At 48.1% G+C, this 72089-nt stretch overlaps 1 protein-coding gene across 1 annotated transcript; it reads left to right on the top strand.

Annotated features, from left to right (window-relative positions):
- Positions 1-13364: 13364 nt before the first annotated feature.
- LOC144129707 (uncharacterized) lies at positions 13365-50679 on the top strand. The gene is made up of 9 exons (XM_077663805.1): positions 13365-13650; positions 19933-20317; positions 29451-29658; positions 30752-30955; positions 39854-40057; positions 45005-45268; positions 46580-46810; positions 49034-49460; positions 50281-50679. The coding sequence occupies exons 1-9, from the start codon at positions 13375-13377 to the stop codon at positions 50677-50679; spliced, it is 2598 nt and encodes an 865-aa protein (XP_077519931.1). The 5' UTR covers positions 13365-13374.
- Positions 50680-72089: the final 21410 nt, after the last annotated feature.

The raw sequence follows: 72089 nt of genomic DNA, 5'->3' as shown, positions 1-72089 counted from the left end.
GTCCTGCTAATCCAGCTTCCTCTCCCATTGTCTCTTTTTGGAGATATATGGGGCCCTATATATTTCCCGGCAGCGTTTGTCGCCGAGAAGGTGTCCTTTTCCGCAGAGCTGACATTTCGGCTCGCATTGGTGGTCATCTTTAGGGTTTTCTATGCCGCACCCCCGGCACTTCCTATTCGTCGGGTCCGGGCAGACGTCTTCTCGATGTCCCATGCGGCCGCATGCGAGGCAGACCTCATACTTCTTCTTGTATAAGACGCATCTTTGTGCGAAGGGAGATAGATATACCCAGCGCGGCACCTTCTGGTCCTTGAATAGGATCAGTATTGACTTAGAGGCCGCTCCCAGTCTTCGAACGCCAAGTACTGTAGGGTTTTCCTTTCTCCTACGTATACGCTCCAGGAGCTCTTCATTGGAGTAGTGCAGTGGGACGTCGTGCACAACTCCCTTGCCACAGTCTTCAGGCATGGTGGGGTACGCCATTACCTCGATGTTTTCGTTGTCGTAAAGGACGGTGCGTAAAATCTAGTATCTTCTTCCACGCTCTTCGCTGGTTGTGGCGATTAGTATGGATTGTTGTTTTACGTTTGCCGAGAAGATGTCGTCCTCAGCGTCCTTAGGCTCGATGCCGGCGGCGCGGGCAATTGATTCTGCGAGCTCGATCATTCCTCCCTTTATAAGGCGGTTGACTCCGCCTCGGGGGCGTATTATTATTTTCTCGGCGTCCTTGGGCATCCGCACTGCTTGTCTTTCCACTGACTTTGCCGCCAGTCTCCTTCCGATGGCGGCCTTATGTCCTGTAATCTGCCGCTCCTCCCCATCCCTGGTAGCGGCCCGGGTTTCATCTCCGAGGGGCACCACGCGGCCCTTTTTCTTGGTGAACCACGTCCCTGTCTTCAGTTCTACAGGGTCGATGGTTTCCCCCTCCACACATTCCATCGAGCTATTCATGTTCCTGTGCGGCAAACGCCGCCGAGAATGTCTCTCCTCTGCTGGGCCTACGAGTAGGCCGAGCGATTAGGCCTAACAATCCCGCGTGGCCGCCGAGAAATAGGCAGATAGCGTGCCTACCTTCGAGAGTTGCGGTCCCCCTAGACTCCTTGTCACGCTGATAGTTGATTCCAACGATGATTTGTGCACTGACGGTCCAAACTTGGGCTAGAGCGGCCGTGTTCGACGGAGCTCATCGAACATGCGTCCGCTCGCTCCGGCTGCCTGGCGTCCCCGCAACGATGAGGAACGCGGTGTGACGTCATACCAAACGGCGGAGGCGGCGAGCCGAGCGGTGTGAATTCAAGCCAGATGGCGCGGCGAGCGCGCCAACCACAGTTACCGCTTCACATATCTCGGTGGACACCCGAAACGAAGGAATAAAGGAGGGAGGAAAAAAGAAAGGAAAAACTGAAAATTGAAAGTTGCATTCTGAGGGAAGGCGCGGCGCTTTGCAGCGGCGGAACACACCTGTGGCTTGGTGCTACTAGTGCATGCGTCATGTGCAGTTGTGACTAGGGAGCGAGAGAGAGAGAAAAAAAAGTGGATTAGCTCAGCTAATCCAGGATATACAAGGCGAAAGATGTCGGCGTTCACTGTCTTCGTCGGCGTTGGCGTTGACAATGTTAAAGGGGCGCATAACTGGCTCCCTGGGTTTGCGGACACCTCATTCGTGCTTTTGTACATGTGGCGGTGGTGAGACAGAGATGTGGCTTGAACGCATTAGTGATGACAGCGTTGTGGCTGACATGCGGCTCTGCAGCAATAGTTAGGCCGCCGAGTTCATTTGGTGATCAATCATTAACTGCATGCTACCTCCCATGGTGGAAGGGAGGGCGCGCTGCCTATCCAGTGTGCGGAACGCAATTATTGGTTTTTGGGGAAGGAAATGGCGCAGTATCTGTCTCATATATCGCTGGACATCTGAACCGCGCCGTAAGGTAATAAAAGAGGGAGTGAAAGAGCAAAGGAAGAAAGGGGTGCCGTAGTGGAGGGCTCCGGAATAATTTCGACCACCTGGGGATCTTTAACGTGCACTGACATCGCATAGCACACGGGCGCCTTAGCGTTTTGCCTCCATCGAAACGCAGCCGCCGCGATCGGGTTCGAAACCGGGAACTCCGGATCTGTAGCTGAGCGCCCTAACCACTGAGCCACCGCTGCGGCTATGGAACGCAATAAAAGCAGGATTTTGCAGTTGGACACCAACGCCACGTACATGAAAGCCAGACTGAGGTTTCCACTGACTCACGGAGCCGGTTGTGTGCCTTTCCTTTCGTGAAAATGAACGGCCTTTGTAAAGTTGTCAACGCCAATGAACTCTATGAACATCGTCGGCTCACTTGCTTTGTTTGGTTTTTGAGCAAAGAAAAAGGCACAGTAGCCGTCTTACATATCTCGGTGGACACCCGAACCGCGCCGTAAAGGGAGGGATAAAGGAGGGAGGGAAAGCAGAAAGAGTAATAATAATTGGTTTCGGGGGAAAGGAAATGGCGCAGTATCTGTCTCGTATATCGTTGGACATCTTAACCGCGCCGTAAGGGAAGGGTTAAAGGAGGCAGTGAAAGAAGAAATGAAGAGAGAGAGAGAGGTGCCGTAGTGGAGGACTTCGGAATAATTTCGACCACCTGGGGATCTTTAACGTGCACTGACATCGCACCGCACGCGGGCGCCTTTGCGTTTTTCCTCCACAAAAACGCAGAAAGAGAGAACTGAAAATTGAAAGTTGGATTTTGAGGAAAGGCGCGGCGCGGCGCAGCGGCGGTACACCGGTGGCTCGGTGCTACTAGTGGCGCATGCGCAGTTGTGACTAGGAAGCGAGAGGGAGAAGTATCCGTGGTGAGGCGCGCGTTGTGACGTCATGTGCCTCGTCGGAGTACCGCCACGGTGAAATCGGAAGTTCGCGGCCAGTAAAGCTTTCTCTTTAAAAGGAATAAAGAGGTGCCGTACTGGAGGGCTCTGGAATAGTTTCGACCACCCTGGGATCTTTAACGTGCACTCACGTCGCACAGCAGACGGGCTCCTTTGCGTTTCGCCTCAGTCGAAGCGCTGCGGCCACGGTCGGGTTCGAACCCGTGTACTCCGGATCAGCAGCCGAGGATCCTAACCACTGAATCACCGCGGCGGGTATTGAGTGTGCGTGCCCTCGTACTTTTAAGCAGCCTCCGAATATTTCGGCGCCTGCGCAGTATAGGGCTGTACGAGGCACGGCAAAATCCGCTTTACATGGCGTCTGCCTTTCACGTTTCGGTGGCAATACTCTTGCGCTAGCTGCTTCTTGTTCTTTGGAAGCACATTGTGTTGCTTCCGTCGCCTAGGTTGCCTAGGCTTCTGTTCTTTAACAATATCATTCTTATTGCCGAGTGGTGCACCTGTGCTACCTGGTTCAGGCCTGTCTTTGATGCCTTTACTAATCTCTTCAAACTTGCACTCCTCCTCCTCAGTGTCTCCGAAATTGACATTCGTTCTCATCTTTCTCGGATGGAATGACGTCTAGAACTCCCATGCCGCCTGGAAGGTCCTGTGCTCTATTGTCGTCCAGCTTCTTAGCTTCTTCAGTCGCTGTGCAACCAGTGACCCCTCCTGACATGAGTGCTGGCCGGCAGCTCTCACGTCTCAGACGCGTTTCAGCCCATTGCAGTTGGCGATCATCCTTGCATTCCGTTGTGGTGTTCCAGCTACTGCATCTGCCTTCCGGACTGTGACTGAGCTCGCAGCGGTGCGAAAGCACCAGGCTCGGTCTCTCGCCACAAACACTAAGCGTCTGCAAACTCTATCTTCATCAGCTTCCGTTGACTGAAAGTTTCAGGTTTTTTCATTTCTGTTAAATGCTATGCACTGCACGGACACGGTGTGTAATCCCCTTTGACTTCGCTTGCGTCGGCAGTGGCCTTTTCAATGTCCAGCCGAACTCCTCTCCGCCACAATCTGCAACTCTTGCTCTTGACACGCTATGAGATCCACGTTCTTTTAACTTTGCTCCAATCTCAATAGGCGAGACCACTGTTATAGCATCAACCTATATACTGTGGATACCTTATCCGAAGGTAGAGAGGTTTCTTCAGTTGGCGAATACTGGACATCTTCCGCTATTAAAGCAGCAGATTCATCTGCCACGTACGAGTCATCTTCCTCTGTGGCGCACTGGCAGTGCTGCTCTACAACTCTGTCAGGATTGTTCGGACAATCTGAATTTTTGAGCCATCCTAAAATGTTGGCTTTAAACTTGTATGCAAAATTTAAGTACGACTTGCTACTTTCGTCGTACTCGTGTTTGTCCAGCGGTGGCAGCTGATACTTCCTCAATAAAATATCTTTGAGCTCATGATACCTCTATAAGCCACCGTCTAACAAGTTTTTACCATGTCACATGCTTCGGTGGAAAGAAGGGCTACCAACACTTGTGCCCGACCATCCCGCTCAGTGCGCTTTATCTCTCAGACGCGCTCGAAATCTGGTATGTACTTCGCCATATCCTCGGCGATCAAGAAAGGCCGCAGCTTGTCTCTCGACTGCAGGGCGGATAATGGTTTATCCCTCTCGAGACTCATTCGATGCGATTGAAACACCCGGTGCATCCGTTTCATTGCACGATCATGCTTTTTTATCTCAAGCTGCTCCAGTCTTTCTCTGCTCCAGTCTCTCGCTGTGGGTCATCGCCCTCACAGCGTTCTTTTGCCTCCTCGCGCTCAGCCCATTCTTCATCTACTTCCTGAGCCGTTACACCTTCCTTCCGCATGATCGCAACAATCGCATGCTTTCATTTCGCACAACTAGTGTAAGGCCTAGCTCCTGACAAATTTCGACCAGTCCCTTCAATTTAACGATCTCCATCGGATACAATTGCCTCGCCTTTTACCCTTCCTTAGAATTCACTTGCCGTTGACTACTAGTAGATACTAGCATGGCACGTGCATGCGATTCTTTACAACGCCTTGTCTTTTGTTGTTGAAAACCTCCAGCCAGTTTTTTTTCACTATCCTTTACTGATCTCCCCCAATGAAAGCGCGAGCTTTCCGTTCATTCTGCTCCTGTTCTGGTCTACTTTCAAAAATGAAAACAGTTCAAGATTTCGTTGCTCTACCGAAGCTTCTTCTGCCCTTTCTTTTAAGCAAGACATACTTTGAACGACCCCCCCCCCCGCGCGCGCGCGCGCACGCGCGCACGCACGCACGCGCGCACGCACGCACGCACGCACGCACGCACGCACGCACGCACGCACACACACACACACACACACACACACACACACACACACACACACACACACACACACACACACACACACACACACACACACACACACACACACACGCACACACACGCACACACACACGCACACACACGCACACGCGCGCCCGCGAACAAAGTAAACGATTTTGAGTTTTGTCAGCGTGCGTCTGCTTGACGTCAGGTGGCATGTTCCCATTATTTTTAGAATATGTGCAGCACTTACATGAAGCTAAAAAGAGCTGAATAAAAGAAAACTCATTTTTGCAGCTTTTCCGTCCGTCCGCGACGTATGACCAGCTAACATTAGACGTTTCGGCATACCGGTGACGTATACCGCTTTACCGGATCCCTCCTGCGCATGCGCAGAGGCATTGCTGGGGTGAGGGGCGCCCCTGCGCGTGCGCAGCCGGCATCCGGTAAACCGGTATACGTCTCCGGTATGCTCAAGACGTCTATTGTAGTGCTACTTTTACCGTAGTACCAAGCATGATACATATGTGATCACACTGGGATCGGAAAATCCGAAAATTTAACATGTATACCCTGACGGTATCAAAAACTTGAACCAGGTCAAAAATAACCATTCCTGCTTGTCATCGGCCATATGTGAACAAATATACATCCCAGGGCACCACTCGTACAACGTAGAAACAAGGTGAAATCAACCTCTTTCTTCTTTTCGGCGAAATGACAAGAGAGAATGAGCAACCAGAGCTGTGCAGTCAGGTTCTTACTAGCTTATGGAACAAGCAGCAAAAACGTTGTGCAGAAGAAAAAACTAAGGTAAGCGGGCGACAAAGACAACTGTTGATCAAAGGAAGGAATATGACGCCCATATTATTTCCAGAAAATGGAGGAAAAAGTTCAAGAACAAGACAAACGAAGTTCCACATAACGAAGATGAAAGCCTCCTCGCACAGATAACAAACTGATATTTAAGAACGAGTTGCATTTGCTTTCTTACTACTATGATAGCGTGCATAATAAAGATCGTATCAACAAACGCCTTTCTACGTGTATTCGCTCTGTTGGCCATGCCGGTCTTAGTATCGAAAAGCAAGATATCATTCCTTTAAACGGTGGCACAAATCGATTTTGGTTTTCCTTCTTGCATAACCATTAAATTTATAGGATCAAAGCTCGATTTAACAGTGCAAACGTACTCTGATTTGTCGATTCCCACTTATTTTACAAGCGTGTTGACTGACGTGTTTTATCAATTTTTACCAGGGAATTTAATCTGTACTACTAACGGCATCGAATGATGTTACTGTATCCTAATAATGCAATGTGCCCTTAGGATACTAACCGAAGTTTGGCTGATTTTGTTTTCCGACTTGGCGAAAACGGCTGGTGGGCTGAAGATTAATGTGAACAGAATTATAGGAACATTCAGCAGTCTGGAAACAGCTCAAACTTTTACCACGCTAATACGTTCACGGAAAGAACAAGCGACCAAGGCAAAGCAGTGTACATGGGTCTAGACTGTGAGTAAAAAAAATATTAAAATAAGAACGTGTTGGAGTTGGCATAGCTGGAAGATTGGGTGAGGGAACGAACACGAGTTAATGACATCGTAGTCGAAATCAAGAGGAAGAAATGGGCTTGGGCAGGGCATGCAATGTGAAGACAAGACAGCCGCTGGTGCTTAAGGGTAACGGAGTGGATTCCAAGAGAAGGCAAGCATAGCAGGGGGCGACAGAAGGGTAGGTGGGCGGTTGAGATTAAGAAGTTTGCACGCATAGGATGGGCACAGCTGGCAAAGCAGAGGGTTAATTGGAGAGACCTGGTAGAGGCCTTTGCCCTGCAGTGGGCGCAGTCAGGCTGCTGCTGCTGCTGATGATGATGCTGATCCTGCCAGTATTCATTAATTTTATCGCAGTGCAGAAGCATTAGAATTAGAGACACGGGGGAGGTCTTTGCCGTGCAAAAGGCGTTGTTAAGCTGATAATGATGATGAGATAAATGACACCGCTGATATTGCGTTAAGAAATGTGACGGGAGCGTGGACTGGAGATCAAATAACACGAACGAAAACCTCATCTGTGGTGCATTATGCGGAGAAAGGATTGGCAATCCGTTTTACCTCTGGCACAGTAACAAATAGAATGTCATTCGATTCAAGTGTCGTTCTATCAACCCAATGTGTTGCGGTCTCTTTCGGTGCTTCACAGGAAAACTTAATGTCAATCGATAATGATACCAATGACCATCGGAGGAGCGAGGTACTATTAAAGCGATTTAATGCGCCTACAAACTACTTATAATCGTTTTGAGGTTGTTTAAGATGAATGAAAACATTTCTGTGCAAATCTATTTGCGTTAAAGAATTATTTGCAACCAGTTTGTGGCAATTCGGTCAATACAAGACAAGTCCGACATAAATAGAACTAAAGTATAGAAACATAATGGCTTACGTCGCGGCCTGCGGAGCAAACGCCCACCATGAGAGTGATTGGCAAAAGGTGAAGAATTTGATGGCAGCTTGCGTGTACTTAAGAGAAAAACAGTAATCAAGAGAGGCAACTTGAGTCTGTACGACACGCCCAGCCACGAATGAACAGGAGCCTGAAGATGCAGTTTGCGGAAAAGAAAGCTCTCATTGCCGCTATGATGGCCGCCCAGTGAAAACTTCATCGTGAACTCCAGGCGTTTCCGAGAAACCAACAGTGGATTGAAGACACGCTTCTATATCTGGGAGAAAGCCATTTTAGGGAAGTATTTCTTGCGTCTGCGTCGCCATCAACCAACTTTCCAAGACTTGATCTACTCGTGCAAGAGCGTCTCTGAAAAGGAGACAAGAATGAGAGAACCTCTCCCGGTCGAAAAAACTGTGGCCACCGGCCTGTAACGCCCGTTTTCTAGTGGAGAGTACACGACCATTGCTCATATTTCTGGCGTTGGCCGTTCAATGGTGGATATGGAATTCAGGGAGTTTCACAGAGCCGTGGCTTAGCAACTCGAAAAGCAGTGGCTCACAATGGTCCACCGTAGTGAACTCAAAATGCATACGAAAGAGTTCTGTCTACAAATCTTCTATATCTACCGGCTTTCCTAGGGACAATGGTGCGTTTCACGGCTGCCATTTTCCCGTAACGCCACCAATATAAAATGCTACTGAGTAGCACAACTATAAAAGGTGGTACGTACCTCCAGGCTTCTCTACATTGCAGTGTATTTTAAAAAAATAAATTATTGTTGACTTTTCATTATGCGGTTTATTGCGCTAAAATTATGTGCATCCCATTCGTTCGTAATCCAAATACTCTGCCGATATTCCATGTGAGAGGCCGTATTTTGCGACGAAAGGCATTCATTTACGTTCAGTGTAGTTAGCTTTTATTCACTTTTGCCATCTTTCTGCAGAAATTGATTGCCGCAATGGGTGGAAAACGCCGCTATATTATTACCAGTGTCTAATAGTGCGCTTTTATAATCACATTTTTCATTTGAACGTTTGCTCTTACTATGTAACATTTAATACAGTTCTTCCTGTTACCTGAAATGTCACCTGCGTTTTAAAAGGAAGCCCCCTTGGCAGGTTGTCGAAAGTTTCAGCATCTCTTTCTATACCATCTGAATAACAGCTCAATATAAACAAATCTAACCAATCTGCAATATTCAGCAAGGTGACCACATTCCTTTCAAATAACTTCCACCTGTTTGCTTTAAAACAGGTGTCGGCGCGTGTGCGTGGCAACTTAAATACGCGTGACACTTAATGCATGGCCTTTGTGCAACCTCTTTACCAATAGTTTTAATGACGCCTTTCAACAACATGAACAGCGGGCAGTTTGAAATGGAACTGCCCGCTGTTAGAGTGCGTGGAAAAAAAATTGCTGTATAACATATTCTGTGCAAGTACGGCATAATCCGTTTGGGCCTCGTCGACCACCAGACACTACTATTATATCCATTGTTGTGTATGACGAAGCATTTCCGCTAACATCGGCCTTCTTCAAGCCATTCCTAAGCGCATCGCCTGGAAAAGTGAGGCTTCTTTCAAATACAACCAATTAAAATCACGACGAATAGCACAAAATGTGTTCCGAATGCTGGAGGCTTACTTCCGCTTTGTAATGAAAAGGCTGGAATGCGAATGGACCAAAGCAGAGCACGCGATCGAAACTTCGTGTAAGCACCCTGCACAACATTTATGAGACCGTGAGCGACAATGTTGACCAGCAGTGGGGGCATGATTTACGTGTATTTGACGAACTGAACCAAAAGCCATCGCATAACAGCACTGAAACCAGCGGGACCAAACCAAGAATTCGGGCTGCTCTTGGACGGTACTTGTCGATGAACAGCACCCGGCCTTGTTGAGCCCCGGCTGCAAGCACTGTTCTCCGAGGGGTCACTTTCTGTTTTGCTGCAGGCCGACTGAGATAATGTGTCTCCGCCTGTAGGGAAGGACATTGCATGACTCACGTGTCTTCAGGCATGCTGGCAACCACGTCCTTCTCTTCATCCTGGCTACTATAGCCATTCTCCATTTGCTGGATGACACGAAATTAAAAGTGGCAATCAAATGTTTCAAATAATTTCTTTTCGCATGAAAACTTGATTATCATTTCATAGACTCTAAAGGATGGCAGAGAGTGATGTGCTGCTGCAATGAATAGCACTGAAACGAACATGCAATATGTGTAATCAGAGATGCACAGTCCTAGGAGAGTTTTCCAGAAAGTTTATTTTACAGACCACGGTAACCTTTTAGTTTTATAGCGCTCCATATTCCTTTTTTGCTTAAACAGTCTGTAATTCTACAGAACAGACAAGTTACAAATGCCAGATATAAGCGGTGGCAATGTTTTCTATGACTAATATACTTTCCTGCCGCGCATCGAAAAGTTCATGTAAAGAGGAACGTGTTTGCAAAACAAAAATTAGTTTAGTAAAACGTAGCAGTTATAGATTATATTGGTTCTCCACATTTTTCAAGCTAGTTGCTGCCATGGACACTTACTGACCTTCCCATTTTGTCATCTGTACTCTGCTGTGCTCAGGCGGAACGGCAGATGAAGGAAGCGCACAGGCTCAAGCCCCAACGACAGAACCTGCCTGAGATGCGATATGGGTTGGGTACATGGTTCAAGGCTTGCGTAGCCAAGGAGACCACGGCAATGTCCGAGCTCTTCGGGCCCTATGGTTTAAACACGTTCTTCGACCTGATTCAGCTACTCATGGGCGCAAGCCCTCATACCCTCGCTACACTTTCCCCGTGCAAGATGTCGCCGCTGTTCACTTCCTGTTTGGGCGAGAAATCCAAAGCACACCTCGCCAGCGTGGAGCATCTCCGTGACCGATTCGAGAAGACGCTAGAAGAGAATGGAGTGCTCATATTGCCTGGTGCTAGGAACACAGCTCCGTGCCATAATCAGGACTTGCGTACGTATGATTCGCCCAGCATTGTGGCGCTGTTTAATGCATTTCAAGTGCTCACGACAGCCTGCCCGATAATGAAGTCTTCGAATAGAATGTCCGTCGTGGTGGTGGGAAGGAGGGGCAACGACCGTCTTTGTTTGGTTTTGGCAAGAAAAATCGAGAAGCGCTCCGGTGGATGGGTTGTCCAAGGACGGAACATTTAATGGAAAACAGAACATCGCCGAAAAAATTAGCCCTTGTTATGCAATGGCCAGTAATCCGGTCTGAAAATCGCATGAAGACTTCGCAAGTATGTTTTGAAAGTACACTTTGCGGCAATGTCGGTCTTGAGCCATCCAAAACAAGACACAGAAACAAAAATAAAAGACCTACAAGAAAGTTAACCATAAATTGAAAGACCCGCATCGTGTTTATAGGTTGAGCGACTCGTCCTCGTCGGTGGCCAAAATAAAAATTCTTAACCTTGCTATATCTCTCCCCATCTCGACGGAGGCTGCCCGAGGGTGGGCTGCTCACGCTTCGTGATCACGTGATCGCGGGACCGAGCGTTCCCCAGAACGGTACGACGAAGATAGCGTAAGGCGCGTACTCCCCTCACCTCGTAGATATATGGCGGAGTTTCCACTTCGTCTTAATTCCCTTTCCTCTAGTTGTCATATTTATTTCCAGTCTCGCCACACTCCCCACCTCACTCATAGCGTTGACTGCGCTTCTCCTCTTAACTGACTGTGGCACAGGTTCTGTTAAGCGGTGTTGAGGAACCAGTTAAAGCTCTCGAGTGTGCCAGATGCTGCCCTCGCTGGGAACTTTGCGCCAGGTAAGCTGACAATTGGGTTGCATGGTGCCACTGCATACAAAGCTATGGACAGACTGTGGCTTTTCCATTGGCCACAAATAAGCATGACGTTCTGGCTTTAACATCACCATCATCGTCAGCCTGACTACGCCCACTGCAGGGCAAAGGCTTCTCCCCAGTCTCTCCAGTTAACCAGCTGCGGCTAGCATAATTGGCAAATTTCTTAATCTCTCCACCCACCTAACTTTCTGCCGTTTGCTGCTACGATTGCCTTCTACTTCTACTGGAATTCACTCTGTTATCCTTAAGGACTATAGCGCTTATTTTACCTTCGAATTACATGCTCTGCCCAAGCCCATTGCTTCCTCTTGATTTCGAATAGGCTATCACTAACCAGGACTTGTTTCCTCACCCATTCTCCCCGCTTTCGGTCTCTTAGCGTTACACTTATCATTTTTATTTCCATGACTCGCATGTTGTCCTTAACTTAAGCTGAACCCCTTTCCATTAGCCTCCACGTTTCGGCCCCGTAGGTGAGTGCCGGTAAGATACAGGTGTAGTACACTTTTCACCTGAGGGATATTGCTGAACTGCCATACATGATGCGCGAGAACGTGCCACATGCGCGCCACCCCATTATTATTCTTCAAGTTGTTTCCCTCTCATTATCCGGGAGAGCGGTCACTACCTGCTCTAAGTAGACATATTCCTTCTAGCACCTCGCTTCCAATTGAAGTGCTGTTTCTCTGCTAGACTGTTGAACGTTCCTTTGGTTTTCTACATGTTAACTTTAAGATATACCGTTCTGCTCTGCCTGTTTAACTAATTGATCATGCTTTGCAGCTGATGTCGTGAGGGACTTATCAAGGCAATATCATCAGCAAATCGATGATTACTTACGTATTCTCCGTTAACTCTTATCCCCAACTGTTCCCAATCGAGGCCTCGAAATATCTCCTGTAAACAGGCGGTGAATAGCATTGGCGAGATCTTTGCTGCCTGCCTGACGCCTTTTATTATTGGAATTTTATTACTTATACAATAAAGCACAATGGTAGTGGTGCAGTCGTTACAGACTACTTCCAGTGTTTTCAAGTCAGACTTCTACACACTGATTCTGTAATGCCTGCCTGTCAGGAGGGAGGAGGATGGTGTGTGCCGGTGCATGGCCACTTGTTTTTAAAGTGGACTCACTGGATGACGATGCGGCTCTTAGAAGTCTTCTCTTGGTCTTCCGGCTGAGGTAACTCTCAAAGACGTGCTCACTGCTGGCCTCGCTGAAGTACTTGATGGTTTCTTCGCTTTCGGGGTCACTCGGATGGCTGCACCGCTTACACGACGAGCTCGAGGAGGAGGCCGCCAGGCTATTTGGATGCCCAGGAGCGCCCAGATCCATAGCCGTATGACGGGGGACGGCGTCCCCGCAGTATACACGCAAAATCACAGAAAAATGCTAGAGACTGACTGAAAGCGTTTCACGAGGTTGCACTTCGTCGCCTTTCTCATTAAGGCATTCGCTACATGCCAAAGTGCGCAGTTCGCAAAGTGCGCATAACCTGTCCAGCGGATTATTAGCCTACCTGCCAAAGTGCGCTGTTCGCTCATAATCCACTGGACAGGTTATAATGACGCCACAAGGTTAGTTGACCCATGCCGACCTGCCTCCTATGTTGCTTTTCTGATATTTTTCGTTAAATTTTCACTGACGGTCAACGACACCGGATTTCCTGCGACATGAGCTCCTTACCTTTATCGCACTAAAGTCGTTCTTGACAATAAGCAAGGTTTAACGCATAAGAGGTCAATACATAGCCATCTCTTCGTTAAATACATTTTTGCAGTAAAAATTGTCGCTTACTCTAAAGAAAGAAGCGCAGTTCACGCGGAGAAGTGCATCCTCGTCGTTGTCACGCCACGCGGTGCGTGTGCGGCGCCGAGACCAGAAGACGAAGAGCAAGCTTAACAGAATGCAGCACTCGAATCGCTCCGAGGCTTTTCAACTAGCCGATGCCAAGTCGCCGGTAGCGCCGCATGGAGGCAACGAGGCTCAGCCTCACCACGGGCCAAAGGAGGTGCTAGGCCGAGCGGGAAGCAGACGCAAGGCGGAAAGCGCCATGGAGGGCCTACTGCTCCTGGACCGCAGGAGGCGCCGGTCCGTGGGCAGCGTCGAACTGGCCCGTCACAAGGCGTCGTCAGGACACACAACCCTGGACGAGGCAGTCATAAGCCGACTACGCAACCTGGTGAGGCGTCCGGAAGCAATGGCTGCCGTTTGCTCCGGCAGTAACAGCGGGAAAAATCAGCGTCATGCATTAGTTAGTCGTTCAAGTTCCCATAGGTGGCGTCGCTGCAGCACGGCATGGCGGCGAAGGCGGTGATCGAGCAGCTGTTAAAGCATGCGTCTTGAGAGGGTTCGCGGCTTTTTAATGATCTGGTTGGATACTGGGAAGATTTACCGGCTGCTTCGGCAGCACTAAGTCACTGTCAGGGTTCCTAAAGTGCTTACGTTTCAGTTTCACAGAATTACGAGACATGCATCGAATCGCTAGCATGCAAGTTCTGGAGAAACTTTACCGAAGTTGACATATGCTCCAAATGAGCGCAGTAAAGCGTTGAAAGCGCATGCAACCTAACGTTATATGATTTTAGTTTTCTGGCATATTCCCATGCGTCAATGAATATTACTTTGTGCGCGAGGGGTGTTATACCAAGCATAGCGGCTGTTAGTCTGGCCGCAGTGTACACAGCTAGGTCATGTTCCCGGGAATAGAAGAGAACATATATCTTGTTCCAGGAAGCGGTGGTTAAAAAAGTTGTTCGAGCTTCACGGGACAGCAACAATCAGTGATCGTAATGTCCCTTCAACTTGCGGAAGATTTAAACACGCCGTAATCGAGTGAACCCATTCTCAAGAAACATTTGGTTATTCAGCCACTTTGCGCATTCCATGAGAGTAATTGAAATGCAAATGCGGAATTGCCATCATTCACGTCACATTTCCGGATTAGTGGTAGGGACGAACATAATAGGTGTTACTGTTCGCGGTCTGAATGGACTGGAGCTGCATGACTGCCGTAACACAAGAACTATGACACTATAATGTCGCAGTGAACCACGCGCTAAGCTGAAGGAAAATGCATTTTTGTTTTCGGAAACTTCGGTCACAGGATATCACCGGTATACCTTTAACATGAGCTTTCCTTTTAAACAGTACAAAGCACGTCAACGTGCATCGCTGCGTCAAGAAAGTGTATTGCTGACGAACAGACTAGAAATAGCTCAAATGAACTTCTTGCCGCTCCTACCTATTTTATGATGGCTTTTTCTACTTTTTGTCTCTTTGGCAGGAACAATAGCTTTATTTTTTACCCACTCATTAATTTACACTAAACGGAGTAGCAACAATATTTACGCCAGTGTCACTTTTACGAGCGCTGCATTCGCTCGCGCCGCGATTACTGATCACCAGCTTTCTGCTTCAGAAAGAGGCCGCATGTCATCGCCACCATCGCTTAAACGACAGATCATTTCATGGCAAGAACGCCTTCGGGATCATAGCAAACTTAGTGCGTTTGTTTTGAAGGAGCGCCAGAAAGGACGGACTACATCTTCGCCAATGTCAGCCCACGCTTGTTATCTTTCTCTGTGTCGATCCTCACGCTTCGCTCTTATTTTTTGTGTAATAACCCTTTAAACACTACTCCTCTTTTTACAACCAACCTGTACTTCGCCAGGACACGTAACTGCTATACGAAAGGTAAATATCAGCGTTAGGAGCAGTGACAAAGCGGAAACAAAGGTGAGCAAAACGTTACCAGGAGCGAGGGAGAATCCGCTACGGTGATGATGTAGGGTGTTTCACACAATGATGGTCACTGCAACAAGTTGTTGGAGATAGGCAGTTAGGATTATAGAAAAAGGCACTCTTTTTGCAGCTTTGTCTCAATCACGGCAACTTTTTCGCGTCAATACTTCAGTAAAGTTCCCCTTTTTTGTGCGAACTTTCAGCTGACATGATGTCATGTGAAATGGGTGGCTAAAAGTTTCGGAAAAATTCCTAGCATTGCTTGGCGTTTCTTTGGTAGCGCATAACGCCACTTAGTGCGCCACAGTTTCCGAAAAAATTTTACTGACAACCATAGGAGAATCTTGCAATATCTTTGTCAGGATATCTTCGTTTTTTCACACTTTTATTTATCTCCTAAAAATGTTGCATCAATTTTTCCCTCTTAAAAAGGACATGCTGATATTTTTAGTGACATGCAGTGGAAAGAAATTCAGATGCGGTCCTGCCAAATGGCTGTACAGTGAAGTGGCTTAATAGTGTCTGATACAAGCACATAATCACAAGCATTCGAAACGAGCCAGTTCACTCAGAAATTTGCAGTTACTATTTCCGGATTTGAGCTTTGGAAGTTAAGAACACCTGTCTGTAATGGTCGTTAGGTTTCTTGGCATTTTTGCATATGTTTTAATTAGGCTCAGTTCGGGTCATTAAAACTTTTACTGTGTAAGCAAACGCAATTAAGAGCTTCATAATATGGCCTTGTGACTACAGCTTTTGGAATTATTGAGGAGGAGGAGGGCATTTGGTCTCCAAACGGATCAAAACAGCTACTGCCTGCTTTTGGTTCATTTTGTTTTTGTGCTCTTTAGTAAAAAAAAAGTGTAGTTAGAGTTAATGTTGCAGGGCGTTTTAATTAAAAGAGAGTTCTACTTATTTTGAGCGGAGCGCAATTTTATCCAACAGGGCATAAGAACCGACATTTATTCAATCAATCAATCAATCAATCAATCAATCAATCAATCAATCAATCAATCAATCAATCAATCAATCAATCAATCAATCAATCAGCCAGCCAGCCAGCCAGCCAACCCAACCCAACCCAAAGCAAACCAAACCAAACCAAACGAAACGAAACGAAACCAACCCAACCCCAACCCCAACCCTACCCAACCCAACCCAAATTAAAACAAACCATATCAAGCCAAACAACCTTTACCGGGGAGACATAAGGAAGGGTACGCACTACGGTCTGGGAAAATGCCAGCGTGACCCTGCGGAGTATCAAGCTAAAGACGAGCGACTAAAAGATGATGATTGTAAGTTTTTATCGCGCAACGGCGTTTGTCCAAAGAGCGCCATGACACAAGGTGTTTTAGACTAAAGGCAGGGTCAAAGACCCATTTCTCAACCATTTCACCCCAGAAAAGCCGAGCACCAGGCCAGCTGAAGGCTTGTGCCCTTTGGTTCACCGATGGTTGCCCGGTGGTACTGAGGATCGCAACCCGCACCTCCTGTTTCCGAGCTGGATGCACAAACCACTGGGTCACCGCTGCGGTAAACGAGCCAACGAGACAGGCTCGGACTTTCAACTGACTTTTATTGGGGTGACAGACCTTCTCTTTTCTCTTCATTTAAAAGCGGAAGGACAGACGCACTTCCGAAATTCAAATTATTGCCTAGAAATTGCAGTGAAGTGGCTCAGTTGAATGCGCGGCCGACCCTTAATTGCGACGAAAAAAACCTCTAATTTCCCGCGCGGTTACCACTGTGCAACCTGAGATTCAGCGACCGCTCTAGTTATTCTCGCTATATACTGAGGTAAAGTATTTGAGAGCGTCATGGATGTAAGTGCAAATTTAGAGCACTCTTGTTTCACACACATATCGTTCTTCTATTAAGACTGCTGTCCAGCCCAGCGCTCCAGGCGCGCCGCCACCACCTCTGAGCCTCTACTCGCAGCAGCATCTGCAGCAGGAGCGTGCCACATCCGTCCGCTCACGGCATACTCTTCCTCCTCCTTCTTCCACGACAGCTACACTCGGAGTTCTTGCCATGACCGCCACAATTCGTTTGTGCGTTCCTGCTGAAGCCCGCTTCGGACCCACGAAAGGTTGCATGCGCCGTAGAAGGGTCTGTGCGACCTCTGGAATGAGACGTCCTGGACGAAGTTTGAACGAAGATGATAGGTGTGTTCTCCTGCATGCAGAAGACGTCATCAAACACTCTCTCGGACAGAATGAACGCTCTGGAATCCGGAGCCTGCAGGCTGACAAGGATATAGCCATGCTACCGGCACGTAAGGGTAATGTTATCATTATCTTTGACCGGTCCTCATACAAAGAAAAAATGTTGTCAATGCTACAAGACGAGAAAACTTACTGCCGGCACTCGGAGGACCCTACGCATAATGTGCAGGTGTCCCTGCAAAAGATGCTCGAAGAAATCTTCCAGGGCCTACCCCATTCATGAAACGCCTTTCATACCAGCTGCTGTGTGCAGGCAGTTCAGCGCCCGCCATATTCGGGCTGCCAAAAGTGCACACACCAAGAACTCGTTTGCGCCAAAATAGTAGATTCTAGAAAGCCTCATTTGTACTCGCTGTTACAATGCCTTCATGGTTGTCTGGCTCCGCTGGTTGGCAAAAGAGGCACGGATGTCAAGAACTCATCCGATTTCATCAACCGCGTAAAATACGTCGCCCGAGAAGAAACTTCAAGATTGCTTCTTTCGATGTCTGTTCACTGTTTACAAGCGTACCTGTTGATCTCGCAGTTGAATAGTGCAAGAAATGCCCCGAAAATTATAGTTCGTGACAAGATCGCAGAGGAACTTTGCCAACTTTTGCGTTTTTCTCTCCTCATCACTTATATTACATACAGTGGAAACTTCTGCTAGCACACTTTTTGCACAGCAGTAAGGTCAGCCGTCTCTGTCACAAAGACTAGCATCGGAATGGAAACCATCGAAAGCCTTCCAACCACGACCAAAAATATTTCTGAGGTGCGTGGAGGGCTTCTTGTGAGTCATAGACCGATAGCACACGCGCCCTTCTCGCGATCAAATCAACGTCATTGAGCCCTCAGCGAACTTCACTGTTGAGGAAGAGACCGACGGCTGCCTTCCGTTCCTCGACACCGTGGTAACTTGTACTCCGACTAGCCTTACTTCTCGCGTGTACAGAAACCGACGCATTAAGGAAGATGCCTAGATTTTCATTCATTGCGCCCTGTCAATCACAAGCGGTCAGTGGTGGCACGTCTAATCAACTATGCCGGGGATGTATGCTCTGAATAAGTCATTCTGAACCAAGGAATGAAAATATTCTTAAACGACTTGCAAAGAAACGGCTATCAGCTTTCGTTCATCCGCAACTGGGAAAGAACTTTGGCTCTACCGAAGTGGCCTGCTTGCAGAGAATGCGGAAGTAATGACACAATCAAAACAAACCGAGCCTCGGTTCCTTATGTTCCAGGAATCATGCGAGGCACATGCGCGTATTTTCCACAATAATGGCGTCAATATTGCGCATGTCCCAGCTAGCAAGATACGGAGTGAGCGAGACAACGGAAGGACCAGCTGCCTCATGGCATATTTCCTGGCTTTATTTACAAAATTGACTGCGCCGACTGCTCAACACCGTACACAGGCGAAACAAAAGGCTTCACGAGACGCCTGAACACTGGAACGACGTACGTAACGAAAAAATAACAACGAGCACAATCGAGGAGCATGTGCAGAAAACTGACCATGGGATTAACTGGGACGAAGCAAAGATGGTTACAGCAGAAAAGAATGTGTCAGCCCGCCGAAACTTCGAGTCGCTTATCATTCACACAACACCTAACACACTAATCATGATCGATGGCATGTGCCCTGCATCCTATCTATGCCGAATCACTAAAAACACAACTAAGTGCTACAGAAACCGGAGGAATCTATAGCCGTTTGCCTCTTTGTGAACAAGAGAGCCGTCGCGCTTCGGAAACGTCATTTGATTTTGACTACGATCAGTGACCAGTAAACTTTATCAGACTCTTCCTTCAGCGGTAACTCTGTTCTTTCTCCTTTCAATGTAACCACCACCTAAATAGTTTGCTTGGTGACTACACTACATACCCACCCTACATGCCTCCTTCCACGGTAAACCTTTTCATTCAACGGTAAACACCGTCCGGATCGTCCCTCTGGTAACCACGCTCTGGTTCGCACTCCTCCGTTTTCACCAAGTCTACATCATTGTCTCATAGGCGCCGCCATGTTGGAAAAGTAACGCCATCTGGTTTCTAATCCGAGCATAACCGCCACGCTGGCTTGCGCGACCGGCTCTGCGGGCCGGCCGCAGCTTCATTTGTCTGAACACTATAGTAGTACCTTCCTGCGCTAAGTATTCGTCACTTTTGAGCGTTTTCCTAGGCGGTGGTTTTTTAAAGAAGAATATTGAGGTGAGGTGGCCCTGGTAGTAGTGTCAGCCTTACCTCGCACGGGGTCGTTGGCCCGGAGTGCCTGTGCACACGCAAGATGTGCATCGAACGAGCAGCGTGTGCGCAGTGTAAATAAAAAACGTGGCTGCAAAAGAAAGCAACCTTATTTGCACTCTTTAAAGAGCAGAAATTATCATGCTGTGCCGGCATGATCGTATTTTGACCATCAGAATTCTTTTTCGTATTTTCCAATACATCATGTCTCCGATGGATTGAAGGAAACTACGTGCCTATCATGTTACCCGAACTCTCCTCAGGCCACTGAGGGGGCGCACGGTGGCAGTCCGAAGAAGGACCGCAGCCTAGGTTGCAGCATCAATTGGAAGCCCATAGCCCTGGCCTCTGCGCTGGGGATGGCGCTGCTGCTGTTTCTGCTGCCGGTGTACCTCGCATTCCGCAGAACCGTCGGTGCGAAGGAGCTGGCGCAGAGCTCCTACTGCAACAGCGCGGCGTGCAACCTGCTGGCCGCCGCTGTGCTCAGTCGACTGAACCGCAGCGTGCACCCCTGCCACGACATCGAGGCGCACGTCTGCAGCCACCTGCGATGGGGCAGCGGACTGGCCATGGACACGCCCACGGACATGGTAGCCCAGTGGCAGACGCGCGGGGCCGCTTACCTCGAGACCAAACGGAAGCCCGAAGGTAAGCGTCGCTCTCGTTAGGGAGTGTAATGTAGGCGGTGTTATTAATTCGAGATCATCAGCTGGCTCAGCAACACAAAATCCTCACATCCTTCAAAAATGACGTCACAAAACTTGCGATTGGTCGAAACAGTGCGACGTATCCACGGCGGCAAAATCCGAAAAGCTCAACAATAGCACCGCGAATCTTTGTACTTCGCTGTTCTCCTGACTGAGGAATGTCGTCACCACTACGTGAATTAGTACTAGTACTTGCAAATGCACGAGCTAAAAATGGATACGATAATGGACTTTAAATAAACTGAAGTTGAATGTCGTTATAGAGGGAAACTATTTTGTGCAGAGGAATTCGGGCCTCCCTGGTCACATGGGTCCCCGCACGACCCACCACACTCAAACGTTCATGCCTAAAATGTCCATGATGCTGGAAACGCGGCTGGCGATGATCTATCTTGCCGGATCGTTGGAGCGTAGCAAGGTCCCTCAGTCCTCCCATGTTTAGAGTGGCAGCAGCCTGCCGGGTGAAGGCGAAGCAGGAAAAGTCAGGAGGATATGAGTCAGGTTTGCCTTCTATGCATTGCACAGAGGGCAGGAAGGTTGGATGGGTCGATAGTAGGGGAGGAGAGAGGGGGAAGGTATGCCCCACGTTTGCAGAGGGCGCGATAGGTTTTGCTTCCTGGCAGTGAGGGAAGAGTCTGCGGTAGGTATATTTTCCTTACGGCACGAGCATTCGCAATGAGTATAGGTACACGCACGCTCTTTTGAAAAATCTTAAATGAGGTCCGCCTTTGCCCGGTTTCTGGGCCCTCGCACTAAAGAATCGACGGCCTCTTTGACGGGGTTTCTAGAGAGCGCGGGAACCCAGATGACCTCAGTGCTGCAGGAAGAGGGGGGTTCTGGGTCAGTATTTGGTAGGTGGCATGGTGGACTCTGCCCCTAGCATAAATCAGCGCTGCAGTTATTGAATCACTGAGCATGTAGGTGGTACTGGAGCTGCTGAGCGCAAGCGCTATATATGTATTCCTTCCCCTTCCTCTGGCCTAGTTCACTAGGATAATTCTCCTACAATTGGAAGGGTATGCGGTGTTTACGCAACCTCTGAGGCTCCGTACAAGTCGCATGCAGCATCTACCCATACGACGATCTGCTCATAGCCGTATCGTTCATGAAGGACCGCTGCCCTCGCTTTCCGTCGCTAGCGGTTTTGGTCGGGATGCATGTTACGCCTCAGGGAGGGGTCGAATGCGTAGCCTTTAAATAATTTCTTTGTGGAGAGCTTTTAAGAAGTTATGATTAGTGGGAACGTGAATTTGGAGTTTAGAGAGTATATGCCTGCCGGTAGTGGTGCTGGATAGGTGCAGATATTGAGCTTTTGTGCGCTTCGGTTAATTCTTGCAGGGTCTTATGGACGCCTAACTCTTCAAGCGTTAGTTTTTGGGGGCTTTGGGCAGGCAGAGCGCTGCCTTATTAGCTTGTCTCATTATAGAGTATATTATTTGTGCTTCGGGTTCATTGAGGTCGAGGTATGGGGTAGAACACGAACACAGTACTCTACTCATTATATAGGCTTGTACCACACGCGATTACCCGCTTCCCTCAGTCCGTGAGCTTTACCTGTGAATCTACCTATCAGCTGCGTAGTGGCTGCTAGCGTGCTCTTTAACCGTTTGATGGTTTCAGTATTTTTCCCGTCTTCTTGGAGGTAGCGGCCCAGGATTTGAATGGTTCGCACCTGTGGGACCTCTCTACCGTGTACTCAGATTGTGATGGGAGTGTGGTACTTTCTGCCCTGTGGCGGGCTCAAGAGAAGTTCAGATATTTCTGGTGAGCAATTGAGGCCTGCCTTCGTGACCTCCTCCTGCATTACCGTTGTGGCTGTTAGCAGTGTTGTATCGATTTGGGCGCCTGATGCATATGTAGTCCACAGGCTGATATCATCCGCGTACATGGTATGGTCAAGATGGGGAATGTGCTGCAGCTTCTGCGCAAGCGTATTAAGTACTGCGTTAAAAAGAAAAACCGACAGCACGGAGCCTTGCGATGTGCCTATTTTCGCTAGTGTGTAGCGTGTGCAAAGGTCGCCTACACGCATGCTTGCCGTTCGGTTCTGCAGGAAAGCCCTTATGGAATTGTATATTCGCTGGCCAACTCCTAGGTCTATTATGGCTTTTAGGATGGTTTCGTGCTTTAAACTATCGAAGGCTTTCTTGAGGTCAATTGCCTGTACTGCTTTGGTGTGGGTAGGTATAATGCGGTCCAGAATATCTGTTGTAAGTTGAAGCATGACATCTTGCATAGATAGGCCAGATCGAAAACCAGTCATTGAGTGTAGGTATTGACCGCTATTTGACATCTGGGCGTGCAGTGTAGCAAGTATGACTTGCTCAAATAATTTCCTAGGCTTGAGGTAAGGAAGATACAGCGCATATTTTCTGCCGTTAGTGGCTTTGCTAGTTTTAGGTATAAGGATAACCCTTCTATGTGTCTACTCCTCTGGGAGTGTGCCGCTCTGCCAATGTTTGTTCAACATATCGGTAAGTCCTTGAAGGGAATGGTCATCTTGGTTCCTGAGGGCAGCATTTTTTATCCGATCTCCGCCTGGTGTTGTATTCCGGAGTCTACGAGGTGCTGCTCGGACTTCTTCTACTCCTATGTCCCTGTGAAGATCAATATTTGGGGGCCCGGTGAAATCCGATAGAGGATTCGGTGTGCCTGGCGAGGTATTTAGGCTCTTAATTAAGGTTCTGTAGGAGTGAATTTGTGATATTTGTCGCTGTGTGTTAGTGGAGCGACGAGATTCCTAGTATGATGCGTGCTTTTGATAGGATCGATTAAAAGTTTTAAAAGATGCCATGCTCGGGCGGTACTCAGATTGCCTCTGAGGCTCTCGCATATCTGTTGCCCAGTTAATTGTTGTCATTATCCTTGAATTTGGTTAACAAGCACAGATGTCTTGCTTTGGAGCTTTTAGTTGCGTTTTCGCTGGGCATATCGTTTCATGAGATTCTCATGTGCTTTCATCATATAGGCCAATTTCGCATCCATAACTGACACTTGTTGTTCCGGGGTATATTCCTTCGAGCACGCCTCCTGGTCTTCGTTGACCTGCGCTGCTCACGTTTGCTCATCCATCGGCCCGTTTGTTATTTTGTTTCCCGCTTTTTTACAAATTTACCCCAGTTCAATAGTTAGTGCTCCATTTTCTTTCGAGACGCTTGAAGGACCACAGAGTCGAACTTAAGTAATATAGTGATCACTGCTGAAAGTATGTGTTCTATTCCATTCCGAATTCTGGATGCGTCTGCCCATCGTAAGATCGGGAATTGTGTCCATAATTCCTGTTGTACCTTGTCTAGCGGGGTAATCAAAATTGTTGTATAACTTGAGCTGTGATTATTGAGTTTGTCGCATGAAAATCTCCCCTCTTCCAGACGCTGTTTGGTATCCCCAGGAATTTCAGTTTCCCAGATACAGGACATTGCCTAGTGGCCAGTGCCCAGTCGCCGCTCAAAATGCAGCGAAGGATAATTTGTCTAATAATAATAATAATAATAATAATAATAATAATAATAATAATAATAATAATAATAATAATAATAATAATAATAATAATAATAATAATAATAATAATAATAATAATAATAATAATAATAATAATAATAATAATAATAATATTAATAATAATAATATTATTATTAATAATAATAATTGTTTTTTGGGGAAAGGAAACAGCGCAGTATCTGTCTCATATCGTTGGACACGTGAACCGCGCCGTAAGGGAAGGGGTAAACTAGGGAGTGAAAGAAGACAGGAAGGATGAGGTGCCGTAGTGGAGGGCTCCGGAATAATTTAGAGCACCTGGGGATCTTTAACGTGCACTAACATAGAGCAGCACACGGGCGCCTTAGCATTTTTTCCTCCATAAAAACGCAGCCGCCGCGGTCGGATTTGAACGCGGGAACTTCGGATCAGTAGTTGAGCACCCTAACTACTGAGCGACTTCGCGGAGGGTTTACGTTTTCCTTCTCATTATATTATTCCCGAATGCCGGAACAAAAACATTGCAAAACTGATATCACAATTTACATTTTGAGTCCAGGGAGGATACAATGTCGTTTATGCTCTAAATTCAGGTGTGGTCACGTAGTTTCTGGATACAGAGGCATACATGCTTGCAATTCTTCGTTGTCGCTTTGTGCCGTTACAGGAAAAATACGTGTTTCGGCTCATATTTTCCCCCAACTGAAGGCGCACCATCCTAATATCTTGAGTTAAATGCTAGTCAACAAATCTTTTGCGAGGTCTGTTCACGCGCTTAGAAAGAAGGTACCCGTGACGAGGGGTTTGAAGAGCCTTGTGAAGCTATGTTGACGGGGCCTTGATATACCCGGGCAGTTGTTGAACTGCATAACTGAGTTTAGGACAGGGGATATTAATATTTGTCGGTCTCGCATTTACTATTTAGGATCACAAACCAGGGTTCACCTTTGGCGCGTGCAACAGTCGCGCGTGGATGCACTTCTCATACTCCCCGTGATGGGTTCAATTCTTTAAAACATTGGCATTCTGGTCACATTTCTAGAGAAAATGAAAATATCAGCAGCATACCTCGAAGCTACCTCCCCAGTGTACTTGTTTCAGGACGCCTAGAATACCTTTGCAGAAGATCGAGCTGCTAGGTTTGGGACATAGATGACGTTGACATCAAAATCATGTACCTGGTATCACAGCGAAATATAAACAAGTTCATAAAAAAAACGAAGTTGATAACGCAAGTGAAACCACCTCACTGCTGTTCAGAGTCTTATGGCCTAGTTTACTGCATTTTTTCTGTTCTGCTTAGTTCTTTGAATATTTAATACAAATTACCTAACTTTTTCAAATATTGACCTCGGGCTTTGGTTTTGGTTTTGTTTGGTTTTTGGGAAAAGGGAACGACGCAGTATCTTCTCACATATCGGCGGACACACACCTGAACCGAACCGTAAGGGGAGGGGTAAAGGAGGAAGTGAAAGAAGAAAGAAAGGGGTGCCGCAGTGGAGGGCTCCGGAATAATTTCGAACACCTGGGGATTGTTAACATGCACTGACATCGCGCAGCACACGGGCGCCTTAGCGTTTTTCCTCCATAAAAACGCAGCCGCCGCGGTCGGGTTCGAACCCGGGTATTCCGGATCAGTAGCCAGGCATCCTAACCACTGAGCCACCGCTGCGGGTACGGTTTTGGCACAGAAGTGTATTTTCGGATTTTGAACTTTTTTGGAGAACAACTGGTTGAAGAAAAGCTGTCTAAAATGTTTTCAACGAGGTACATTTACATAGCTCTTTATTACCAGCCCTAAAAGAGAGCGCCGCGGGAAAGTTATAATATACTACTTAACAGTGGTGCTATTTTAGCGCCCCAAGACGCGCTGTCAAAGAAAATAACTGTAGAGCTAAGGCTCCCAACTTAGGACATTAATCAGCGAAACATGGTTGGAAAACTCATTCTTCCGACAGTAGATATGGCCGCTCGGCCGACCAACGTCGCCGGCGTCTAGGTGGAAGCATTTCACACTTCGCCACCCGCCTACGATCCACACCAACGCTAGCGGTGCGGCCTTGCACGTTCGGATCGGATATCACAACGCTTTCGACTTTCCCGTCGAAATGGAGAATTTTCACTTCCGCCAGCATTGCGAATCTACGAGCATCCCACGGCGCACACTTTTCTCGAGAATCCTTCTTAGACTAAGGCGCAGTTCATGAAGGCGGCATTGACAAGAGCGGCTACGTCTTTTCAGTAACGTGCACGGTAACTATCGGTATCTCCGTGGACTGCTAATGCGCAGCAACAGCTGGCATGGCGAGGAGGAGAGGAAAGACGCAGAAAAGCGCCGGGGGGCTGGGGGTGTGTAAGTAGGAAAGCGGGACAGACAGACAGAAAAACTTCTGCAAGTAAGTTTTGGACCCTGCCGGGTCCCTGGGCCACTGCGTGGTACCGCACTGCATCAAGTAAGTCATGTCGGGACATGACGTCGGCAGCCCGAGTCGCCGCATCAAGATGCGATGTCGGGTCTACAGACGTGAGCAGGACCTCCGAGTCCTCCCAGCTCGAGATGGTGCGGGGTTTCTCCGGGGGGAGGGTCAACAGGGCAGCCCGAAAGGATATGGAAGAGTGTGGCGTGAAGGTCACCGCATAGGGAGCATGCAGGGGACGTGCCACAATACTGGGATAAGAGCTGAGGGGATGGCAGAGAGCCGGTCTGGAGGCGTCTGAAGAGGATCTGTTGGAGGTGCGTAAGGGAGGGGTAGGGAGGGTTAAGTCCAATGGTCCAAACTGGATATTTGCTCAAGCTCTGCGCCCACTTCCTCGAGAATCCTGGATCTAGACTGCCCTGAGCCCGGCAAATCAAACCTCGGGCCAATTAATCGGCAGCCTCGTTTCCAGGGTTCCCAGAGTCCGCCATCGATAAAAAAGCGAAACAAGGAAGAACGAAAGGCGAAATTGAAAAATTGAAAATTGGTTATTTGGGTAAGGATATGGCGCAGTATCAGTCTCAGATATTGGCGGACACCTGAACCGCGACACCTGAACCAGGAAAGTGGCAGTGAAAAACAGAGAGGTACCTCTTTCTCCGGCTGAGTGGTTAGGGGCTCGGCTACTGATCCGGATTTCCCGGGTTCGAATCCGACCGCGGCGGCTGCGTTTCGATGGAGGTGAAACGCTTAGGCGCCCGTGTGCTGTGCGCTGTCAGTGAAAGTTGAAGATTCCAGGTGGTCGAAATTATTCCGGAGCCTTCCACTACGGCACTTCTTTCCTTATTCTTTCACTTCCTCTTTTGTCCCTTCCTTCACGGCGCGGTTCAGGTGTCCGCCAATATGTGAGACAGATGCTGCGCCATTTCCTTACCCCAAAAACCTTTTTCCAATTTTTCAATTTTTTTGCTTTTTGTTCCTCGTTTTCTTCACTCCTTTATTGATGGTGGACTCTGACTCGCGTTCTGAGCCCTGCAAGCATAAGTTGTTCTCCGCGCATCCGCTTTAGCAATGGAAACACTACAAGCCAGAATTTAAAATAATGCGTGGTTGGCAAAGCTTACTGGCGATAAAGGGAACAGACAATAAGAATAAACGGGAAACAGCAGTTATCTATTTATTTCTTTCTCATCGTCCTGATCTGCGGCCCCTGCCTGCTTTAAGTAGGTTTGTTTGCTTACCATTTCCAACGCTCCGCTGCCTGAGTAAATGGCTGTTACCTTCTGAGAATAATAAACATCGCTTTAGTTTTATTGACATTATTTTTAGACCCACCTTCTTGCTTTGCCTGTCTGAGACATTGGCCATGTTTTGGAATCCGTTCCTCTCAATATCATCACCAGTCTATATCATCAGAGACCATCAAATTTCTAAACTACTGTCTATTAGCTCTTATCCCCAGTTCTTCCCAATACAGATCTCTGAATACCTCCTGTAAACACATGAATAGATGTGGAAAGATCGTAGGTCCCTACCGGACACTCTTACTGATTGGGTACAACCGGTATGGTTTTATTACTGTATCTACGGATGTATATGGTGCTTGTACAGCCACTGTAGATACTGCCAGTACGTTTGCATATGCATTTTCTGTACCGTGCTTCTATAAGGTCTGCATGACTGCTGAGTTATTCACGGAGGTAAATGGTTTTTCGTAATCTATTAAGGCTGTAACGAGGGGTTGGTTATATTCTCCGCAATTCTCTATCACCTGGTTGATGGTGCGAATGCTGTTGTCGAGTAGCCATTATGAATGCAATCATATACTTTCTTTTGGTTGATGTCTAGGGCTTCTCTGATTCTATTGGAGATTGTGTTATTAAATACCTTGTAGACAACGGCAGCGGTCATAGATAACTGGGAATATATAGTCAAAAGTAGGTTGGTGGAAAAGAAACAATCCAATGAAAGAAGAGGGTGGTAAAGTGTTGTGCCCTTCCTTAAAACCGACTGCTCTTCGTGTGGAGGCACGCTTTGATTCTCCAGTTAAGGCTTCCCTCCTGGCTCCTCTCATCTAAATTTTTGCATCTCGCAGCGCATATCACGATGCTTAACAAAAATGCATGGTTTAGCGTACTGTGACTCGTAAAACTTGGGCTACATGCTATGTATTAAGAGAAGCACGACAATTGTCTAGTGAAATTAGTTTTAATATATTGTCACGTAGTGGTGACGGCAGTCGAAGCAGTGATGAAGACGGACGAAAGGGTCTTCTAAAAGAACCGTTTATAGGGCTGACTTGCACCCAAAATGGACAGAATCACTCGGCGGCGGCGAAGCGACAAGCGTGCTCGGCGATCGTCGAACAGAATGCCCACCGCTGTTGGCCGTGCTCAATTTAAAGCTGATAGCGAACTTTCGAGATAAAGCGTGCAAAGTTACTAGAACATTTCGGAACAACGTAGAATCAGCTCTGCCTCGCTGCGATCAATCGAGATAAATATAGTCGCGTCTTGCGTCGCAAACAAAGCGATAAAGTGGTGTGGCGGCAGTTTTGAAAAAAGAACAAATACTGCAAATATTCGCGGCAATATTTACAATGTCATACGGAAATTGGCGCCAATACACAATGCCCCGAAGTCGCGACCGAAGAGAAATCTAGAACTTGTTCAACAAAACAGCCTCGCCACGCCTCCGTCTACTGCACAACAAAAAAAGATACTGCAGTTCTTAGATGTGAACTACTCTATATTCACGTGGTCTATATATGCGCAAATATGCATCATTTGAAGTATACGCATTCCAATATAGTAAACAGCAAGGTGTAGCAGGACTGTTCACTATGTCGTTTTGGGCTTTCATTGTGTGGTCTATTTGGTCTATGGAGGGTTTAACGTCCCAAAGCGACTGAGGCTATGAGGGACGCCGTAGTGAAGGGCTCCGGAAATTTCGACCTCCTGGGGTTCTTTTACGTGCACTGACATCGCACAGCACACGGGCCTCTAGAATTTCGCCTCCATCGAAATTCGACCGCCGCGGCCGGGATCGAACCCGCGTCTTTCGGGCCGGCAGCCGAGCGCCATAACCACTCCGCCACCGCGGCGGCTTCTTTCATTGTGTGCATAGCGCAAGTAAGGGCATCCCAGCTTGTCGCTTAACACCGCCGTGGCCTTCCAGCGGCCTTCGCTCTATACCGGGCGTGCATGGAGCCCAGCCATAAGGGCATCTCTGACCTGAGGGCCTTCATGCGGCAGCGGGGCCTGCTATGGCCCGAGTACGGCTCGACCGGCCGCCACGCGCTCTACGTGGTGCTCGACCTGGTCATCAACTGGGGCGTGCCCTTCTGGTTCGAGTTGAGCCTGCGCAAGCTGCCCAACGAGACCCGGTATGCGGCCGATGTACTCTGGACAATATAGTGCACGCTCAAGTCACGAACCCACCCCCAATGGAGTGCAAGCTCGTTTTCATTACGGCAGAAATGCCACAGCATCCCTTGGGAGTTCATAACCGGCATCTGCATGGGCCCATGCATATACCGTGTCTGCGGTTTCTGTTCGGTCATCTTCGCGTCCACGCCAAGGCGTACAACGTGCTCGCTATGGGGAGAAAATTCGCAGCGCGAGGGCGCTGCTTTCCAAAGTCGGCTTTTCGCAAGCCAACCAAATCGTTCGAAAGCTTTCGACTAGAGCTGTTTGTTTTTACTCCGTCAACTGTTGTTATAGAGAACATAGGTCCGGGAGATAGTGCCTACCAGCGCTGCGCTGTGTCGCCAAATCATGGCGGCAATAAAGATGTAAAGTAACACCAATCAAGGCCCTTTTGACCAAACCCGACCGTTATAAATCTGCTCGGTTATTTCATCAGTGTGTGGCTGGGAACAAGACATAACCAGTATTTTAAATACGCGCACGGCGAAACTAGAGTGACTGCTGGATCATCGGCAATAAAGCGTACGCTTTAACAAGCCAAGTTGAGGACGGAATTATTCTTGGATTCAAACAGTAGCCTTCTTTGCGGGCTGAATTCCATCTCAAGCACAGCAGTTCTGCGTAATCAGTTCATCCACTACGAGGTGTATTTCTGTGGAAAGTGTTATTTTGGTCATGTTTTGCACCGAACAGGGAACAGGCGCAAGAAGTTTGTCGTTTCCGCAGCGTGGTCTTCCTGGTCATTGGGAAAAATTGCTACATACAGCATTTCATTTATTTGCATGTTCTCCATCGTTAAAAGAAAATTTTAAAGGGTGGGGGGGGGGGGGGGGTGGAGTGCGTTAGCTATACCTTTTACTCGTGATTTCATTATACTCTGGACATATCAGACAAAAAGCGGCCTTAGCGGTCTGATTTCCTTCTTCATGGGTGAGTGGGGTCCCAGCGTGCGCCGAAGCCCCCCAAGCGCAACTCTTCCAATCGCAACAGCTTGAATAAGTCGCCTTGCTGCGTCCCATTTGTTTTCCTAACATGCGCACGTTATTGCAGGTATAGCATCTGCTTCACCTACGTGAAAACGATGGACAAGTGGCAGAAGCGCCAGCGGGCTTCCGCCGACGTGGACAGCCTCCTGCAGTACGCGAAGGACCTCCATAACGTCTTTCACGCCAGCGAAGAATCGCGCGATCGGATCCCGCAACTGTTGAAGCTGGAGTCCCACATGGACAGGATCATCAGGGCGGAGGGCTTAAGGTGCGTGGTTAATAAAGAGGCCAACACTGCTGGAAGGAAAAAAAAATTCAGGGGGCACTTGTGACTGCTTACGTGCTGTGAAGGCGAAACATTAGCGCGTAATGGTGAGCGTTCAAGCTAGATGCAGGTTGCGCACTGAGAAAAGAAACAAGATGCGCCTGCCAACGCTGACCTCACAAAGGTTAATGTGAAACGCTCGGACTCTCGGTTCGAATTCGTGCCGAGAGCTAGCCTAAAAATAAGTCTGATACAACCGAAAGGTGCTTTAACGAGAATTCCGAGCTTGTCTTTTTACCGCGGGAGCTCAATGTACACGCTCCAAGCATTCTTGGACACTACGAATTATTGTCTTGTGCGGCCAGTTTCCCAACTAAATAGATCAAAAGTCATGGGTCCCGTGTTTTGTTTTCAACTCACCTCCGATATTAAGGGGTGTCAACCAGCGCGTGGAGTGCCTTCGAGCGGTCGCGTGGCGGCTTGCCGCTGTGCATCGGCGGAGTGATATCAAAGCAAAGTTTTCAAGCATATTTTTATTTCTGTGGGACTAATTTACAGCTATGTTGTCTGCGACCGAACATATTTATTCACGAAAACTTAAAAACGAAAATAAAAACTAAAGCGACTGGCTGAAAGATGCTCCACGCGTTGGTTGACTCCTACTTTCGGAGGCGAGTTCAAAAAAACAAGGCTGAAATCGGGACGTTTAATTCGATTTAATAGGGAAATCGGCCGCAGAGGACAACAATTCGAAGTTTGGAAGAATTGTCGGAGCAAGTAGACCGAGAAGGCTGCTCCTTGTGGCTGCTCTTGGTATCTGTTGCCAATGACGTCGTCGCACTCGCTGCTGCGGTGGCTAGACGATGGCTGTTGCGATGCCATCTTCTTGGGACAATCTCGGCCTCAACAAGTATCGCCAGCAGAATTTCGTCTAATGACGCTAGTACGACCTTCGCCTTAAATTCCGAAACAATAAATTCGAGAGCGCTGTTAATTGATGCCTCTGGTTATGCCTGCCAGTGGTTGGGCGTTAGTGCATGCCCCGTGCTTTTATTTTCTTGTGTCGTCATGCTCTGCTGCGCTGTTTGCTTCATTCATGGCAAACCAATAAATCTCTACTGTCACTTTACTTCTTTTGTGCAGCTAAACGCCCAAATATTAGAGCACAGCACCTGACAGCCATTGCTTCTTGAGAATATTAGGCTTTGCGCTTTGGGATTGGCTTCGAAAGACGGGCTCCAAGGAAAGTGCTCATATTCAGGCTTGAAATCCAGCGCTTGTACTGCATCCCTTAGATCGAAGCGTGCGGACATTGGGATGGTACGAGCGTGTCCTTCTTGCGGTTCTTTTAATGATATGGCACCACAAAAAGACACCGACTTCTTCCCGGTTACTGAACGTTTACACTAATGCCTTTTCTCGATCATAGCCAGCAGAGCAGCACAATTCACCCCTGATTACAATGAACTAAAGCAGATGCTCAAAGTTATTCGCTCGTGAGACAGGCCTGTGGTGGGCACCCGCTCGTGACCTCAACATCTGTGATAGACCAACTAACCGAAAGCGCCGGCCACTGACGGACATCGCTAACGTGTCAACGCTCCTGCAATTCCTTCGCTGACATGCAGAAGTCTGTTGTTACCATGGCATTGCCTGCATCTAGTTACACGAAGGTAGCAGCGTAGTCCCATGTGGCCCCTTACCGTCGATATTCATCTCTCTAGCGCTGAGAATCAATGTAAAGAGAAAGCAATCTTGGAGGCCAGGAGTTTCAACAGGGAAAGTCTTAAAGATGTGTTATAAGACTTGTTGACAGCTTACACTTATCTGGGACAGCTTTCATACAAGCATGAACCTCTCTATACACCAGCTTAAGTGAACCAAGAAGATGCAGAGGCCCGCACAATTTATGATGCTGATGAAACTTCATTACCAACATATACTGAGGAGCGACCCGAAGGATCCCCCCGCTTATATGACGGCCGCTATCTCTTAGGCTGTAGCGGCGTCTTCAGCCAGGTGGAGGAGCTTGATCTGTGTCCCCGGGTCGGGGCTGAGCATTATAGCCTCCCACTGATCAGAGTCGGTAATGAAGTGACTCGCGGATAGAGAATACGGGCAGTTCCAGATGATATGATTTAGATCGGCTTTGCTGTCACAATCTTTGCATTTGTCTGAGTAGAGTCCTTCCGAATAGAAGCTACACAATTGGGGATTTGGATAGATGCTAGTTTGAAGTTTACGCCAGGCTTTGGCCTGTCGGGTTGAGAGCGTTTTATCTGCTGAGTGGAATCTGTGTCCTGCAAGCCTGTAGTGCGGCAGGATTTCTCTGTAATAAAACAACCTGTCCTCGCCGGAGTATAGGGCGGGTGGTCTGCACGACCCAGCTGGGAGGACAGTTCTCGAGCTAGGTTATGAGCCGCGTCATTATAAGCAAAGGGGGCATGAGCAGGCGTCCAGATTAGGTGAATGCGCCGTGTAGGCTGACATTTTGCAAAATTGGGAAAAATAGTTGCCTGACAGCTAAACTCCGCCTTGAGGGTATACCGCGATATTTTTAATGGCTCCCTTCAGAGGACTGATGTCCTCTCTGCATATCACCTCTCCCACACGTACACTGTCGGACAATTCACCCAAGGCTTAACTTTAACGAAGTCGAATGAACCTGCAACTGTTGTCTAGGGGTATCGTGTTTGCCTTGGGATGCAAGGAGCAGGGCTTAATTCCCATCTCACGCTATTTATCTTTACAGTGCAAATAGCTACTTTGCAGTCTTACACAAGTCGCCGCGGGGGTTTGGAGGTTATTTGCTCGGCTTCTGACCGGAAAAGCGCGGGTACGAGCCCGGCCGCTGCGGTCGCATTTTGATGGTGGCGAAATACTAGAGGCCCGTGTACGATGCGATGTCAGTTCAAGCTAAAGAGCTCCATGTGGCGAAAATTATCCGGAGCTTTTCACTACGGTGTCCCTCATTGTCTGGGTTGTTTTGGGGCGTTAAAGTCTATAAAACCAAACATATGCTAACTCTTCGAGCGATAGATGGGGCGCTCACACATGCACTCCCATTATGACATGCCATAATGATGTTTGTGATTAGCTGTGATCTTATAATCACAATTCATGTGACGTTTTAATCGTTCTTCAAAATCGCCCTTCCACGTGTGACGTTCGTGGTTCTTCAACCAATGCGTTTTTTTTTCACGCTGCCGCCGCCGTGTTCTCCGCTGAACGGGAGTTTTAACGCTAGCACTTTAAAACCCGAAGGGAAGAACACCGCTAACAAACCCAAAGCCAGCACTGCTTAAGCCTGGAAAATCTGGCCTACAACACCTCTACAGAATCCCAAAGCCTGATACTTGCGAACGCGCTGGTTAGTCGCGTCTAAAATTTGTGACGTGGCGGTTTGAGCCATGCTAATGTAAATGGCTGCAATGACACGCGGAAAAAATCAATAGGAACTCCTGCATTATGGGCACGAACAGCGACATCTGGTCACGTGTCACAATATCAGCGACCCTGCAGTTTTATTACTACACCAGTAGTGGCATCTGCAGCTTGAATTCGAACAACAGAAAACGGCTCGAAATACTGGTCAAAGATATGCTGTGAACCGAGTTTTTTTTCCTTTTTCGTGAATGCTCCCGCTTTAAAAACACATGGATGGCGAGAAAACAACAATATTGCGAGAAATATGCTAAGTCTTTGAGCGATAGATGCGGCGCTAACACATTCATTCCTACGCTATTAAAAATAAAGGCTTCGAAAATCTAACCCGCCATTCGTGTTTGGTGTGTTAACCTGAAATTTTTTGATGAGGTGCTTGCAGCAGCCGCATTCTCTTCAGCAACTTCACGTTCATGTAACGGCCAGTCTGAGCGACGTAGCTGAGACCACATACGAATGGTATGTTTCAAACAACGTGGCTGCGACGCAGTACATATTTATAAGCATTCTTCATTGCGAACCCGGCTTTCAGAAATCGTTCTTCGTTTGCCTTCCTGCAAAGGCTTGAGAGATTGTTGCGAGCACAGAACAGCAACCTTTGCGCTTTAGGTTTCGCCCAAACGAGGTCTAATTCGAACTTAAAATTATTACCTCAACTTCACAGAATGAGGCGAGGTTGAGGCGAAAGAGGTGACAGGCCGAAATTTTATGAGTGAGATCAACAAAAGCAGGAGGGTGCCCTACTGTTCAGGAATAGAAAACACAAAGAATACGCCACGAGTTCCTGAGCGCCGACTTTCAGCTCAGTGTATTTTAAACAGCGCGCAATTTTATAACCACTTAATCACGGGCACTAGAAAATAAAAAATAAAACAAAGAAATCCTGCATGCATGAAACCAGCCGTGATTAAATCAATCCTTTGGACGTAAAACATGTTTCTAATTTCTGAGCAATTAAAGAAACTCTCTTTTGTTAGTCAAAGCCACAGTCGGGTCGCTTAGGTACCCCTCGCCGCCTGTGCCGAAGCCATACGAAATTCTTTCCAGCCTAAGCTACCCGTCTGTGGCTTTGACTGAAAAAGATTTTTTTTTGCTGCTCAGAAAACAGAAACATGACTTGCGCGAAAAAGCTTGCATTAATAGCGGTTGGCTTCATGCCTGCTTGGCTTGTTTCCTGGTTTTATTCTTTTAAAATCTGGTTCGCCTTGATTAGGAGCATATAAAAATGCGCCCCGTGGAGAAAAAATTGGTATTGGTTTAACGTAGTGAAATCGAGTAGACGTGCGAAAGCAGGCGGTGATTCGTCAAATGCAGGAGGCACTTAAGCTCCGCCTCAATGGTATGACGCGTAATCTTTAGTGGGTTAATGCGCATATGTGCAGAATTGGTCATTCTCTGCTTAACAATCATAGATGGCAGCGACTCCTCGTACCACCAGCAGCACAGCGGCGCAGCGGTTAAGCGATGCGCCTATGCATTGGCAGGTGGCGGTTCCTATCACAGTCACCGGTTAGGAGTGTGTAACCCCTGCTGCTCTTCCCAAGCAACTTCTGGCACAGCTGCCGCGACGTTACCCTAGACTATCCGAGCTTACCGATTTAATACCCGAACTCTCGATTGAATACCGATTTAATACCGATACCGACTTAATACCAAGTTACTCTATTTAATACCAATACCGATTTAATACCGACTTACTCGAGTAACTCGGGTAAGCTCGGTCGCAGTTTGTGAGCGATGAGTGCCTTCGCAACAATATACTCAGTGGAAAGTCTGCGCTTATTGCCTTGCGACGTGTTTTTGGTGTGTGTTCCGAGGTTAGCCCACCCTATGCTATTATGAACGACCAACTAGCCCTCTTTAAAGCTTTGCTGAAATCAGCAAATCGGGCCTCACAACCTCATGCGTGAGATTAAGGTTGAATGAGGTCGCTTTGCAATGAGGTAGGGTTGTGAGGTAGATGCTTTCTGAGTTTCTACGCCTTACATTACAAGTAATTTGGGAGAAGCGGTTCTAGCTTTCTTGGCGGCCACTACGGGGCGCGTGGTGGTGAAAATTCAAAAATAGTGCGCTGACATCATCCGCGACACACGATAAAAAACGAACGATCGAGCGGCTCCAGGACTGAACATGAGAGGCCGCTAGGCTTAGTGGCAGTGACTGGGCACTGTCCTGGATTCCTTATGTTGCGCACCGAAGTACTCAGTGGCACTTGGTATTCGGCTGCTCCTCTTCGGAATACCTGATGCCGCAGCAGGCTCTTTTAGAGTTCGACAGCTCCACCGTAATGTCCCCTGAAACCACGCCTGTACTGCAGGACGCTCCTCGGTGGCCTTCTTCGAAAGAGGCTGCTAGCATGGCAAATGATGCTTAAAGAGACATTGAGAACAACAACGTGCAATTATTGTTTTCACTAAAAAATCATTATGTGGCTCTTTCGGACATGTTGACGTTCGTGTGGAAATAAACGACGTTTTCATAGCCGAGAAAATTGAACTTGAAAGTTTACCCTCCACTAGATTCAAACACGTGACGTCAACACCCAGAAGAACTGGTTACCACTGTTTTGAAGTGAATGATGGGGTAGCCTGGCCTCTCAGATCCGCGAGGAAAAAGTGTCGACGCCCTCAGAATACTTCCGAAATCGGTCGGCGGTGGCGTCACCTTTATTTTGTTTCATCGTTCTCTCAATGTTATAAGGGCTCCGGTTTCGGCGACAAAGGTTTCATTATTATTAAAACGCAGAAAACGGTATATACAGGTCCAGTTTTTCCTCAGTTTTCCTTTCACGGCAAGTTCACTTGTCGTCTATCACTTTTATTTATCCATTTTGGTTTGCCGCTTTTCGTCGTCCCTTTTTATCTGTCCTTTTGTTGAATGCAGAGCTAAGTAGGCGAGATGCTTTCAAGATGATCAGCCACATCTCTGCATATTTAGCTAAGCTTTCTGTACTTGTTATTCAGACAGACTGCGCAACGCTGACTAAAACAGAACTCGGAATTATTGGCCAAATGTATTATTTTGACCTGGGGCTTGCTAATCGCTCTTTGCTATGTGGCAACGGGAAAGCGTGTATGCTGAACCTAGAACGATTCCGCAATGCTTCTCCGCACTTGATTAGAATGAGGAGATGGATACTGTAAAAAGCTTTTAAGAAAACGAGGGCTCTACCACTAGAAATCATTTACGTCGCCTAAAATCTTTAGACATGTAGCGGGCGCTCAGCGGTTATGGCGCTCGGCTCCTGACCCGAAAGACGCGGGTTCGATCCCAACCGCGGTGCTCGAATTTCGATGGAGGAGAAAGTTTAGAGACCCCGTGTACTGTGCAATACAAGTGCAGACGAATTTCGATGGAGGAGAAAGTTTAGAGACCCCGTGAACTGTGCAATACAAGTGCACGTTAAACAAACCTACGTGGTCGAAATTTCCGGAGCCGTTCACTGCGGCATCCCTCATAGTATGAGTCGCTTTGGGACTTTAAACCCCCACAAACCACATACATGTAGATAATTATCCCACATTTTTTTCCTACTAATGACAACGAACTCGCCTTTTGATAAGATTACTGACGCCATCCATGAAGAATTACAGTTGTCTATGAGATAATGAACAAAGCTCCTTGAGACAAGCAAGCCAGATTTCCTTAGCACTGAACTCTTTTTAGAAGCATTTTTAGAAGCGTTCGTTTTTAGGGCTGCCCATCAAAAACCTGCCTTACCTGTGAGTGAAATGTCACTTAAAATTGGCATGAGGGGTGAGCCGATTCGAATTGATCGATTGAAAGTACTTTGTATTGAAGGCAGAAGGTCGCTGTGGGGGGGAGGGGGGAATCGGGTTGGTCACATGTTGAGGCCCGAGTCAGTGTATTGTTCATTTTACTATGGCTGAGCCCAGTCAGAATGGCCGTAGTCGGCGCGCCTACACTGCTCTGATCAGGCCGCTTTGCCTCCCATATGCAGCAAATAGGAGCTGTGTCGGTATCCGTGGGCAGCACGGTACCGTAATTTGTGTACTGAAATGATTGTTGGTCTATTCTCCCGGCTTGAAATGCAGTACATTGCCTGAGTAAATGGGCAAGCTCCGCGTGGTAGTGGTGACCGCAGTGCGAGCACGTTACCGGGGTGATGTCGGGCCGTCGCCATTTCGCCGGAGTATATGCGGTATATACCCAGCCAGCGTAAACCTTATTGATGGAGACCTCTTTGGAACGTGTTAAGTGGGTCTTGCACGAAAGAAAGACCGGTGCGGTAACTTCTTTGATGCGGGAACGACTTTATGTACGGAGAGGGGCACGGGCATAGTGCATGGCAGCTGCTAAGGAGGTAGTGTCGCTGAGGAACTCCTACGGCTTTTCTCTGAGTGTGTGGGTAATGAAAAATTTACCTTCCCACTTGCGGCAGCAGCAGTGGTATGTGTCGCCATACAGCCCCCGGGCACAGCCATAGGCCCCAGTGTGCAAATCATTTCGATCTGATTACCTGCCTGCGCATGCTGCGGAGGACGCATTGGATGGCCATGGCCGTGGCATCCTCCAAAGCAGGGCGAAGAATTTCTAAGTAAGCAGCGTGCAAATTCACTTTCTTTTTTTCAATAATGGAGAGATATTCTCCGAGCGTTGCAAGGGTAGAAGGAAAGTAAGCAGTTGCAAAGAATTTCTGACGGGCACTCCACAAGAATTTTGAAAATACAGGATTCTATGCCTATGAATGCAGTCGCTGACTTCTTCGTATACTATGTCTGAATGGAGTTAAGTGCTTTACGTCCCCAGAAATAAGCTTAATCGTTGCGGCGATAGGAAGTCGGACACGCTGGAAAGGGTTCCTGATGAGGAAGAAGTCGCGTACGTCAAGCACGGCCAAAGACATATGAAGGTCAATGCGCTTGTCCAGTATTTAGCACTGCTTTCTTTTCCCGTTCCAACGTGCATCAATTGGCCTGCCGAACAATAGTTTTGATGCAGCTTCATTGTTAGCACATACACGAAATGAACATCGGAGCAGAGCATGCCGAAGAAGCTAGCGCTTGTTAGTTACTCCCTAACCAGAATCAACGCACAGGTGGCTATTGAAATCTTCAAGAATACGAAATGAGTAAAAATGCTGAATTGCGTGCCTTATTAAAGGCATGTATTGACACTGAGTGGTGATCTGCGTACGTCTAGCAACAAAGTGCGTTGTACATGCTCAGATCATCAAGAAATTGAGTTTCTTTCCGCCTTCCACGTTCCAAAAACTTCTGTGAGCTACTCTACTGAAGATTTCCATGCAACTGCGACTATCTACTCAAGTTTCGTCTTAACTGTAAATTGTATCTGGCCTGAAAAGCGCTCGGCGTTCTAGGTCTTCAGTGGCTAAACAACGAAGCTTTTATTAACGTTGTGAACACTTAGGTGAAAAGGCAGCTTGGTTAGCGAAACAGCTATTCCCCTGACTTTCTCGTACGCCTTTGAATGCAGTGAAGGCGTGCAGGGCGACGTACTGACGGTGCTTAAGGTGCCGATCGCGCTCGCAACAACGATCACGCCGAACATCAGCACGGACACCTGGCTCGCCTACTTGAACGAGTTCCTGAGCCCGCACCGCGTTCAGGCCACCGACAATGTGCTGGTGGACGACGTTGATCTGGCACTCAGCATGAATCAGATATTCGGCGACTTCAGGTGAGATTAATGAACTTAAACCAAGGATGAAGGGAGTCACTGGAATTAAATCGAACAGCGCAATAAATGTCCACCATGAAGCAAGCATTGGGCGACATCGCGCTGTTCAACACGTATCCTGTCGGGTGCTTTTTTTTTATAAAACCCAGGTGCTTCGAGGTTTGAATTTCCAAACGCGGTGACTCTCTGCATAAGGTTTTGTGTATACCTGTCAGAAATGAACTGTTGGTGTTCGACGTCACAAACATACTTTGCTTTTGACATCCAGTGGCCGTCGCGTTCGCTATCGTCACCCGATTCCAAACCCAGACCCTTACCTTCTCCGCTTATGGCGTCGCCATAAACGCCTTCAATGCTCCTTACTTTCCCAGGCCCAAAATTCCCAACTTTCCTCCCGGATCACTGCCCTGCGGGTCGATATCGTCCCCCACTACGTCTCCCTTGAACACTCTCGTTGTAGTGCGCTTTGTGATGGTCTTGAATCTGCATTCAACTCGCGATCCACATGGTCCCTCTTTAAATCCCTCCTTGGCACTAAGCCTGCCCTTGCTCCTACTCTAGCTAAAGCCCTCAATCAGGGGACTCCCTCCGATGTTTTTGATCAGCTCGCCCCTTTGTACCTCCCGCCCCCTCTTGCACTTTCCTACCCGGCCTAATCGGGCGGACCTAACCCCGATCTGGACCATACGTTCATTTTCCGGGAGCTCGAAGCGGCTCTGGCTGCGAATGCTACCCGCTCGGCTCCCCGTGAGGACGCCATTACATGCACCAAACTTCGTAACTTTCCTCACTGCGCCAACTAATTCCTCCTTCACACGTACAATGATGCCTGGGACAGCGGCTGCCGGTCGAGCTCCTGTACCTCCTCTCTCATTTCTGATTCCAAAGCTGTTCAAACCTCCCTCCCTCTCTAACCTCCGCCCAATCTCCTTGACGTCGTGTGTTGCCAAGACCCTTGAGCCAATGGCCATGGCTCGCCTCTCTAATTTTCTCGGGGTTAGGGAGTTCTTCCCCCATTTTCTTATCAGCGTCCGACGCCGCATCTGTCCACAGGACATGTTTCTGATTCTGCAGCACACCTTTCTCTCACCTATGCCCACCCAAATTCACGCACTTGCGACCGTCGATGTTCGCAAGGCCTTCGACGGTGTAAGCCACGACCACATCCTTTCTCAGCTCCCCTCCATGGCCTGTAGCTCCCGCGTATACTCTTACATCCGCTTATTCCTCTCTAACGGAGTGGCTCGCTCTCGCATAGACGCCCATTTAATTTCATTTATTTTTTCCCTTAAAGGCCCGGAGACATTACACAAGGGGGAGCAAAATCTAGGTCAAAATAGAGAAAGAATAAATTGATAAAACAGAACAATAATAAAACAAAAAACAGTATGCAACAGGTAAATGGTCTTCTGACGCGGACACAATGCAAAGGAAAATGCACGGGATCTGTCCGATCCCTACCACCTCACCCGTGGCACTCAAGGCGCTGTTCTATCTCCTACCCTTTTCAATCCCACTATGGCCCCCTCGCCTCCCAGCTAGCCGAAATTCCCGACCTACACCACTTCTGCTACGCCGACATCACTCTGGTGTTTTTATGGCTCTCTCGATCACGTACAGGACACCCTGCAACGTGGCCAAGATTTAATCGACTCTTTTCTCACCACCGCCGGTGTCTCTCATGCTCCGAAAAAATCTGAGTTTCTCCTTCTCAACTACAGTATTTCCCGCTCAATTTAACCCAAAGTCCAGAATATTTAATCTCAGTGCCATTAAATTTAATCGAGTTGCCACAGAATTTAATCCAAGCGCCAAAGAATTTAATCCAAATGCCAGAGAATTTGATCCTCACGCATTCTCACACTGGACCCCTCAAACTTAAAACGCTGTCTACAAATCCCAGACGCGTTATCGATGAGCTGTTACTGACAAAGCATTAGACACCCAATGAGCAAATAATAATAAAAACTTTTTTTAATCATAACAAAAAAGGCCCGGGCATTTATACCACCCACCACATCAACCGAAGTACAGGGTGAGCGCGAAGCATATTGCAGATATGCATCGCCGGTGTCCTGAAACTTGCATCATCATGTCACACCTTTGTTATCCTGATAAGATGAGCAGCTCACTCTAAGGTTATGACTAAGATAAACTCCCTGTGATCAGCCGATAGTCCACTCACATGACTTCGCATCACTTGCAACCTGACGTCCCACATTCTCAACCAATGTCATGAGGGGTATGGAACGAAACGTTATGTCGAATGTAATGACGCCATAACTTCGACACACCTTTAGCTACCACATTCACTGTGTTCCTACATAACACTAATAAACTGCTCAAAGATGTGCAATTCTTCCCGCCTTATAAAGTCACGTGACATTCAGGAAAGGGGAGGCACTTTCGCGACCCAACAACAATGGTATCGGATTTACCTGGACAATACGGCTATTATTTGCACACAGCTATTTCGTTGAGTCCACTCTCCGGTCTCACGCGAATTGCAGTATCATGCATCACATCAAGTCGCTATTGCAATGTTATCGCTATCGCTAACTCTAAACGCTTTCGCTGCGTCATTGCAAGTTGTGGTGGCACAAGGAGCCTACTTTGATCATGACGGGACGTTATGGCAACCCTGCAGTGGGTTGCATGTGATGCGAAGTCATGTAAGTGGACTATCGGCTGATCACAGGGAGTTTATCTCAGTCACCACCTTAGAGTGAGTCGCTCATCTTATCAGGATAATAAAGGTGTGACATGATGATGCGAGTTGCAGGACACCGCCGATGCATATCTGCAATATGCTTCGCGCCCGCCCTGTACTTCGGTTCATGTGGTGGGTGGTATAAATACCCGGCCCTTATTTGTTATGATTAAAAAAAGGTGTTATTATTACTTGCTCATTGGGTGTCTAATGGTTCTTCAGAAACAGCTCATCGATAACGCGTCTGGGATTTGTAAACCGCGTTTTAAGTTTGAGGGGTACAGTGTGAGAATGCATGAGGATTAAATTCTCTGGAGTTTGGATTAAATGCTTTGGCGCTTGGATTAATTTCTGTGGCACCTGGATTAAAATGAATGGCACTCAGATTAAATATTCTGGCGTTTGGATTAAACTGAGCGGGAAATACTGTAGTACTCATACCAGCGCTCGCGCAACCATTGCGTCTCTCTCCAACTTTCTGGCGGTCCCATTCCTGTCGTCACTCATTGCAAAGTTATTGGCTTCCCTTTGCATGCGGCCAAGAATGTGCAAGCACTCAATCACACTGCCACCACCTGCAACTCTGTAACTTACCTCGTGCGGCGCGTGGTCACTCGGCGCTCGGGTCTCCTCGAGGCCCATGCGTGCCGCGTTGCCCACGAGCTCGCCCTCAACAAGGTCTTGGACTTTGTACCTTACATCTCCTTCACACAGACTCAACTTAATGTTCTCGAGGCTGCGCTTGTGGGCCTCTACAAGCAGCTCTCTACCTCCCCATCAGTACCATAAACGCTAAGCTCTTTGCCACAGGCCTCTTCCATCCTCTCCATTCTCTTCTCACTCTCCATCATGACTCCCAGCTTGCCCGGCTTTCCATTACCCGTCAGGGTCATTGGATATTGGCTCAGGCGAGTATCTGTCCCATTCCCATCTCCACCTTTACCTCTCCTATTCGCACCCAAGTCGTCATGCGGCCGCGTAGCACTCTTTGATACCCAGGGTGTGGCCTACACGGATGCCTCTCTCGTTGCTCCTCAGGGTTCCTGTGGCTACGCCATACACCATCCCCACCTCCCTGCACCTGAAACCCACACCAGCGGGCCGTACCTGCGCCCTCCGTACGCAGTGTCCCTCGATGTCCTCGCCATTGCGCATGCCTCCAGTCATTTGCCCTCCTTCCCTCTCTCCCAGAGTACACACTTTATTGAGGCTGTTATACAGCTATCCGCCACATTCAGAACCCCACTCTGCCCCCTTCACTGCAGCAGGAGGTTGAACGAGCTGTCTCGGCACTAGAGCCTTCCATCGTTTTCCTCCGCCGGGTCCTTGGGCACTCAGTGATTGAAGGCAATGAACTGGCCCATGAGCTCGCCCACGACACTCTACCCGGCGCTGTTGATCTCCTGGCCCAAGCCCTCTCAGGACGGTGGAAGACACCCTGCGCCGCACCACAAAGGAGGTCTATCTCGAGCTCCGCCTCGAAATACACCTCTACCCTCCCCCTCATCCATCACTCACTGTGCCGGAGGCTTGCCTTCTTCGGCACATCGAAATGAATGCTGTCATCACCCCCTCCCCCCTCCCCCCTCCCCCCGCCCTTTTCTCTATCGCTATCGATCAGACCCTTCCTGTCCCAACTGCCCCTCTATCTATGCAGACCTGGTCCATTGCCTCTTCTACTGCCCGGCTCCTCAGTAGTCGGGTTCCTATCCCCTCCCTTCTCTATCCATCACCACCTGGCTCGACTGGCTTGGCTCTGAAGGGGAAGAAGAACAGCGACGTCTGGTCGCCCAGGCGGCCGACATGCTCGGCCCGTAAATACTGGCCGAATAACGGACTACTTTACTGCTACTACTACTACTACTACTACTACTACTACTACTACTACTACTACTACTACTACTACTAAAACTACTACTATTATTTCTTCTTCCTCTTGTTCTTCGTCTTCTTCTACTTCTCTCTCTTCTCCTCCTCCTCCTTCTTCTTCAGCTTCTTCTTCCTCTTCTCTTCTTTCTCGCTCTGTCAATGGGGACAAAGTCTATACTAAATGAAAAAGTTATGTTTGAATACAAATTCAGAGTGGTGTCACTTAAACACTTAGTTAATGCTTCGGACATGCGTGTTTGGCGTCACATTCGTGACTCGTTCACGTAGGCTACCGAGCGTTTATTCAAAGGCGTATAGTAACCACCACTGAGGAGAATCCGAACACTTGTTTTCCTCTTTCTCCTCAGCAACGACGACGTGCTCTACACGCTCGGCTGGTGGTTTGCACAGCACTTCGCCGTGTTCGCCTCGCTGGACGGGGGCCTCGCCTCTTACGGCAGCATGAGCCTGGCGCAGTCTAATCGGCCTATGGACTGCTACGCGCTCACCGAGAGCCGCTTCCGCCGCCAGCTCTTCGCGGAGAGAACGCAGGCGTCGCTGGGAAAGGGAGGTATGCGTCAGGCGGCCCAGCTGCTCGCGCACATCCGGAACACAACCGCAGCGCTGCTCAGGTACGTGTGAGTTCACGCGCAATTCTGTCGATGCTCTGTACGATCTCTACGTGTCCTGTACAGGTGTCCCCAAAGTAAAATGGAGCATAGTAGCGGTGGCCAAATTGCTTCCTGCGGCGCCCACTAAAAACGGAGGCGCAAGCAGGCAGCGAAGACACAGCTCAACCATTGTGCAGTTTTCATGCTTGCCTTATCGCCGCCACGTGCTGCTTCCATCAGGGCTCGTGAGGGGCGCTTTCAATGCTTCATACAAGGATTTATCAATTCCGCACCGTGGCGGGCACGCGAGCGCACACTCTGAAAGTAGTCGTTCTCTTGACGTTTAAGTAAGCGGCGATAGACACCAATCTCTCGGCTCGATGCGTTCCATCAATAAATTCTTGCATGAAGTATTGAATTTGTCTTTGACGAACGCAGGAAGGAGCGCGGCTTCGTCCATGGCAGCGATAAGGCGGGAATCAAAGCCGCACGATCAGTCCACCGGAACGTTGCTGTCTCCTTGCACTTCAGCTGCTAGAGAGCGCTGCAGAAAGCTCTTCTCCGTGGAGAAGTTGATGCAGTGGAAACAAATGTATGAAAACTAAAGGGCAGAAGACCTTCGTGAGGTGTACAAGGAGATGGAGACTGACAAGCAAGGAGTGAGGGAGTTACCGGGCTAAGAATTGCTGGTTGGGGTCAGTAAACTAAGTTAGTGGTTCGCACCGACGTCCGTTCGAATGTAGCTTGGAGCGCTTTGGTTTTGTCTTAGAGCGCAGTTTTTCATAGGCGCCCGTTCGTGTATTCTGCGTCGTAGTCTTCGTCGGCGTAGCCGTAGTCGGCCTAACAGGACACTTGAAACCATGGCAGGTAGTTGCAGGGCGAAACGCGAAACGCCACTGCAGTCACGGCGAGAGGGGGGAGGCTGGACTACCGGAGGGTGCCTGTCACGGTAATATCCTCAAGTGCAGCTAGCAGCGTAACGCGCCACCTGCTAGCGGCCGCAGGGAGCGTGTGAAGAGCTGCTCGCAAATTTCGCATTACCGACTAACAAAATGGGCTGTCAATTTTTTCTCATATATGACTTCCTTTCAGATGGAAGTGCGCTTCATTTTCGCCGTTATTCCAGGCTTCTGCTGTGGCTTTACGTTCGCAGTTTTATGAGACAGACATTGCTCTGAACACAAGCTAAAACTGTTTTACGCTTAACAATTAAAAAAGCAAGAATCCGTTTTTTTTTAGAAATCACGTAGACCCACTCTGAGCCGTGGTGATTGGATAACGCAAATTACTCTACTTGTGTCATCCCGTTATGTTCTTGCCCCTCTCGAGCAGGTTAATGCCATGGTTCGATGAGGAGGCCCGCGAGGAGGCGGTCGCCATTGTGGAGGCCACGCAGTTCGAGCCCTGGACTTCGGAGTTCCGCCTAAACACGGCAGGCTCGTCGCTGCCGCCCCGCCGTGGACCGGGAAAGAGAAGAGAGGCGGCGATAGCTAATGCAGGCAAAGCGGCTTCGTTTGTCTTCACAACTCCCGGAAACTTGATCGAATCTTCACAGGCAACAATGTAAGCCCTGAGACGTCCGATATCACCGTTTAAGAAACGACACACTACGTCAGACGAGCATTAGCTGAAGTGAACTGGCCAAAGACATTAGGGACTAAAACTGCACGGGTCAAGCTGCACTGCTCGCTTCTGCGCGGTGTTCGGTGGTGTCTGCATAATTTTTACAATTGTCATTAGGGTACAGCAACTGCCGTCAGGGCTGTATGATTAACCTACAGCTTGATATTTCCGCATAAATTACAGTGAGCTGGGGCAAACCAGATCAACGTGAAGTGACATATCCATCTGATATATAAACTTAATGAGGCAAGACAGTCTTTACAAGAACTCTGTGCAAATGAGTTGAATATAGAGTGCTCTCTAGTTTCTTTAAAACAAAATCTCCTAAATAAACAAAAGGTATGCTGGCGGCAGAGGCACGAAAGTGTGCCCCAGACCGAAGGCCCCGAAAGGCCTATTAGCCAACAATGTTGGTCGGCATCTTTATGAAGAATTTCCGTCACAAAAAGACGACGTTTACAAAGAGGAAAACACTAACGAAACGCCCTGCAGCCAATCAGCGTAATTAATGACTTGTGAGACAATTTTTCGCGGTGAAGATTGGAGAGGATAGGAACGTGCTTCCTTAGCACAGAGGAGCCCGCAGATACGCAGTCATTTTTGTCGAACTGTGCAGTCAATGCATCCGGCAATCCTAAATCAAAGTGAGGAATCGAACAGTGCCGTTCGCGGCTATAAACTCTTAGAAGAATATCGAAAGGAAACATCGAGAAATACCGCCGTAGCTACGCCCCTCCAGTTGTAGAGCCGTTGCTTAGGCGTCCATTAGAAACGGAATCCCAGCCGCCGAAGGTGTCGGTGCAAAGAATAATGAAACGCGCAAAGCACAAGCAGAATCCTGCAATAACTGCGAATGCTTCAATAACCGTGGAGTATCTGCGTTTGTTTACGTGGACGCAGCAGTTTGGATTAAGGGCCCGTTCACGCTTGTCCAAAAATCCGGCGAGCCAAGCGGATTCGGCCGCTTTTGACGCCGAGCCAGGCGGAAAGCGGCGCGGCGAGGGCGATCGGACTGGACCCAAATTTTCCGCGTTCGCCGCCGCGGCGAAAAACATGGCGGCGCCCTTCGACGCAGGGCCCCTCGCCTCGGAATGAATTCGTCGTTGTTGCGGCCTTGTTCAGCGCGTTCACTGGCCATACATCGGACACCGGTACATCGCTTCGTCTCACCTCACCTATAAGCAAAAGTATAAGTGATAAATTTGTTTTATTTTTTATTTAGGGCGACGATTCTGCCGCTACTAGGCCTACGAGGAGCGCCGGTTTTGTTGACAGTACTAGTTCCCGTCCTGACAAGCAGATACGCCACTAGGCTGGGCGTTTCGTTGCGAGTCTGTTTGCATACGCTGAACTAAAAATGGGAATGTGCTTGCGTTTACGTACGCAAGCGTGCATACGGTTATGGCACACAGACAGCATCGATTTATGCTCTTTTCTAACCATATCTGTGTACGCCGCGAGCGGTGACGTGGTGGCCGGGGTGTGTGTGGAAAAGCGAGAAACAGCAGCGGCGCGGCGGTTCCGCCTCGCCCGGGCGTCAACAGATGAGAAGAGGTCCTAGATTTCCCGGCGAGTGAATCCGCTTCGCTCGCCGGATTATTTGACAAGTGTGAATGCGCCCTAAGACGAAATATGAAGGAAGGGTAAGTATTGGGGGGGGGGGGGGGGCACTCGCTGTCTTAGCTGCGCACCTAGAGGTGTACCAGAAGTCACTTGTTTTGGCAAAGATTGCCGTAAATTTTTGGCCGACGGCGCACCGGTGTCATCGGCAGCATTGTCTTCTGCGCATGCGCAAGAACACTGAAACGGCTTCAAAAATTTGACGTAACCGGTTTTCCTACATTATTTCCTTCCTCCATCTGATGATTTGTTCATCAGAGGCTGCTTCATCATGTGTAGATATACAGCCTAGATTACAGGATATAAGTATACAGGGCTGAGTTTTTTGTGCACTCATGAAAAGCTCGCACGCCGGAAACTATAGTATGCAATGTGTCAGCACGGGAACCTTATGCTTCCAAAGCGGTCATGCATTGTAACCGATCGGTTACAGTGCCCACTGGTCATGTGACCCTGCCCTGGTTTGGTTACAAAGCAATCGTGTCTTGGTTATGTCGTCAGGCGCTGCAAATGGTAATGACCTCATTACCGCTTTTCTGACAGACCGTCAGCCGGAGGGGACCAAGGGCCTGGTGATGACGCAGAGGGCACCCCAGCACGAACGAGTCATACCTTGTTCGGTCCCCACGAGGCCCACCAGTTTACTGAGGCCCTCGCGAGATCGCCGGCCGTGGGCGACGGGAACCACGAGCGCGCGACGCCGTTCCTCGCGACGGCCATAGAGCACTGGACTCAGGCGGCAGTGCAATACAAGAGCACCTTCCCTAACTGGCCGCTCGACGACTCGCTGCTGCATCGGCACCTGTCTCCTGCGCTGCTGGGGCAGTATAATTACTGGTGGAACTCGTTGTTCCTCAAGATGGCTGCTTTCGCCGAGCCCCTGTTCTACCTCGATGCCTGGACATCGGCCAACTACGGAGGCCTGGGGTACCTATTCGCTAGATACCTCGTCTCGGCCTTCGATGAGACGGTGCGCACCATTTTAATTGGAGAATATTTGTCTTCTTGGTTAATAAGCTCTTAACAACCCTAGCTTCTGGACAGGTCTCTAGCGGTCGTCAATTATCAGTACTATCGGTGGAGATGAGCTATTGTTAGGTTGCCCGGGTTATAACACCGTTAGAGTGGCGAAACAAAAAGTAATCTGTTGTGCTTGTTATGTCACGATCGTGAAGCAGTTTTATCAGTGAATTGTGAAATGGCATGTAATGAGCAGATTATAGGAGCCGAGGAGCCGTCCATTATTCCTTATTAAAAGAAGTGCACAGGTGAACAGAGAACAGGCAGTGCCTGTGCTATACGCCACGAAGGAGAAGACGTTCTCTCAACCTTTGTTCGTAAGACATATGCCGTGGCTAATGATAAGGATAAAAAGTGTTCGCTTTTGTCTAAAATATTTTACAATGGTATTACATTAACTCTGCGGTTGTTAAGGAACTATGTCATCTACTTCCCCAACCGCATGCAGACTCCTCGAATGACGTTGTTTGTTTATGGAAGATAACAAAACCCGCCCACTCTGCCTTGCTCATACCTGAAGCCAAACACCGTTGTTCAGTACGGATAGGAGGGGGGGGGGGGGGAGATCAATCATAGCGAGTTCAAGAGAGAAAAAAGGACGCGTGCTTGACTGGAGCTCAATTGTATGAGATTGGCTCTGCAGACTTCTTGAATGGCTCTGACACACGCGTTTCTTTTATCTCAGTGAGTCATTCTGGCCTGCCGGTGGGACCGCTTTGTCTGCGGCATAATGACCGACCCGAGGGCTGCGTGGTTTTTTTATAATGCAGCGAGGTACCCTGCTGGACGTCGAGCGCAAACGCCGCGACTGGATCAACCGCAAGTCCCGCCAGGCGTACCAGCGCAAGATCAACTGCACCGGCGGTGACAGCCGCGTGCTTACCCGCGTTGCCGCGCTGGAGATCGCGTTGGCCGCCTTCCACGCCACAGCCAACGAGCGCGGAGGGTCCAGCAAGGAGCGAGACGAGCGTCACTCCTTCCCGGGCGTGAAGGAAGCATTCTCTTCGGAGATGCTCTTTTTCCTCGTCTACTGCCGCGTCACCTGCGGTTCACCGCTGCACTGTGGCGAGGTCCTCAAGCACGTGGAGCTCTTCGGTGCAGTCTTCCAATGTCCCAAAGAGTCGAAAATGACCTCCTCGACGCCCAAGTGCTCATTTTTTGGGGACTGAAAGCGTCGAGCATTTTGCAGCGAGCATCTTCCACGATTCACTGTTCCTTTAGTTGTCACCGGGTGCACAGTAGAATTGTCAAACGATGTTTTTTGTTTTTTCTTCATATCTTGTTCATATGTCTCGCGTGCTGTGCTGATATTCTCACAACGGCCATGTGTTTTAGCATATATTTGAAATCATGAAAGCCGCTGGAACTGAAGAAACCATTTAAAACATAATCCGTGCCAATACACGTACCACAACTGCGATGTGCTCTTATGGCGTTTCTGCTATCGGACAGTTTGAATGAATACTACGCGCTGTGCATAAAATCGCCGCTTTCTCTTATGTCGTATTGTAGCACGAGACCTGTTCCCAGTTTGCTAACCCCTGCTCTGTGCACGACTACGAGCGTGCCCAAGATTTTTCAAGCTTTCAGTGATAGGGAATACTATAATCTTTTAGAAAGAAGGGCTGTCAAGGGAAAGTTTCTGTGCTGCCGGAGGCTCTGCATGTTGTGTCTGATGGTCCTGAAAATGCAGAGCATCTGCTCTACGCACCGCGTAACGCCCGGTACCTTCTGCTCGCGCTTACTTCATTAAAATGGAAAGGGTCGGGAGAGTTGCACCTTGGGTATCATATACGCAAGCTCTTACGTCCCCATAAGTCGCGGGCGTTGTCCTTTGCTAAGCAACCGTTTGCTGTGCTAAGAAACAGTCATATTGAACCACATTGAGGGAATTAGGCATGTATATATGCGCTGCCTGCTCATCAGGACAGTCGCCGGTTTGTGAAATGAACATGTTTTATATGCCTGCTCCGCTGATTGCCTTGAAAAAACAAAATTCCTAACCTGTCTCAGCTGTGTAGAGAAGCCAATTTACAGAACAATCCTCATTAAAGAAAAGCGGACGCAAAAGGAGAGAGGGGAAGGTAGTTCGTGCAATGAACAGTACCTTGACCAGCGATCTTTCACCTCAAAGTGGAAGCTCTTGCTTTCTCCGCGCAGTAGGGTCGTTTTTTACGTGGTTTCTTTTGCATCTTGCACTTCATGCTGTAGATCATAAAGCGCTCGGCATCAATGTTACACGCCTGTCTTCAGGTCTTGCTTTTTTGCGTAGTAGTTCATAACGGAAGGCCTAACAGTCTTTCTTGCACTAGAATTTGTAGCATTTTGTATCGCATTCCCCGCAGAAGGCGCTCCAGCGGCATTTCTCACATCACGGCACCAGCTCGACCTATAGACTTCCATACTTGCATTAGCGATTTTCACGACCTAGCAAGGTGCCTCAACTTATCCAATGGTATGACGGCGTTACGAAGGGCTATTGTGTGGTCAGCCTATATGGGATCGCGCTGCTTATAAAATGTCATGATGAAGAAGCGAATCTTTTTCGATGGAAGCAACCTCATGTTAGTCGGTCTCTATTCTCGGGGCTGTATGGGAAGTGTTCACATGACATCACGGCCGCCATTTTGAGGAGCTGTGCGCAGCTTCAGTAGTGTAAGCCGGAGCAGGTGGCGATAAGTAGATCAGATAAAATGAGCAGATGAAATGAGATAAGCAGGAAGTTGAATACGCTCGTTTTTATTTTCTATTTTTTCTCTTTCATAAACGTCTTTCTTGATAAATGCGCTCTTTAAACGTGCGCACATAGCTTGGATGCGCTACCTTGTCACTGTTTTTGGATTGGAAAACATTTAATTCGTCAGAAAAGGCAGAATGCAGACGATCCGTGCTGGGTGGCTATCAGTCCACGGCTGACAGCGATCTGGGTAGCCCATTCAATGACCCGGGTTTGAACTCCCAAGTCTGAGCTGACCAGCACGGCCTCCCACTGCTCGAGAGTAGGAACCTGTATTAGAGATTTCGGGGGCGGCTCCTCTTTACAATTCCACAATAGGTGATCATAAGTGGCTAAATCACCACATAATGTACATGCAGGGTCGTATTCACCAGGGTAGAATTTTGACAACAGGTAAGGCGTCATGAAGGATCGCGTCTGCAGTCGCCTCCAAGTGGTCTCCTGCTCCTTATTAAAGGCTTTGTCTGGAGGAGGGAATATCCTTCTTTCAAGTTTAAAATGATTCGTAATATCGTGAAAAGATGATAGGCCGTCCTTCGAAAAACTGTCAGCAACGACAGCGTCCCCTGCTCGGCTGAAGAATCCTCGAGCTGTTATGTGTGCCGCTTCGTTACCAGGCTTCCCCGAGTGAGCCGGGACCCATATCAATTCCATAATTCTAAGTCTTTGGTTTGACCCAATATGCTCATTGCTGCCTGAGAAATTCTGCCCCTCGCATAAATGCGTATGGCGAATTTAGAGTCGCTAAGTATGGTAGTAGCTTCTGTGTTAATGATAGCAAGGGCGATTGTCGCCTCTTCTGCCGTTTCCGAGGATTTCGTTATGGTAGTGCCGGAGACTATCAGTTTACCTTGCGTATCCACCGCCGTTAGTGCGAACGCTTGTTTCTGGGGATATTCTGTGGCATCTACATATACTGCATGTTCATCTTGGTTGTATATGTTGTGTAGAGCTTTTGCCCTAGCCCTTCTTCTCCCCTCGTGGTGAGCAGCCTTTTGATTAAGTTGCTATGCAACACCGCTGGACTGCCGACCTTCGTACACAAGTGACCCCATGCTTATGCGAGCTGGATATAAGTTGTAATAAGAATAAAAATTTTATTTATTTATTCATTTATTTACTAGATAAGCCTGCCGCCTCTCGCCACATTCCGCTGCAGTAGTGCGCGACACTGTTCTTATCTTCTATACAGGAGTGCGCTGTGATAGTATAACTACAGTATGCTCACTTCCATAAAACTCCTGATTCAGATATTATATAGTGATAAAAAAAATTGTTAGTACATGCGTCGTCTTGCGTCGTGGAGATTTCGCCATTTTTCTTGACATAATTTGCAGACCGTGTGCGTTTTGCAACGGACCTTTTGATTGAGGCCTGCTTTGAAAAGTTAATATAGAGCTAAGCTTTCTGCTTAGGGCATTATTCACCGAAAGCTCGTTCGAATTAGCGGCGTTTCCGGCAGGTAAGGTAGGTCTGGCGCATGCATGCAATGAGGACGGTAGCGCTGCACAAGCATATTTACAGATTTTTTATGCTCGCGACAAGCCAGTCTGACGCAGAAATAGGTAATTGGGTTTGCTGTCCTATTTTGCGCACGTTTACCTACTTGGCTTCGCTAGTCTTTCTGATGTTTCCCTGCTTGGCTTCCGCCTGTTTGTTGCATGCATGTTTACGTGCTTTTTCCGACAGTTTCCTTTAAAACATAATTTAGGTCCACTGTATACTACAGAAAATGATGCAAGTTATACTTGTGCATGAACCGGTGAAGGCTTCTACTCTAATTGTTGTCGGCCAGCCTCTTGGAGAAATCCTGCTCCCTGGCCCAGTCAGTCCCACTTCCTGTAAAATGCGTGTCCTTGAAGCTCTTGTCCCTGCACAACTGCACAGCAGGTCGTGAACATCCACCTCTGCAGCCTATGTGTAACACCTCGGGTAGGTGGTGGGTCTCGCATCTTCTGGAGAGCCTCATCAGCACGTGACCGACAAGGTAAGGTCCGTCCCAGCCTTAAAGGCTGGGGCGGCCTCACAGTACCTTGCCGTCCTTATCCAGCTCCACATGGTGACAATTACAGACGGGCTGCTTTATTTCACCTTACCGCCTCGCATGCTTTCACCCCACCTTTCCTCCTCATTGTAACACATGTGGCATGCCCAGATGCACACTTTTCCACTACCTTTGGGAATGTCCTTCCCCACAGACAGAACCCTCCATCCCCAATCCCACTCATTCATCCTGGGAGGCTGCTTTACGGACCGCCCAGCCGGCCGGCCAGAAATGGCTGGTGGATCGGGCTTTATGTGAAGCACAAGGCTATGGACTACTGGACCAGTAGGAGACCACCCTGGAAGATTTTGAATTGAATTGAATTGAAAATTTATTTATTCACACATATTACAGTGTCAGTACCACCGTGATGAACCTATGTCGCCCAATTTCCATTTGTATTTTCTTTGCAATTACATGTGTTTCCTTTTCAACCCGCTAGTTTCTTCTCCTGGCTTTGACGTCATTAGTACCCTGTGCCACTATAGCGATGAAATGTTATTTTTGTACCCTTGTACTTTACGTATTCCCTTTGTTTTATATTCCCTCCTTGTAACCACTCCTGCATGGGCCCGAGAAGGGCCTGCAGTATCTGTAAATAAATAAATAAATAAATAAATAAATAAATAAATAAATAAATAAATAAATAAATAAAAAGGGGACACTGGGCAAAAAGCTGCATAATGCAGCTTGAAGTAGCACCCAGTGCCCCATGAATACAACGACAGCAGTGTGTTTCGCGAACATCAGGCTGAAGTTGAGTTGATTTCTTTTCGTCTAATAAAAGTTGTCTCCATCCACCCAGCCAATGAACGTTGCGGCCTATTGCTGCAGTGACGCGTGTCTTCCACAACTTTGTCAGCACTAATGCATGCAGCCCACATTTCTCTCGCGTACCTCAAAGCGCGATTGAGGCGTCCACTGCCCCAGGGAGCCAGTTATGCGCCTTTTCCTCAAAATCATCGGGGTCTAGAACGCTGTCAACGCTAACGCTAATGAACACAATGAACGCCGACGGCCTATAGCTTGAAATGAAATGGCGTAGTACAGAAGGGTCATCGTCGCTGCTCTCAGTGACCTTCCCGGCTAGTGGAACTTCCCACACGATCACATTTGCATTCGCGCCGAGGGACACGCGGTGGCATGCCGGCGCTTCTTCGTTCCATGTGTTTTCTGCCGCGCGAACTTCGTCGAAAAAAATCTCGCGTGTGTCCCCGCCTTTATGCTGTGGGCGAAGGGGCCGTTTGTCGGATCTTCAAAATATAGAGGTGGCTTCGCAGGAGGCGACGAACTTGCCGGCTTCCATGCTTCTGCCGCAGCTGCCTATGCGTTTCGAACTGCCTTTTCTCATTCTGATGACAGATCTTGGTAGAGGTCTGGCGCTTGTGTGAAAACACCTCGTCGAAAAAACAACAACAGATAATTGCTGACGTTTTGTCGTCTTGTCGTAAATTTGACATGTAGCCCGACGTTCTGTATTCTGACGTTCTGTATTCTGACGTTATGTAGTCAGACGTTATGTAGTCAGACGTTATGTACTCAGACGTTATTTAGTCAGACGTTATGTAGTCAGACGTTATCTAGTCAAACGTTATGTAGTCAGACGTTATGTAGTCAGATGTTATGTAGTCAGACGTTATGTAGTCAGACGTTATGCAGTCAGACGTTATGCAGTCAGACGTTATTGAGTCAGACGTTATGTAGTCAGAGGTTACGTAGTCAGACGTTATGTAGTCTGACGTTCTGCTTTTCTGTAGTCTGTTCTGTATTCTGACGGTCTGCACTGTGATGTAATGCACTCTGACGTTCTGGTCTCTGGTGCTCTGCTGTTGAATACCCTACAATCCATCCGCAAGCTATTGCAACTCTGTTCTCCAATAATATCAACACATTGACACCCATGGAATGTTACTAGAGTCAACTAAGTCGAAATAGTCCTAATGGCGGGTTTTCCCGACAGTTTTTTGCAGGAGTACGAAGCTGCCTGCTCAGCACTGAAAATTGTGCCAGCGTGCAAAACACATGCAGAATAAGCCCTCTGGGTAGCCGCCGTTTATTTAGGTCCAAGCCACCGACCTTGGGGAGGAGGTGCTTGAACAGGAACACCTGCACGGACAAAAAAAAGAACTTGCATATGTGAATGAAACATGAATCGAAACGTTTTTCTGCCAGTAAACGTGTCTTCATAAAAAATTGCTTTCTAAATGCAAAAAAATGGAAGTCAGATACCTGAAAGGCACACTAAGTTGAAAAATTGCACTAGATGAAACTTCTTTTAATTGTGGGGCCTAAGGTCATACTGGCTATGAGGGACGAAATAATGGAAAGTTCATGAATTATTAGGCAACGTGATGTTCTGTTATAGTCAAATGTTTAGGAGAATCCCCGAGGTGGCGTAGCTTTGCAATAAGGGAGTAACTGCTCAGCTTTCCTTTGTAGCCTAACGGCTGCGCTTTGGTGGATGCCAATGAGTAATTACTTCCTTGTGATGTTGTGTAATGTGCGCTGACAGCGCACAGCACTTGGGCGGTTTTCAATTTCACCTTCGTCGAAATCAGGGCCTTCCCAGTCTGGATGGAGTCCTCGATTTCGGCATTAGCAGCTGAACGCCGATGCACTCAGGCACCGCAGCAGGAAATAAGGAAACTGTTTTGGTAAAAGTCGATTTGAAAAGAATTAAAACTCATAAATTGTCGGTAATTAGCCTCTTAGAGAGACTAACCAATCCTGTACACCGATTTGTAATACAACAGTCGTGTAAAAACATCATTTAGATAAATCCTAATAAATTTATCGATGCTTCGGCTTCTGGCACTCCTAGGGTGTCGTGGGCACTAATGCTTCGCACGTCCAGTGACCTGGATGCCCCCGTGACCTCCCACCGTTCCTCCATCAATGCTCTTCATTCCGAATCGCCACCTCATCCATTGCCCGACGCTGCTTTCCAAGCCACCATCGACGACGCTCTTCATTCCGCCCACCGGACGCAGCTCTCAGCCCTTCTGCACACGTTTCGCTCCGCTTTCGACGTTGCCCACACTTCTCTAGGCCGGACTTCCACCGTCGCTCATCGGATAGAGACCGGTTCTCAGCCGCCTTCTCGACAGCGGCCATATCGTGTGTCGGAAGAGCGCCGCGCGATTAGTGATCAAGTTGAGGACATGCTACACCGTGGTGTGATCTGTCCGTCTTACAGCCCTTGGTCTTCGCCGGTGGTACTTGTAAAGAAGAAAGATGGTTCAATCCGATTTTGTGCCGGCTACAGCCGCCTCAACAAAATTACCCACAAGAACAATTACCCTCTTCCCCACATCGACGACGCTCTTGATTGCCTCCAAGCCGCTGAGTACTTTTCTTCCCTTGACCTACGTTCCGGCTACTGCATGGCAAGAACCGGTGGCTGCACCTGACAGAGAAAAGACAGCATTTGTTACGCCCGACGGCCTCTACGAGTTCAGTGTGATGCCGTTCTGTCTGTGCAACGCATCCACCACATTCGAAAAGATGATGGATAACATCTTGCAGAAGTTCAAGTGGCAGACATGCCTCTGCTACTAGGACGACATTGTTGTCTTTTCCACCGATTTCACGACGCACCTCGCACGCTTACGACAGGTTTTGACTTGCCCGACTGACGCCGGCCTGCAGCTGAATCTCAAGAAGTGCCACTTCGCAGCTCAGAAGTTGACCATCTTGGGACACATCGTCTCCAAGGAAGGCGCTCTCCCTGACCAGCCAAGCTCCGTGCTGTGGCGCAATTTCCTGAACCTGTGTCGCTCAAGCAACTTCGAAGCTTCATAGGTTTGTGTTCCTATTTTCGGCTCTTCGTACGCAATTTCGCGTCGATCATTGCGCCAATGACGAAGCTACTTGGCGGAAACAATGACATGTCTGGCTGGTCGGCCGAGTGCGACGAAGCGTTCACTACCCTGAACCATCTTTTGACTTCCCCGCCAATACTCCGACACTATGACCCAACAGCACCTACCGAGGTCGATACGGATGCGAGTGGCATTGGCCTCGGAGCTGCCTTGGTTCAGCGAAAAGATGGGTTTGAAGAAAACGTTGTTGCGTATGCGAGTCGCGTGCTCACCAAAGCTGAATACAACTATTTCGTCACGGAGAAGGAATGTTTAGGTATTGTATGGGCAATAATGAAATTCCGGGCCTATCTGTACGGTCGCCGGTTTGAAGTTGTCACGGACCACCATGCGCTCTGCTGGTTATCGTCTATTAAAGATCCATCCGGTCGCCTCGCTCGATGGGCTCTGCGCCTTCAAGAGTTTGGCATTCGCGTCATCTACCGCTCCGGCCGTAAGCACATGGACGCCGATGCTTTGTCCCGGTCTTCCATTCCCAGCGACGCTGCCTGCTCCTCGGCGACAGATCCCGTGCTTTCATCTCTTACCATCGCTGATATGCGGAAAGACCCGTTGCTTGCTTCCCTTATAGACGCCGTGTCTTCGTCACAAAACATTGTGCCTTCAAGAACATTACGGCGTCAAGCTCCGCACTTCGCCCTCCAGGACGGGCTTCTATACCGCCGCAACCAGATGTGTGATGGTCGGCGGCGGCTTCTCGCGGTTCCCCGCCATTTACGATATCAAATTTGAGCCTCTTACAACACTGACCCTCAGTGTGCACGCACTGGTGTGCTGAAACATTCAAAAGGCTTTCTCAGCGTTACTATTGGCGCGGCATGTACGCCTATGTTCGGAAATACGTTCGATGTTGCATCGCCTGTCAGCGGCGGAAGACATCCGCTCCTCGTGTGATCGGCCCATTGCAACCACTCCCTTGCCCGGCACGTCCTTTCGATCGCGTTGGCGTTGACCTTTACGGCCCGCTTCCCTGTACGGTCTCTGGGAACCATTGGATTATCGTCGGCGTCGACCACCTCGCCCTGTATGCCGAGACAGCCGCCCTTCCTGCTGCTACTGCCCGCGAAGTTGCGATGTTCCTGCTGCATCATTTTATTCTTCGCCACGGCGCGCCGCTCGAGCTCCTAAGTGACAGAGGGCGCGTCTTCCTTTCCCACGTCATTGAAGCTCTGCTTACCGAATGTCGCATCGTGCATCAGACCACCACTGCCTACCATCCTCAAACTAACGGGCTGACTGAGCGCTTCAATCGCACTCTCGGAGACATGCTAAGGATGTACGTCGCAGCAGATCAGCCGAACTGGGACGCTGTCCTTCCTTTTGTGACGTGCGCGTACAACATCGCCACGCAGTCAACCACCGGTTTTACCCCTTTCTTCCTGCTGTATGGGCGTGAGCCGTCGTCCACGATGGATACCATCTTGCCATATAGTCCTGACGCCTCCGAGTGGGCGCCCCTCTCCGAAGTCGCAAAGCATGCGGAGGAATGCCGCCAGTTGGCGCGCTCTTTTACCTCGGCATCCCAAGGCCGCCAAAAGCATCGTCACGATAACGATAACAGACAACACGCTTTTCCCGATAGGATCCCTAGTTTGGCTCTGGGTTCCAGGCACACCACCGGGATTGTCGTCTAAACTCCGTACAGAATGACACGGCCCTTATCGCGTCGTCCAGTAAACGTCGCTTGTGAATTACATCGTGGAGCCGCTCAACCCCTCTTCGGACTTGCGCCATCGCGGCCGAGAAACCGTCCACGTCAGCCGCCTGAAGACCTACTACGACCCGCTCCTCTTGTAGCCAGGTCGCCAGGGTGGCTCCTCTTCGTTCCCGGGTCAATTGTAGGAAACTATGACGGCCGCGCCGGATGCCGCATAGTCAGATCACTGACCAAGCGCCGATGAAGATGAGGCGCCGGTGAAAGGCGAAGCGTCGCCGCGCTGCACGAAATCGCTTGGTTTTGGACTGGTCGTCGGCGCTGCCCGCCGTCCTGCTCGCCGTTTTTGTCGTGAAAGGGGGTTTGTGCACAAATAGATCAGGTGAAAGAGTTCACGGCGGGCGACACAAAACGGCGAGCAGGACGGCGGGCAGCGCCGACGACCAGACCAATACCAAGCGATCTCGTGCAGCGCGGCGACGCTTCGTTTTTCACCGGCGCCTCGTCTTCATTGGCGCTTCGTCAGTGATATGCCTATGCGGCATTAGGCGCGGCCGTCATGGTTCGCTATACCAGGAAGGAAATTAAAAAAATAAACCACTCTGCACGCTTGTAAAAGAAAAAAAAATAAGCAGGAAGAAGTAGAGGTGCAGAGATGGTCGCCAAAATTCGGACGAAAAGAGGATGAATAGGAGAATGAAGAAGGGCTGACTGATTGTTTGTCAGTTTTAGTCTCCCTTGAAACATCACAAAAAGATCCTCTGAGCCGTTTCCTGCGATTTTTTGTTCCATGCGCTATGAAGGAGGTCCGTTTTGTCTGGGTCCCTGGCCATGCAGGTATTCATTCAAATGAGGTGGCTGATTATTTAGCAATGTCAGCTCTTGACGGGTCAGTGACACACCCTGTCCCGAATTTCAGCCTCCTGGAGATTTCCAGTTTTCAGCGGTTCCAACACATATCAGCCAGGTTACGTGATCGCTTACTAAATAGCACTGATTATCAGCCCTTAGCGCATAAGTGGAACGTACGTTCGTGTAAAACCAGGCTCTGTGAGGTATCAATGACGCGGTTGTGGTGCAGGATTCCCAGTTTGAATTTGTATCTATGCAGGTGTGGGCCAATCCCCCCATGTGGGTATGTGCCATGCTTTAAGAGGACGAAGAAGAAGAAGAGCTGACGGTAGTAACAGAAACAGAAAAAGTAAAGGCGATGCCGAGGACAAAACGCCAAGGAGACCTGAACGATTATAATGTAATGAACATTGAGAAAATATAAAGAAAACATGAAACAAAAATACTGCGCTCAAAATATGCCTGTATGTTCATATGTTTGCACAATGAGGAATAAAAAAGGCAAAGGACAGTAAAAGACCTCACCACCCGAAGAAAGGAAAGGATAACACGATAATATGAAAGAACAGGAAGGAAACAGAAAAGAAAAAGTTGAAGGAAACGAGAAAAACAATTAAAAAGGCAAGAGAAATAAATTTGAGAAGGACAAGAGAAATAAGGCCGTATATAGTTTTAAGTTTTCGTATATCTATCTCGTCCAAATAGAAATTTTTTGAATTGTTTTAACCTTCATGTTGTTAATAATGCGTACGCTAAAAACTATTGCCTATGCCACTGCTAAAATTTGCAACGAACTGCCTACTAACTTAAAGATAGGTCACTTGTCAATCGACGAAATAATTTTTTTGTTTCGGAGCCAGCAATATTCAACTCCACTATAAATCAGTGTATTTTTTTGGACGCATTCATTCTTTTTTCTCCTCCTAGCTATAGTGTAATTTCTTGAGTATTTTGGCTTTGTTTGTAAATAACTGTCGCATAACTGCTCTACATGAACTAAGCGTATAATACTGAGTTGTCTCGCTATAACTATTTTTGCACTTCCTCCATGGGCCGAAGTCTAGCCGAGAAGGCAGAGGGCACAGATGATTCGCATGCACTTTTACTAGCCGTTTGGATAAAACTGATTTGATTGATTTATTGATTCTGTTTTGCATCTTTAACTGCCAATCTATTAAATGGAACCGTGAATGAAATGTTACAGTATCTTGGGATCCTCGAGAATCCGTCAGCGGAGGTTTTATTCGAATTTTGACAAATATTAGCCGAACCAATGCGCCTCCCAGGGATATCAAAAAACATTCAAGTATTTTATTATCACGAGCCGGCTTAACACTCCAATTTCTATTATTTGCCAGGGGCAAATAAATGATCACAAATAATTTTCAGATGACATTTAACACTATTGCAAGCAAAGAAAAGTGTCAAAAATTGGAGGGGACACTTAAGTTCCTCTAAGGATATGACGCGACAGTGTAACTCTATATGGACCTCCTTCACCCCGCGACGTCACGAAGATGCGGTGGCGCTGATGTTAGCAGCGACTTTCGCATGGTAGGCAAAGCAGGTTCCGCTTGCCTGTGCCTACCGCAGCTGCCGCAGCTACCGGCGGCTGCTTCAAGCCTGTGCACTGCAGAAGCAGCATGTATTGACCAGATGCGTCACTGCTGGATCCGCGTAGTAGCATAAAAAATATTAAATTAGCCTCGATAGGTTTCTCGCGCATAAATGCCGCATTCGGAAACTGGCTAACAGGCATTGGGTCACGGTAGTAAAGCGCGAAGTCTGGGAGTCGATAGGCACTGCCACTCAATGCACTTAATAGCATGCAAGTTACAGCGTTCATTCACCTGAACTTCAGTATAGTAGGCTGATAATTGCTCAAGGAAAAAAAAGACATATGCAGCTGCACACGTACTTATCACCTTGAGCCGGAGTGCACGGGGCGCCGACAGGTTCACTCGCCCCCAAGGAATGCGTTTTTTTTTATTAATAGCACACCATGTTTTAATGGCGCGTTTTATGGCATTTAATATTTACTTGAAACTGTTTCTTGATATGACGACGTAATTATTTCATTCGAGTAGAAAGAAGTCTGGTAAGTTGTGTCAATCTTGCGCGGTCGCGTTGGTGTGCTTAGAATAGCGTACCTTAAGTGTGCTAAGCGCCATATGCTTTTTCATTGCATCATGCATGTGTCATGTTTCATGAGGTAGTACATGATCGCGAAGCTTGTTTGGAAAGAAGCAGCCGCAGGCGTGCTATACTAACAGACACGGGGCGAGATTGAGAGGGGACGCGGCAATGAAAAGTGTTTTCGTTATTCATGCATGCGATATGTAACTAAACTTGGTGCAAATATGAAATTCCTACGCTAGTTTCAGTAGTTCCTTTTATTTATAGCTCTACCTGGTGCAGTTCTGGGTAATTATAATTAACACCGTCGTCAAGTCCCCCCAAGGTCTCAAATAATTGAGTAGATAGTGCGCAGTTTTTTTACGCCAGCCCTGTTCTGTACGATGACGCGATTAGTTCTTTTTCTATATGATCAGTACTTATGCATGCATAGTTACATGAAAACGTTTCTTACAAGAAATAACTAACACAGTACTTACTGCACGTGTAGGGAAAAAAATCGAGAGATTTATTACGCTCCTCAACGTCTCAGGAATTGTTTGCGCCAAATGGAATCATTTGATTTTCATACGAATTACGAAGGTGAGTGATCCAGTCGCAGAAAATGTGAGAGGTCACAAAACGAACCTTAAAGTTTATTCCCTCGTTTATGGCATCTTCGCTTTCGCTTTGATCAAAGAAATGCGGCACTGAAATCAAAGAAATTACCTTACAATTTTTGACGACCACACTTCTAAAGAGCGTAATTTGTAAATTTGTACTCAATATTTTGCTATAATTTTTCGTCACGAAACTAGATTTCAGGGCTAGGAAAGAAAATTCTAGAAATCAAAAATTTTCACCAAATCGATCAGCTTAACAAGAGGACAAGTCGGCCTGCCCGGTGCGTGGTCATGCGGCTAAAAACAGCGCTAAGCGAGACAGGGGATCAGGGACACGACGCTGTCCCAACTTTTCGCACAGCGCGACACGTACGTATGCCAGCAGACGATGAGCGCATGTCTGCTCCGACGAAACAAGGCCAGCGCTTCCCCTCAGTATTGTCCTAGTTTAGAGTGCAAAACTAGTGCAGTGACACCAGTGCAGAGTGTCAAAACTTGTTTTATTCAATGCCTAGCGCATAAATAAACGGCAGGAACGTTTTCTACATGTTTACTACTAACCATATATACAATACAGTGGAAAACTATTTCTCTTTATAGGCCGCACGTGGCCAACGCGAGCTCGTGTACTTCAACAGATTACAAGTTTGAAGCATCAGCCATTGCTATGATTCGCAGAAACTAGAAACGCGCCTACAAGCCTTGAAAATCAGCGCTCAACACCTATCCGCGAAGCCACTCCGCGACCTTTTGCCTACCACGAGCTCGCTAGCGACTGCAGCGCCACCTCGTTTGTTTACAAACATGCAGGAGGTCTATAAATACAAGGTCATTCTCTACATTCGTAGACCCCTGGGAGTCCTCATATTTCTCCTGGCGCAGTGGTGCAGCGGTTAAGCGAAGCGCCACTGCCCTGAGATGGCAGTTGCTCCCAGCGCTGCGCTCCCAGCGGTGGGCCTCCAAGAAAGGTTGTCTTCAAGAAAACAAAAGTGAGGTGAAGCTCGGAGAGGCACTTGGCTCACCAGCAAAGCCTGGTGGCCGGACAAGAGTGGTAACCAGTGTTCCAGCGCGGCTATAAAGCCAGGGTGACTTAAAAGGAGATTCAGTTTTGAAGGTGAGTAGGTGCAATGCTCTGCAGGTCATATTTTGATTAAAGGAAGGTGTCTATCTGTGGCTGCCTTTACTAGGTACTTGCTTTAACAAGAATATGGGGTTAGCGCGGAAATACTTTCGGAGCCGTGAAGTTTTCCGCATGGACGTACGCACAAAGCCTCTATCCTGCATTCTAGACTAGGAGCTTAACCGTCTAGAAGGCTACCTGGTTCCATTGCTCGCTGGCGAGCGCGTGTGCTCGCTAATTGCCCAGGAAAGCTCATTACCTTGCCACCCACATAATGAGCAATAGAAGGGGTAGGCTACAAGTGGGCCCTGCTTTTCTTGCGCCACGTTGCTTCTGAGTGTGTTAGGTCAGAAACATCTGCATCACCGGTTGATGTGCATGGTTAGGTATCATTAGGTCCTGGTGAGTGGCCTGCATCATCTCGGATCCAGCTATAGCGACCTCCTGGAGGTACGGGGCAATGCTGGCTTGTAGTCCAGCGGTCACCGAGATGCCGTCGGGGCCTTGATGACTGAAGCGCGTTTTCCTGGCAGCGAAGATGCGTCCCCTTTAACGTCCCCGTTTCATCGACCGTAACTTTTCTCAGGTAGCTGGGCCGTAATACTTCCAAATCATTCCAGTGAAAGAAAAATGAATATCGCAATGACTGAAGTGCTGTTTACTAACCGCCAAAAGAGTTAGGATCTGCAGTCGTCAGCACGTCTGTCTGACCGCTCCAAAGGCCAGCTTTTGGCTGCACGCGCGATGCCTACTCATAACGCCTGGTTTGAGATGGCCTACATCTGAGCATGCGCCGCCATACTGATGACACTTCCTTCGTCTTGATCGCCACACTGCACCGCACCCGCTATCACAAACAAGCGCCGTTGAAGGTGCTGTAGTCTGCAGAACAAAAGCTGGGATAATACGTCTAGGAGGGCACTGCAAAAAAAATTTTCCCCGACGTGCTGACGACTGCATTACAAATGGTTATCTTGATTCTTAGACCACGATCCTAACTCTCGTTCAAAGAGCGCCATAGAGTAGCCATTTAGAGCGCTTAGCAGTCATTCCAAATTAAAAATCTGAAACTGGTTATTTTCGACGCAACCGTACAATTCGCGATCGGCCGAACAAAAAAAAAAAACACCAGATAGTACCGCAATCGCAAACCTCCCAATAACTGGATGAGAAGGATAAGAGTGTGCGTAGCTTGGACGGAAACTTCAGTCCGTGCCGACTGTGTTTCAGGGACGGGACGCTGCGAGCGATGCCTTCTTCTAGTGTTGAGTACACGCTGGTGGGGTTCTCCGAGCAACTCGACTGGCGGCCCCTGCATTTCGCCCAGCCTCTACCACCTAAGAGGATATGCAGTGCATGCGGGCTCGTGCGCAAGACCACCGCGTTGCTGCGATGCTCGCACACGTTGTGCGAGTCCTGCTTCGAGCAGTGCGCTGAGGAAGGTGCACCAATTTGTCCACTTGATGGTGAGCACTTCGAGCAGGATGTCATCGACTGGAGGGATTTCGCAGCCGTCAAGGTGTTGGAGAGGAAGGTGAGCAAGCTTGGTAACAAAACTGGAACGTTTTGTTTTGTCTTGTTGAGGTTTCGGTGCAGGAAATAGCAAGAATCGGTCTGTATCTAAAAGGACTACGCATTACATGTACGCACGCAAAACTGGACAAAAAACTTTGAGTGCTGGCATGCCCGTGTTTAAAAAAAAACAGTAGGGTATTTTTGCGTACCTATGGGGCTCATTCCAGCGTGAAGACTGCGAGTAAAGAGTTTACATTGCCTTCGGCAATTATACATACCTTATAAAAACTGTGGGCCGTCAGAGGATGACGCCGCGTGGCAGGCTGAGAAAAGGCTGACGAAAAAAAAAAAACTTGTTGCATGCTTGTTAAAATTTACTCCCATAAGACAACCACATTAAAATGAGACTGCGCACAGGAGAGCAACAGTTCTGGCGTACTGTGACAGATTAGGACAAGTACAGGTGCAACATGATTAAAACGCATCACACGAGTGGTGGCTGAGATAAGGTAATATTATTATTAGCTTACACCCCCCCCCCCCCCCCCCCCCCAGTATAGGGGTGATGAAAAGTGTCACCTAGCCATTAATTCCTGGTGTGCTCAATATCTTCAGGTTAACAGCCAATTTTCTTTCCCTATCTAAACTACTCCCTTGATCTTTTTCACTAACCCTCTAGTCGTCTCTTGCCTAATTGCGCAGTTTTTAAAAGTACTGCTTCGGGAATTTTTGCGGCGGCATCTTACACAGCGGGTTAGGGGTCTTACACTGATAAGAATATAATCTTCTGTTCCACTCTCTTCCTAGCAGCCAACGTAATACATGTCTAATTTTTGCGGCAGCGCTTCGTCCTCAAGCTCCCAGTCATGGCCTCGTAAAGTATACCTTTGGAATTATGCAAAATATTTCCCTTTTAATCTTAAATTAAGCCATCGTATAGAGCTCCAACGTCGGTTTATCCAGCATTTTATTTTGCAAGTGAGTATTTTCCGAGACAAGTAATTTCTGTTTCGAGGCCGTTTTGCTATCGGTTTCTTCCCATTTATATTTGTATTAATTAGCACGCCATTTACTTTTTCGCCTCCGTGTAGTATCGATACTGCATCGGTACAACCACCTAGCAAGGCTGCTTTCCAGAGCCATTCGTCACCGGAAGCGCATGTGCATTGTGGTGATATCGGTCACCAGTGTTTGTTCTTTTGATGTTCACCTTATCGCCGGCACATGGCGAAGCCACACTTCTTCCGTGAATGCTCGTCAACGAATATTTTAATGCATCGGTTCGCGATTATCTTATGTCCGCAATTTGTGACGCCTGTAGTGACGTCATCACATGGTGACCTCGCTGCAGTCACTAGTAGTATTCTCACGCATTCACCAAAAAAATTTGAGCAACCGTTCGTAGTACGGCATTCTTGGCTGTTTCACAGTATTTCTTTGCTTATAGCTTACATGTTATAGTCAAGTTGGAGGCTAGCTTGCGACAGGGGTTCGGACCGATGACATATTCACGTTCAGTCATGCTTTACGGTGCGGTTGTGGTGTCCACTGTGATGCCTAGCTCTGAGAGCCACGGCGCCCTTTCCTTTCGTCAAAAACGTTTCCTTCTTTAAAACACCTCAGTGGTTATGGCGCTCGTCTACTGAGCCGGAGTTCCCGTTTTCGAACCCGACCGCGGCGACCCCGTTTCGATGCAGGCGAAACGCAAAAATCGCACGTGGGCTGTGCAGTGTTAGTGCATGTTAAAGATCCCCAGGTGGTCGAAATTATTCCGGAGCCCTCCACTACGGCACCTCTTTATCTCTTTCTTCTCTCAGTCCCTGCTTTATCCCTTCGTTTACGGTGCCGTTCAGGTGTCCGCCGAGATGTGAGACAGATAATGCGCCATTTCCTTTCCCCCACAACCAGTTTTCATTTTTTTCAGCACACTTGCTTTCGCATCCCTGTACGTAAGCAGACTTTTTGTTGGCACGCGTCGTGCCTGAAGGGTTGGTCTTTGGCGGTCCACGCGTTTTGCTTTTTCAACAATGAAACCACTTTAAGTGTGCGTGCTTGTGTGCCTGAAATGGTTCGCACTTCGAATCCCGGCTATATTTCAACCCCCAAGCTTGCCGTGCAAAGGAAACACCTTTCCACGAAGCATTAAAAGCCACTCTCACAAGCACAGACGGCACCATCGCAATTGCCATTATACTGGTGGTAAAGCCAACATTAAAACTGCAGTGTTGGTCCGCCAGACCCTCGCTGTCTGGAGGGTTTCCGCAGGCATAACCCGCTGGCAAGCAACTCTGCTCTGCCACCGCTCGCGTGCTCTGTTTCTCTTTGGTGCACCTCTACGCATCTCAGCATAAGCCAGCAGCTATGCTAGAGGCTGACGGATAGAAAACTTTAGGAAAGGACCGCAACCATTAAAAGCAAAGCTGCACTTGAGAAGGGATCGGTCCTATAAAGCGCAAAGCAATGGACGTGGTGAGTTGAGCCTTAATTTTAAGTATACAATTACGTTCGCATTCATTAACCTGCCTAACGTAATGCATCTAGTACCCGCCATTGTGGCGCGTAGTTAAGACGTTGTGCCTGAGAACAAGGACACTGTGTAGGATGACGGCAATGGACGCATACTGAGCGGGGCGAAGTGCAAAAATGCGTGCGTGTGCTCTGCGACAGGAACCAATCTCGTTTTACCAAACAGTGGCCGGTTTGCCACCTGTGCTGGCGTTCCGCTGTGCATGTACCTTCTGAGCGGGTGCCGAGACTGGTGCCACTTAGGGTCGCCATTGCTGACAAAATTGCTACCCATCCGTTTGCGCACAGTTCGGAGTGGCGGCAAACGAATCGACACGATTCGCCGCACAAAGCTGTCAGTTGAGTTGAAGCCTGCCGTGTGTGAAGGATTCGTACTGACGACCTTTTGTCTTCGAAACCGTAATGGGAGGGGGGGGGGGGGGGTCGACCATCGGAGGACCATGGCGGACGAACCAGTGGTCCCTAAGGGATGCGGGTTATACCAAACGAATTGTCATTTCGTTACGTAAACGTTGGTATCCGAGTTTGTCGAAAGCATAGGTGATAGCTACTTGGCTAACGCTCGTTCATCTGATGTCGCATTCGCGAATCATTCGTTTCATTTTTTGGAGTTAGAGTTCTTCACCTTCGACAAATGTGACGACCAGAATTCTCGACCGCGGCTCTTTTCCGCTGACTATACGCGCAATGATGAGGACGTATCTTTGGGAACATCGCGGCTGCGGTTGCTCCGCGGTCACGCCATTATGATAGCCGCTGTTTACAGCCCTTCGGTAGCCCGAAAACATTGCAGGGCATATTAAGGCGTAAGCCTTTCTTGGCTCATGAGTGGAGTGGACGAGTCTGTGGACAGAAGTTGTCAGCTCAAACTGTCAATTAACAGATGTAATGAAATCAAAAGGCAACAATTGAAAAAAGCTAAAAATGAAAACTAAAAATAAGAAACAAAGAAGCAACGACAAAAATATAACCAAAATTTAAAAATAAAAATCGAGGGAAAAAGAGAGGAAAGAAAGAGGCTGTCGCATTTCTGCTCTTAAGCACACTTAAGTGCAATCTTGTAATTTTTAAGCATGAAATGCTTTTAGCTCCCGTCGTCGGAGCGCCGCTGGTGACCTTGACGCCAGAACGGAGCATAACCGGAAGATAACGCCAGCCGAACATAAACATTTGTCAAACTTGCCAAGGACCCTAGCCGAGCTTGCTGACTGAGGCACTGTTTATAGCGGCGAGCGAAAGCACTAACGCAAAGCGTCTGCTGCGTTCATCTGGACACTGCAGACATTCCTTGGTGCCACCTTCGCTCTTCCCTAAGAACAAAGGGAACATTTTTGTGAGCACCCATAAATACTAGACACGTGCCGATCCCGCAAGCCCAAACCTACTTAACTTGCTTTTTATTTTATTTCTAGTCTTGACATGGTAAGGTTCAAAAGCCTCAAACAATCTTGCTCACGTGGGTAGTTTGATCTATCCTGAATACGCACAGCCCTCGTGCGTCGAACAAGAAAGGATGCCTTGATATCTCCTGGAACGAGCGTTGTAACAAAAGTCGGCAGAATCACTAGCTCACGAATACATTCTATTTATCTTTTTTCGAACACGTGATGCCGCGGAAACAAATTTAGTTTGACTATGTTAAAGTGCGGGTCTCGAGAAATTAGAAGAGCCGTTGCAGCTTATGCAGAACGTGTAAGTAGCTAACACTTCAGTATATGCGTTGCGAAGTATCTTCAAAAAGTGGCACAAATAGAGTTCATGAAAAGTGCACTCAAATGCGCCAGTTTTGTTTCTCATGCAGAATTAGCTGGGTTCGCCCCTACATGTTATCGATTACATGAATTTTCCTCCAATGGACACTGCACCTACTGACTCGGTCGGTGCGCACAACTGAATTATGAATTTAAAACTACATTCGTCCTTCATAGACGGTATTAATTCGAAGTTTTTAAAGAGTGCCAATGTGTACTCATTCATAATTCTCTGTAAAATATTTGCTCAAACTTTGTATTATTCAGCGTTACCAAACGTTTGGAAGGTGGCAAAGTGGTATCGTTATTAAAGTCCAGTAACGCGCTTTTACCCAATAACTATAGACCAATTTCCTTAACTAGCGTTCCATGCAAAATCTTCGAACATATAATCTTTTCCAAAATTGTTAATGCTCTTGAAAATAATTCTTTACGCCACATGAGCATGGGATTCGCAAATCGTTTTCAGGTGAGTTACAGCTCATATCTTTCACTGATGACCTTGTTGACATAGACTCTGGATCCTACATCGACTGCATATTTCTGGATTTCTCCAAAGCGTTTGATCTTGGTAGCCATCAATTACTTTAGTTGAAGCTTAGCAGGCTTAACATTGGTCCCAACTTTTTAGCGTGGATTGAAAATTTTCGTAACAGAAGAGGTTTATATGCGGACCGCCGCGGTGGCTTAGTAGTTATGGCGCTCGGCTGCTGACCCGAAAGACGCGGATTCGATCCCGGCTGCGGCGGTCTAATTTCCATGGAGGCATAATTCTAGAGGCCCATGTTCCGTGAGATGTCAGTGCACGTTAATGAACCCCAGGCGCTCAATTTCCGGAGCCCTTCACTACGGCGTCGCTGATAGCTTCTCTGATACTCTGATTCTTCCCCTTGTCCAGTTCACTCCGATGTGCCGCAGAGTTCTGTGCTGGGACCGTTACTTTTCCTTATCAACATTAATGACTTGCCTAACCACATTAACTCTTCTATCAGATTGTTCGCCGCTGACTTCGTAATTTAGATAATGATTTCTTCTACCTGACTCCACCCAACTTCAGTCGTTCATTACTGTATATCCGAATGGTGAAACACCTGGAACATGTGCCTTAACCCTAATAAGTGCGAAGCAACGCGAGAACATGCCTCCTGTTTCCACTGACCTTTTTGACGGCCAGATCGACGGTCACGCCCTAGAACACGTAACATCTTACATATACATTGCTCTTCACATAACCAACAATCTGTCCTGGCAAACACGTATAAACTTCATATGCAGCAATGCCAATCGCATGCTTGGCTTGGATATTTAAGGCAAATTTTCACTATGGGACCATCCTCCTCAAAAATTTTAATCTATAGATTACTCGTACGCCCAAAACTTGAATAGGCATGCTACGTGTGGGATCCTGGTCATGAATGTCACACTCAAATGTTGGAGTTTGTGCAACATCATTGTGCACTTTTCATACTTCAAAACTACTGTCGTTTATCCAATGCAACAAATATAAAAGCTACTTTGAACCTTCCACTTCTTTCCTTCTGAAGAAAAGTGTCTCGCTCACCTGTTTCGGGAAATTTGTCATCACAATCGTCATCTTAAAGAAGCGATTCTCTCCTAAGCTGAATGCATTTCATCCCATTGAGACCGCCCTCATAAAATAGGCATCCGCTTTTGTCGCATGAACTCATATTTTCACTAATTTATTCCCAAGACGAGCAATGATTTGAACCACATGCACACCTCAATTGCCCCAATTACCCA

This window comes from Amblyomma americanum, chromosome 4 (assembly GCF_052857255.1).
Source record: "Amblyomma americanum isolate KBUSLIRL-KWMA chromosome 4, ASM5285725v1, whole genome shotgun sequence".
NCBI classification, from domain to species: domain Eukaryota; kingdom Metazoa; phylum Arthropoda; class Arachnida; order Ixodida; family Ixodidae; genus Amblyomma; species Amblyomma americanum.
Note: the sequence above shows the minus strand (reverse complement) of the source record. Positions and strands in the feature narration are given on the sequence as shown.

Coding starts and splice junctions, on each gene's coding strand:
- LOC144129707 (XM_077663805.1), top strand. CDS start 13,375: ATGCAGCACTCGAATCGCTCCGAGGCTTTTCAACTAGCCGATGCCAAG. Junction 40,058..45,004: donor CAGATATTCGGCGACTTCAG/GTGAGATTAATG, acceptor CTTTCTCCTCAG/CAACGACGACGTGCTCTACA. Junction 46,811..49,033: donor GAATCTTCACAGGCAACAAT/GTAAGCCCTGAG, acceptor CTTTTCTGACAG/ACCGTCAGCCGGAGGGGACC.